This window comes from Zingiber officinale, chromosome 4A (genome assembly GCF_018446385.1).
Source record: "Zingiber officinale cultivar Zhangliang chromosome 4A, Zo_v1.1, whole genome shotgun sequence".
NCBI classification, from domain to species: domain Eukaryota; kingdom Viridiplantae; phylum Streptophyta; class Magnoliopsida; order Zingiberales; family Zingiberaceae; genus Zingiber; species Zingiber officinale.
In genome coordinates this window covers 23,539,044-23,611,132 of record NC_055992.1, presented here as the reverse complement: position 1 = coordinate 23,611,132, position 72,089 = coordinate 23,539,044, and the positions used below count along the sequence as shown (strand labels likewise).

At 37.7% G+C, this 72,089-nt stretch overlaps 1 protein-coding gene and 1 long non-coding RNA gene across 4 annotated transcripts; both read right to left on the bottom strand.

The window, feature by feature from the left end:
- Positions 1 to 19,804: 19,804 nt before the first annotated feature.
- On the bottom strand, positions 19,805 to 54,737 carry LOC121969711 (UPF0548 protein At2g17695-like). 3 transcript variants are annotated; one of them, XM_042519936.1, is made up of 4 exons: positions 54,357 to 54,737; positions 54,086 to 54,287; positions 28,327 to 28,365; positions 19,805 to 20,129 (listed from the first exon to the last, which is right to left on the bottom strand). In XM_042519936.1, the coding sequence occupies exons 1-4, from the start codon at positions 54,641 to 54,643 to the stop codon at positions 19,929 to 19,931; spliced, it is 729 nt and encodes a 242-aa protein (XP_042375870.1). In that variant the 5' UTR covers positions 54,644 to 54,737; the 3' UTR covers positions 19,805 to 19,928. The 3 variants fall into 3 exon arrangements, with proteins under 3 accessions (XP_042375870.1, XP_042375872.1, XP_042375873.1); XM_042519939.1 differs by having other exon boundaries at positions 20,004 to 20,132; XM_042519938.1 differs by lacking the exon at positions 28,327 to 28,365.
- LOC121969712 lies at positions 50,130 to 51,861 on the bottom strand. The gene is made up of 2 exons (XR_006108622.1): positions 50,484 to 51,861; positions 50,130 to 50,398 (listed from the first exon to the last, which is right to left on the bottom strand). It is a non-coding gene; the product is annotated as an uncharacterized LOC121969712 (long non-coding RNA).
- Positions 54,738 to 72,089: the final 17,352 nt, after the last annotated feature.

The following is a 72,089-nucleotide window of genomic DNA, read 5'->3' as shown; positions in this document are numbered from 1 at the left end:
CTTCTCGTCGATTGAAGGAACATGAGAAGAATTACCCTGTACATGATCTGGAGCAAGTCGTCATTATTTTTGCCATGAAGATTTGGCGATATTAGTTATATGACATTACATTTTAGATTCTCACTGACAATAAGAGTCTCAAATATCTGTTTACTTGGAAGGAACTTAATCTCCGATGGAGGAGATGGATGGAGTTCTTGAAGGATTATGATTGTACCATTAGCTATCACCCGGGGAGAGCTAATGTGGTTGCCGATGTGCTTAGCAGGAAGTCCGGAGGGACTTTAGTTTGCCACCGAGTTGTGGTTACAGACTTGATTTAAGGTTCCTCCGATTTGGTCCTTGAGGGGTAAGGACAGACAGAGTAGGGTACTTTAGTACCAGGGGTGCTCAGTCGTTGATCAGGACAGGGATACGAGAGCCATAGGCTGCTGATCAGTATTTGCAGTTTATTTACAGCTAGATAGCTTCCGGGCAGCAGACCGAGTTCACACGCGACGAGGAGGGTATTATATACTTCCGAGACAGATTATGTGTACCTCAGTCTCACTCGGTCTTACAAGAGCTACTACAGGAGGCACACCGTTCTCGATTCGCGATCCATCCAGGCGGGACCCGTATGTATCGAGACTTCAGGCGTTCCTATTGGTGGAACGGCATGAAGAAAGACATCGCGGATTTCGTAGCTAGATGTCTTGTCTGTCAGCAGGTGAAGGCTGAACACCAGAGACCTGCAGGATTACTTCGGCAGATTCCTATTCCTGAGTGGAAATGGGAACATATTACTATGGGCTTTGTGGTGGGATTGCCGAGGACACGACGAGGCTATGACGCGATTTGGGTTATCGTTGATCGATTAACCAAATCCGCGTACTCGTTAGCGATCCGGAAGACTGATTTCCTGGATCGATTGGTAGATCTGTTTTGCCGGGAGATTATCAGATCACGTGGTATTCTGTTGACTATTATTTCGGATAGAGACCCCGGTTCAAGTCTCGTTTTTGACAGAGTCTGCAGTAGGCCTTTGGGCACGCAGCTCTGTTTTAGTACAGCTTTCCATCCTCAGCCAGATGGATAGTCAAAGCGGACCATTCAGACTTTAGAGGACCTGCTGAGGTCATGTGTTATGGATTTCGGAGGCAGTTGGGAGGACCATCTGCCGTTAGTAGAGTTTGCCTACAACAACAGCTTCCATTCGGCTATCCAGATGGCACCGTTTGAGGCGTTGTATGGTAGACCTTGTCGGACACCCGTCCTTTGGGATGAGGTTGGAGAGGCTCAGTTGTTGGGACCTCATAGAGTTCAGCAGGATGCAGAGTTGGTCCGTACTATCAGACGGAGGATGTCAGAGGCGCAGAATCGCCAGAAGAGTTATGCTGATCGGAGACGCAGACCACTAGAGTTCTCTGTTGGCGACCATGTATTTCTACGAGTTTCACCCATGAAAGGGGTGAAGAGATTTGGCCTCAGAGGTAAGCTAGCTCCGTGGTACATTGGTCCTTTCGAGATCTTGGAGAGGATCGGAGCAGTAGCTTACCGACTGGCACTACCACCGTCCCTATCAGGCGTGCACGATGTATTTCATGTATCCATGCTGAGGAGATATGTACCCAATCCGACGCATGTGCTGGCAGATATCCCAGTTCTTGTTCAGCCTGACATTACCTATGAGGAGGTTCCGGTACGGATTCTCGACCGGAAGGAGCGTCAGTTGCGGAACAAGACCATCCGGCTGGTTAAAGTCGGATGGCAGCATCATTCGGACGAGGAGGCTACTTGGGAGCTCGAGGACACTATCCGAGCTCGATATCCCCATCTTTTCACTTGAGGTATGTGATTTATTTACCGTTCAGCATTTATACTCTATATCTGTTGTTAGTACTTGCTGATGGTAGATAACGAAATTTGGGGACCAAATTTTTATAAGTGGGGGAGAATGTAAAATACCGGAAATAGGCGAATATGATTAAGGGAATTTTCCGGAATTTTTGGAAATTTTTCGGGAATTTTTCGGAGCTCGTACGGATAAGTTCACGGGGATAAAAACGGAGCCCGGAAAAGCCTGTTTAGACTACCCTATTTAAATGAGGAAAAGTTTTATTTTCTTTTCCTTTTCTTTTTCTTTTTCCTTATTTTTATTCCTCCGTTTCCCGAGTCCCCCCCCCCCCCCCGACGCTGATTTCCCTCTCAGCCGACTCCTCCGAGCCCTAACCGCCGGCCACTCGGCGGTTTCCTCCTCCTTCCCCTCTTCTCTATTTATCCCTCGTTGAGTTTTTCCTTCTTCCCCGAGTGCACCAAGCTCTGCCGGCGCCGCTGCCCTTGTCAGCCGTGCCCTAGATTTGGTTGTGCCGCCGCCGAGTTGCTTCGCCGACCCTTCTCCTGTGCCCTAGCGTCGAGTCGCACTGCCGCCGGCGACGCACCGAGCACTGCCTCACCTCTGGTGCCCCAGCATCGACCACCACAGTGACGGCAAACGCTGCTGTACAACGCCGCCTACACCCTTGCTCTCGGCCTCCCTCTGCCCTAGCGCCGTGCCCTAGATTTGGGACCAACTGATTTCCGACGCCAGCCAAGGTGCAGCCGACAGGGACACCTAGCAGACCATCCGTGCCATTTCCTGTGTGCTCTAGTATCAGTGGCCGATCCATATTTGTCTTACTTTCTGATCTCCGGTGATCTTGTAGGTAAGGGAGTGCTGGATTGAAGTTGGAATAAGAATCTATACTTGGTAGGAAATTTTTGATTTTTGTTTGCTTGTATTGTTACAGCAGCCAACAGCCCTTAGCGGCGCAATTTCCGCTATCAACTCTTTGATTCCAGATCAAACAGCGGCGGTGAAGTTAGGTAAGGAGTGGGAATCTTGGTACGTATTGAGATGATGTGGTCTACTGATCAAACATATGCTTAGTTGAAGATCATAGTGTAGTTGATTTTGTTAGGTGATTATTCATTTGTCGGCTGATTAGGTTCTGTGCTCTGGGGTGTTCGGTTGGGTGAATCTAGGTTTTTATGTGGACAAGTTAATTGATGATCAATTAAGGTTAATCGATAATTAGGGTTTCCTAATTGAATTAAGAGTCTGATTTAGTTATTTGATACAGGTTGAGTAACTAAATTATTTGTGTTTAATTAGGTAGGTTAATGATTATGACTTAGGGTTTTGTCCTAAGTTGTGTTGGGAATTTTATTTAGCAATTCATTTGAATTTTTAGCTAAATAAAATATCTGTGTATTGGTATTTCAGGACTTTGACGCGAGACGAGCATCTCGACGTCGTATTCGGACCAGATTGGACCTTTCTATTTTTGGAGGCGGGTACTTTTGACTTTTTGTCTTTGATATGCTTAGTAATGAAATTAACATGCTGCGTTAGTTGTGTTTCTTATCTGTTTCGGTTAATCACTACCCAAATCTTGGTACATGCTTGATTGATTGATTGATTTGCATCTCATGTATATTTTACCTGTTTATACATGCTTATAGGGGGTAGTGATATACCATGCTTCACCATGTTCAGGACCTAGGTTTTTATACCTTCTGTGTACCTTTGATTCGATATGATTCGTTGACCTAGGGTGCACTTTTCTATATATATGGATTAGGTCAGGATGTTTATATGGCTATTGCCATGCATCATTTGCATGATTGCATGCTGTGCGATAGTCCGCTCCATTATTGTTGAGCACATCGCCAGTTACATGGATCTGCACACACCACCACTCATGGGTTAGTGGTCGATTCAGGCAGAGTGTGTTGCAGCAGGGACTCTGTTAGGCACCGTTGGTCCGCTCATGGGTAGTGTGACACAACGTGTTATCCGGAAGGGATTCCTCCCTGTCTTTGAGTACCGGGAGTTGAGAGCATTGCGCTCCCCCATCTATGATTTGGGGTAGGAGGATAGGTGTACTCCGACAGCATCTCGTCCACTCAGTCACTCATCAGGAGTAGTGACGACAGAGTGCACGGTTGTCACAGCCCTACCCACTCGGCCTCAATATGTGTGTGAGATGATCGACTGGCGTCAGGGGTGACCAGGACGCATCATTGACATCATATGCATGATGCATTTATTGCTTGTGTTTGTGGTTGCTGCATTTATATGCTGCATATTGTTTGGATACTTATGTTTGACATGCATACAGGATTCCTATACCACTCGGACTGTTTGACCTTATACTCAGGACCTGGTTAGTACAGCATTCTCCTGTTTACTTCAGATGCATTTTTATCTTTCTTATCAAGAGACTGTACGCATGATTAGTGCTAGGTGTTGTTTCTTTACTTTGCATATCAATTGTACCTGCTGAGTGTTGGACTCACCCCGCCTCCATTGTTGTTATTTTCAGGTTGATGCTGTCAGGAGGGAGTTCTAGTCGCTGGTCCCCACAGCACGTAGTGCTACTCCTCTGCTGGTTTTTGAGTTGTTGTTTTATTTTAGCTTTTCGCTATCAGACTTTGTTTTAGTTTTGTTTTGGACTTTATATATGGATATTGTATGGAATCTTTCCGTTTGATGGACTTTTGGTATGATTTGGATTTATTCTACTACATGCCTGCTTGGACGGCAGAAGAGGTGAGTTCGTCGGATTTGAGCTTTACGAGTGTAGTGGAGTAGGGTTGATTTCGAGTCAGGGTATAATCTATCTGTTTACTTATATAAACTGCGTGGTGATGCTTTATTTTGTTATTATTATTCCAGCCGCCTGTGGCTGAGGTATATGTGAGATGTAGAAAAGTTTCAGATTGTCCACCGTACAGGGGAGATGCTGCCGAAATTTTCTCGGACAGGGACTCCTCTGGGGCGTGACACCAGAGCATCCATTTGTTTCAATGAAGATTTCTAATCTTTCATTAAAAAAACATCTAAATCATGCTTTTAAGGAGAACCCCCCCCCCCCTTTTTTTTTTTAAAACATGCTCCAGACTTTTATAATTACACCAACAATGATTTAAAATTCTTAAATCTTTAAGAAACTCAAAATTAAAAATTTGAGGTTTAAAATTTAACTTTAAAACTAAGCCTCCTCCTAAACTTAAGTTAGTCTTCCTTAACCATTTTGTTCTTATTTTCATCATGAAAACTTCTCTTAGATACTTATAAATGCATTTTGAAGGGTTAGGAATGATTACCTTGACTAAATGTGGCTTAATAGACTGAAATCAAACCATTTTAACCAAAATCAGCATCCTTAATTGATTGATGTCAACTACCAATCTATTACAACCTCTTTTAATCGATTGAAGTTGGGATTTAATCGATCACCATGAGCTAATTGATTGCCCTAATCAATTAGTACCTATTAATTGATCACCTGTTCGATTTCGTGAGCCTTTGTGCTCATGGAAATTCACTCTAATTAATTGCCCTAATTGATTGGGGGTGTGGCAATCGATTGATCCAATCAATCACCATAACTGAATTTCTAATTTTGATTTCAGACTAAATTTCATAAATGCATAAATAATTTTTATAAAATTTTAAAAATCATGAAATTTTGGGTAGACATTACTTATATCATATTCTATGATGGAAAAATAGTTTTCTATGAAATTAACTCCCATTTTCAAAGATTGACACGTAATTATAAACCATTGAAACTTTAATATTTCTCTCAAATTTGTGTTTAACTATTCAATGGTGATTGCTATCAATAAATAGTCTTTACCAAGGTTTTAAAAAATATTTTTGAAAACATTTTTTAAAACTAATTTATAATTATGATCTTTGGGCTAAATACACATGACATGTACACTTACTTTTACCATGATTAGATAACACATAATTTATGTGTTTTGATGAAACTAAAACTCAAATAGATGCACTAAATCAACATCTTGAGTTTTGTTCATTCTCCTAACATCTCACTTATATCTATATGCATCAAAACGCATACAAGCCAATTTATTTTTCTTATGAGATGTAGATATTGGTTTTCCCTAATCTAAGGGATCATGCATTTCTAACTAGACATTTTTAATTTTGATCATCCACCTAGGATATTATTTTATAATTAATGGTATTGTCCTTAATTACAAGGAATTTAAACTAATGCATACAAATGATTATGTCATACATCAAATGCATATTTTTCAAAAGAAAAACTATTATGAATAATGATGTATATATGACAAGACATATGACACTTTTCATAAACATATATGAATGCTAAATATGATGTTATGACATATGATGGGCATACAATCATGGTAATTTTAGCATAAAGGAAATACCTAGACTATCTATCTAAGTATCACTAGCTAATCGCTAAATTTAAAAATAATCCGTAGTTGTTAGTTGCCCTATCTCCCAAAAAAATTTGCCAAAATCTCAACTTAACATTTCTTTGACTTCTAACCTAATTGTGTCAATTTAATTAGGTTCAAATCTTCATATTTTGGTACATTTTACTTTTCTAAAGAGTAAATATTAATCCTTCATTTTCAAGGTGTAGCATTACCTTAAAAATGCCCCAAAGTGTCAACTTCACCAAGGTTAGATTAACTACCTTTCCAATTAGAGTTGCCACTTTCTAAATCTATCTAGGGTATAGAGAACATACTCTTAGGAACCTAAAATCTATTAGTACTCCTTAGATATGCTAGATACTCACTAGGGATAACTTCCCTAGTAACCTTCTTAATGACTTTCCTAGGCTTCTTTGAAGAATTAGTCACACTAGTCTCCTCAAAGTCAACTCTAGGGATTGCTTCCCTTGTAACTTTGACTTGACTCCTACACCTAGGACTAGTTTCATAACTATATGAAACTCTATGATATGAAGACACATCCTTTTTGGCTTTATATTTATATCCCAAACCCTCCTACCTTTGGATAGTTCTTGCTTATTCTGACATAGGTTTTTGTTCTTGGACTCTTTTTCTTCATTTGTTATTTTTCTAAGGATTCTCTCTAATTTTCCAAGTCTTGACCTCAAGATTTAATTTTCCTTTCATAAATCCTCAAACTTATATTTTTCATTTATCTTTTGAGAATTTTTCTTTTTTGGCATATTATCTGTTTTTCTTAGATTTCATGCCTAAATCATTTTCTACCTTCCTATCCTTATGTAAGGTAGTTCTAGCATAATATGCTACATATTTTTATTTAATCTTATCATGTTTCCTATTTTCACGATAAATAACATTAAAATGATATAGATTATTTCTAACATGTTTTTTTTTATTATTTCTTATAGGAATTGTATCAATAAATGATACTTTGGGTTTGCTCTTAAGAGCTTCCCCTTGAATTGAGCTTCCTCCTTGGATCTTGATTGGAATCCTCCCCCTTGGATATTGATTCTGGTAGTGGCCCTTTAATTGCAAGAGAAGCATTTAATATGCTCCTTGCCTTTACGCACCAAGGCATGTATCTTCTTTGACTTCTCTTTTGGCTTGGGTGCCACTTGAGCCTTCTTCTTAGCCAATTTAGGACACTTAATCTTGTAATATCCTTTTTTCCTATACTTAAAGCAAATAATATGATTTTTATTATTACAACTTAAAATTTTTATACCTTCACATGAAGGGGTGGCACTTTCATTCGATCCAAATGTAGAGGCTTCTTCTTGCTCCAGTGCCAATGATTTATACTCCACCTCAATCCTTGAGGTGGATGCCTTTTCATCTTCATCCTTGGATGTTGAGCATCTCTCAACCTCCGAATCTTCATGTACATGAAACAAAGGGTATCTCTCTTTGTTTATGTCATTGCACTTCATTTAGGATGGATCTTCATAGAGCTTCACCAATTTTCTCCATAGCTCCTTGTCATCTTCATAATCTCCAGTTTGGCTCAAAATGTTGCTTGACAATAGATTGACCAATAATTTATCACTTTGTCATTGGCTTCAAATCTTTGAATTTGTTCCTCGCTCCAATTGCTCTTCTTGAGAATATTCCTTTTGTCATTTATTGGAGCTTGAAAATCTTCTATTAGAGCAAACCATTGCTCTATCTCTATCATAAAAAAAATTTTGATCCTTGATTTTCAAAGATCGAAGCTTACCGAGATGAAAGGTGGAGGCGCTCTACTATTATATCCAAGTTCATCTATTAAATCTATCTTGAAGTTGAGCTCCCTTGATAATAATCTTTAACTTATTGAAATTTAGGGCTTCAACTTCTTCTTCCTCTAGCTCATTACCCTTTCCGATGATGATTCCAGTGAAGTGCAGCCTCACTATGATACCACTTATTAGGAATAAGGGGAGCTAGAAGGGGTGGGGTGAATAGCTCGCTCACTTTAATGAATATGATTTATAGGGGAATACTCGAAGAGAATAACTCTCCAATGTTAATATCTTGATTTACTTGGTATCCATCTCCTTGAGGTAACTAATCTAAGGATCCAACCCTCTATCACACAGACACTATAAAAGAGCTCCTTCTCAGAAATAATCTTGAGGTGAAGAAGCCTCGTACAAGCTCACACAATAAGAAATACAAGAAGAAGAGGATGAGAAGCTAATACAAATGAAATCTTACAAGATTACAACAATAAAACTCTAGCTTACTCTCTTCTTGCTTGAACCACCTCTTGATCAACTTGGAAATGCACCAGCACTTTACTCTAAGTCTCCAAGAACTTACCGTGTGTGGTTGAGAAACTGTGAGCTAGAGAGATCTGAAATAGTGCTTGTATCAACCCTTTTCTAAAGCTCTTCGGACGCCTTAATTACTTAAGGACGTCTTAAGCGATTACCACATCAGCTACTTATTCAGAATAGCTATATTTTTAAACCTTAAGCGATTACCCCAATCGCTTAAGAGTGGAAGATCGATTAGGCTGATCGATTCCACTCCCTTCTACTCGATCACAAGAAACACCATAAGCGATTAAGCTTCCCTACTTAATTGCTTACCATGACTTCTGTTTCGAATAAAAGGTTTCTTAAGTGATTATCTTAATCGCTTAAGGCATGCTAAATCGCTTACCCTAAGCGATTTAGCACCCTTCTATTCTCATGATTTTAAGCCTTAAGCGATTAAGCTGGAACTTAATTGCTTAAGATTTGCCAAATCGATTTGGCAACCCTAACTCATAAACCTGAGTTCTAGGGCTTTTACCCAACATTCAGTTAATCGTGACCTATTGAAACTTCTCATTACCTAGTGTTCGGTCACCCTTAACCTGCTGGGTCTTATCCACCAAGTGTCCGGTCAATCCTTTGACCCACTTGGGCTTTTCTTCTCGTGTTAAGTGTTTGGTCCTCCATGACCCACTTGAATTTTCAAACACTAAGTGTCCGGTTAACTTTTGACCCATCTGGACTTTTCTTCTTATGCCAAGTATCTAGTCCTCTATAACCCACTTGAACTTCCAAACACTAGATGTCCCGTCAACTTTTGACCCACCTAGATTTTCTAATGTCTGGCTTCACTCACCAGAACTTTTCTCTATCTAGCTTCACTCACTAGGATTTTCCCACCTGGTTTCACTCACCAAGATTTTCTCATTGCCTAGCTTTGTTCGTGCAATTTTTCCTGGATCAAAGTTGACTAATTTGACTAAGTTTGAGTTGGCTCAATCTTGAGTTTTAATGTTTGAGTTTTGATGTTTGACAATATATGGAGATTGTTAGTGTAATTGTCCATCTCGAAGGTTGACGGTCAAAGGTTGACCAGAAGAGTTAAGTAGATCAAGGTTGATTGGATACTTGACTGAAAAGTCCTAACTGACCGAATACTTGACTGGGAAGTCCTAACTGGAGGTTAGACAAGAGTAAGATTAATGAGAAGGTTGGAAGAAGAAGAAAATCTAAGTGAATCAGTGTTGACCAAAAACTTGGTATAGAAAAGTCTAAGTGAGTGAAGCTGGGTGAAAAGTCCTAGTGAATAAAGCTAGGAAGTAGGGAATGTCCTAGTGAGTGAAGCCAGACAGTTGAAAAGTCCTAGCGAGTGAAGCTAGACGAATAAAAATCCTGGTGAGTAAAGCTAGGTAAAAAAAAAATCCTAGCGAGTAAAAGTAGGTGGCGAACAGTCTTAGTGAGTAAAGTCAGGCAGTGAAAATTTGGATAGGTTAGGTTAACCGAACACCTGGTGTTTGGAAGTCCAAGTTGGTTGTAGATGACCGGACACTTGGCACGAGGAGAAAAGTCCAAGTTGAGTCAAAGGATTTGTTGGTACAGGGAGCACCAAACGATCGAACTTGTATTTTAATTATGACAAAGGATTCAAAGTTAAGGTTACTTGTTGTCTAACAAGTGTGATTGAGTTTGTAGGAAAGTCCTAAGTGTTCTTAGGCAATAAGTCCTAGTGGATTCTAGGCAGGTGAAAAACCTTAGAGGGAGGTAATCCTAGGTTCTAGGGGATGGTAACCCTAGGTTATAGAAAATCCTAGCTGCAGTTAGGCAACAAAGTCTTGGCAAGTCAAGGACGTTAGGCGAAATCCTAGGATCGAGGATTCTAGGTGGAAGTCCTGGGGGTTGCGGACACCAGGCGGAATACTGGACGAGTCAGGGATTGGGCGTCCAGCGGAAAAGTCCTGAAGCCTCAGATGCTGAGCAGAAGTTCAGACGGTGTGGAGGACCGATCTGGCAAAAGGTAATTTCTCCTGAGAGGAGTAGGTGAGGACGTGTTCCCCAAAGAGGGAACAGTAGGCGTTGATCTGACCTAGAGTTTCAGCGAAACTCAAAGTCAGGACCGAATAGTCTAAAAACTGTCAAAACTTATATTTCTTTATATATTATTGTCCAGACTAACCTTGTTTTGTATGAAAATGAAGTGACAAAAATAGGAGGTCCGGGCGTCAGGACTGCCTTCACCGAGCAGCAGCTTAGGCGAGCCTCGCTTGGCCAGGCACCCTCACGATCCAGGCACCCGGAGCTGGTTCAGGCGCTGAGACCTCCAAAGTTCATCTGTTCATCGAGCTGGAGTGCACTGATTGTAAGGGCCTACATCACGGTCCAGGAGCCTGGAAGGGATCCAGGTGCTCGAATTAGCCTATAAAAGCAGTATTCGACCAGCATCTCAAATATAACATTCCGAACAACTTCCGCTTCTGCGTGATGCTCAGAAAACACCTCTTTCATGCCTAAAAGCCGCTCCAACAATGACTACATTCAAGATCTATTTCTAAAGCCGTTGGTATTGTTTAATTGTCAAGTTACTTACACTTAATTACTTATTTGCATTTGTAACTTATTCGAATTGATAGTATTTTCCCATCAAAAGCGCTCTCATATGCGGGCCTTGGAGTAAGAGTCGTCACAGGCTCCGAATCAAGTAAATCAAAGTGTTAGCATCGTCTTGTTTTCTTTCTGTCTTTATTTCGCTGCCTTTATCTCTTTTTTTGGTTTAAAATGAACGTAAAAGTCATGAGCACTATTCACCCCCTCTAGCGCGTAACGATCCTACAGGATTGACCAGACACTTGGTGACGAAGTCTTAATAAGTCAAGATTGACCAGATGTAAGGCATGAGGAAGTTCCAATAGGTTATGGTTGATCGGATGTTAGCCAAGGAAACCCTAGACTTGAGTTAGGGTTGAACCAATCGATCAGTGGATCTATTGGGAGTGTCATCATAAAGAGGCATGGTGAATTGATCCACTGATCGATTAAGCCAAAACTCAATTGATCAGTTGATCAATTGGGAGAGCATAGCGAAAGCACAAAGGGTTACCCAGCTGATCGATTTGGCTACTCTAATTTATCAGTTGATCGATTGGAGTTGGGCTTCTCGCGATGACACGAGGAGAGAAGAATTGATTGGTCAATCGATTCTAAGAACTCTCACGTGAACACAAAAGCCAGCTGGATCGATCAGCCGATCAATTGAACTGCTCCAATCGATTGGATTATAACTGTTGCACAAGTTTGAACAAGAATTTGACGTGACAATCGATTGGGAACCCTAAAGCATGCAAATAAAGGGAATTTTCACTACAACTCTTAAAAACACTCTCTCCGAAATCATCTCCACCATTGCTGCTAGTTCTTGAAGCTTCTTGTAGACAAGTGTTACTGCATTTCCAAAGTTCAAGAGATGTTTATAAGCTACAAGAGATCAAGCAAGAAGAGGTTTTTCATTTGTATTCTTGTATTTACTTTTTGTTTGTGTTGTATTCTTATTGAGATTTTGTACGAGGTTTCTCCACCTACAGAGTATTTTCGAGGAGTTATTTCATAGTGGATGTGTGAGAGAGGGTTGGATCCTTGGATTAGTCATCTCGTTAAGGTGGATACCAAGTAAATCAAAGCGTTAGCGTTTTGCTTCAAGTCTTCAGCTGCATATCATCATTGACGAAGCTAATGAAGCTAATCACCCCCTCTAGCTCCCAGAGTGTCCCAATAAGTTTCACTCAATAGGACTTCCCACCTGGCTTCACTCACCAGGGTTTTCTTACTATCTAGTTTTACTCACTAGGACTTCCCAATTGTCTGACTTTACTCACCAGACTTTCTAATTGCTTGGCTTTACTCATCAGGATTTTTCATCTGTCTGGCTTCACTCACTAGGACTTTCTATCTGACTAACTTCACTCACTAAGACTTTCTTGCTGCCCAACTTCACTCACTGGGACTTCTCACACCAAGTGTCCAGTCCTCCATAATTCACTTGATTTTTTTTTTCTTCTGTCAACCATCCTGTTGGTTTTACCTTTGCCTAATCTTCAGTTAGGACTTTCCTATTCAAGTATCCAATTAACCTTGACCTACTTAACTATTTTCTCATATCAAGCTGGTCAACCTTTGACTAGTGGAGAATTGCACCAATAATTTTTCAAATGGAGAATTGCACTTGTAATCTATATATATTGTCAAACATCAAAATTCAAGCTTGAGTCAAACTAGTCAACTTTGACCTAGGGACAATTGCACCAATAGCCTTAAGTGATCTAAGGCGCATTGACACTATTTATCTGAGGAGCCTCCAATCACATTGAAGGCACCTCCAATGAAGTAGAGTCGTCGCCTGACCATTACTACGTGGATAAAACTTTATCCACTTGGAGGCACCTTAGATCCCTTTGGAGGCACCTCCAATCCATTTCATCAGAATGGTAACTTTTCTTAGAAGACTATAAAAGAAACCCTGGAGCTAGGAATTAATTATCAATCATTATATTCATCTTCCTAGTTATTTTTGAGCTTTTAAAGACTGTAAGGAGCTTCTTCTCCTTCAACGAAGGAGTTTTTATTGAGCTTTACATTGTCTTGGATTAACAACTAACTAGATTGCAACCAAATAACCATTGTGTCTCTTTTCTTTACGTTGTTTATTTATTTTAATTAATTATCTATCCTTGGTAATTCAAAAAGCAAGAGAATTTCCAACTTTCTTTTTAGGGTTATTCAACCTCTTTAGACGACTTACCTGGACCTACACACGCTTGGATTTTCAGAAAAGCATTGAGTGCATACCAGATTGAATCCTAATTCATTACCATTTCTTTGAGGTTGATGAATCCAGTGATCATCTAATTTGATCTTTGCATGTAGTTGAGCCACCGTTTCTCCTTTTTCTATTCAGAGGTTCGTTATTTGATTTTGGAGGATATCCCATCTTGCTAGCTTGACCTCTGATGTTCCTTCATGAAGCTCCAGAAACTTTTCCCAGAGTTCTTTGGCCGAGTCGTAGGTGTCAATTCGATTGACTTCTTGGGACGGTAGTACGCCTAGTAGATTAACTCTACTTTACCGTTGGGCACAAAGTTAGTCTACTCCTTTTTTCTCTATAGATGTTCTTACTTTTTTTTCTCGATACTGATCTCTAGGTACTATAAAATCATATTTGATTGTAAGAAGAATGTAAAAGCGGTCTTGAAAAATACCTCCATACGACGCTTCCAAAGTGTAAACTCCACCTTAAACTTCGATGGGTGAATGCTTGATCCGACCATCGTCTTATTTCTTTAGTCGATGGGTGGTTCTTCTAAAGTGGTTGGTCTTTGATACCACTTTTTCATTCACATGGGTGATGCTTTGGTCATCCAGAGTTGAGCTCACCCAAACCCAACTCTGACATTCTCCTCGAGCAGGTTCCTCCCTTACTTCTCGTCCCTTGGATGTACCGTACACGACCTTCTCACTCCACCGATGTACTCTTCTATAACTCCTCGTCTCTCAGATGCACCAAGCCCATCAACTTCCTTTCTGCGTCATCCTTCTCGCTCGCTACGCCTTCCATTGGACTTCTTGTGTTCCTAAGTCCATGCACATCTAGACATAAGATATCAAATCTACAGGACCTAACTTAACTCAGTTGACCATATCAAAACTATCCCGGGGTACTTACATTTGTGAAGTTGTAAAATACAAGAACATTCATTATCCCCCTCCTAGCTTGTCGCATGATCTTAATAGGGGAGGGTAGAGCTCTCAATCAACACATATATGACCTGAATCTCAAAAATACAATGGGTACCGCTGAAAATGGGAATGGTTATACTAGGTAACCTTCATGTTTTATGGTAGGGAGGATTAAAATCAGCAACCATTTCAAGAAATTTCCTTACACTAAACTGGGATGGTTCTATCTTGCAAATGCCTTTGATGGATCAATGCGCATTGTGCTAGATCATGTTAGTGCAATCATGTGTTGAGTGCAATTATGCCTTAGTGTTCTTGCACTAACATATTTTGATGTGTTTGATAAAGAATTTTAAATTAAATTTTTTACTTGTGTTGTTGATGTGTGTGTGAAATTTGTAGAGCCTTGACAATATGAACATGAAGCTCATAGATCTTATGAGTTGACAAGGTCGAGTTATAATGTTATCTTGGCACAACTAAGATGGTTAGGTTCAAGTCTCAACGAGGTTTCTCGGAATAGGGAGAAGGATGATATGAGATATTCGATGAACTACAAGATGAGAAGATTAAAACTAATTTAACAACTATAATAAGAGTCACACTCTTGAACCACTCATGGTGTTAGGTCGTCCCCTGTGGTTCATCGGTGTTTCCCGAATTTACCTAGTGGCCAGGAAAAAATTTTCATGGAACCGGACCAACTACCTTCAAGTGATTGAAGGGTAAAAATTGAAAGCTAAGGTCAAGAATATCAAATCACAAAATTAGTTTCTTGTGATTCCAATAATCTCTGCTTCACAGGATTGTGATTGTTCTACGTATTTAACACGAATAATTAATCACAACACAAAGAATTATATATTACCCTTGAATCGTACTTTAACAATTCTTCTCTGCACGGGATGTACGCTTCAAACCTCCAAGCCTTCTTCGGTGTTCTCTCAATGTGTGTGTGTGGTCACAACTTTCTACCTAACTACCTTATTTATAAAGTAGCCTAGAAAGATGAGATAATTCCAAACCAAAATATGTAATTATCTCTTTTTCATAAATTAATGAATTATCATATCTTATCATATCAGGAAGATTCTGATATAAACTTTCCATAGATAATGACACAATTATCCAATTAATTTATTCCTACAAATTCGATAAATGATAACTTATATAATTTATCCGAGTTTATATTCGAGCCACCAAAGGGACTTGATCATACCCAATTAAATTAAGCTCCAATAAATTAATTTAATCTAATCAACTCATGATTAATCAAGATAATTATTAATCTTATTCTACTCCACTAAAAGAATAAGATTGCACTCTCAATTTAATTAAATTCACTGAAGCCTAAAATCAATAATTATATCCTCTAATTGATCGATCCAAGAGTAAAAATACCTAAAGACCTGGGCTCATCTTACAAAAAGTGAATTCATAAGAGATAGTAAAGGATGAGATGTGGAGCAAGTCATGAGTCTAATATATTCAAGGGACTAAAAACCTAATGGAAGGTAGACTTTTGGATAAGGTAAAGCTTGGACAATCAAAAGAGGCAAAAGATTTATGTGACTTGTAATCTCTAGGTTTACAATTTGGGGTTAGATAAGTTTGATTGAGAGCCTTATGGGGAACATTAACTCCTAGTTATAGTCTAAGCATGAGCTTGATCTTAGAGAATTGCAAGGGCTTATGAGATGTAAGTTGAACAAAATCAAATATTGAGACTGCTAATGTTTGTCTCAATTGACAAGAATGATTACTCATTTACTTGAATGCCTGGTCAACTTGAATTTCGAGCTTAATTAAAGACTTGATCTTTGTTTGGTTTAAGTGGTTGGAATACTAATTCAGTCGACTCATGTGAGTGTTGGACAAAATAAGTTTGTTGTATTGGCTAGCTAAGTTGATGTGATGAGTATTAGTTGACAATTAAGTCAACTATATCTTACTAGAGTCAACTAATGATAAAAATTGTTGGCGGATAAACTTGTGACATTATCCAATTCAACCGATTCGATGCATATTAAGTTGACTAATACTTTGTTGACTGAATACTAGCTATTGGTCAATAAGATTATCTTATGTGGATTTTATTCTTGATTCAATCAGAAAGTATTCAAATGAGATATCTTATCCTTTGTTTAGATGCATCGTTGTTACTATAAATAAAAGTGTAAAGGGACCTCAAATACACAGCTTCATATGCAACAAATATTCACTTTTCATTCTACAAAAGGCCTTGGATACGGTGGATTGGAATTTTCTATTGGCTGCCCTACATGGCTTTGGTTTCCCATAGTACTATGTCAACTAGATTTTGAAATGCATCGCAACCATATCTTATTCGGTCAGCATCAATAGGGCTATGCATGAATACTTCAATGGAGGAAGGGGCCTTTGTCAAAGAGATCTTCTCTCACCTTTCCTCTTTGGTTTGTGCCTAAAAGTCTTCTCGAGATCCCTCCGAGCCACGACAATGAAGTCCGGTTTTATTATCACATGATGTGTGTGGGCACCGACATTACTCACTTAGCCTATGCGGATGACTTACTTCTTTTTGCACGAGCCGATGAGTCCACTGTAACATTGGTAGCGGGCTTCATCGCAAAGTTTGGCGCCATCGAGGGACTACACCCTACCCTCATAAAGTCCAGTATCTACATTGCTAATATCAATGACTGAACCAAAGACAGATTACGACAACTCATCGGATTCTAGCAAGGAACTTTCCCATTCTGGTATCTCGACATCCCCTTGGCTACAAAGAAGTTAAGGACCAGCAACTATGGAGCCTTGACAGATGCTGTAATGCACAAACTTGTGTCATGGCCCAAATACACATTGTCCTACAAAGGTAAACACGTTTTCATGGTCTTGACGGATGCTTTTGTTGGGCGTCAAATGTTTTTGGCTCACCATCTTATTGATTCCATGTGCATTAGCTGACAAGCTATATGTCATTTGCCACTCCTTCGTTTGATGTCCAAGCACCCACCTATCTCCTAGGCCATGATGTGTTTAGCCAAAGATGGAGGGTATGGAGTTCGAGATCTAAAAGCTTGGAACTCAATCTTGCTATGCAAGTCTCTATGGAATCTACAATGAAAAAGGGCTCCCTTTGGATGAAATGGGTTTATCATCAGTACCTCCGGCATGTTGATTTGTGGAACTGAAATGCCAAGGCAACGAACTTGGCTTTGATCAAGAAACTATTGTAACTTCGTGACACTTGTATAACCGAACAGGATTCAGATTCTAGGCGTAGACCCTGTTGGCCGGCTAGTTCAACACTGATCAATGATATACAACAGATGCATACAACTTCTTCCGTCCACGAGGTGAGCCCAAGGCATGGGCAAAGACTGCGTGGAAGACTTACCTTATACCCAAGCATCAGTTCATGTTATGGCTCCTTGCACATGACCGCTTACACACAAAGGATCAACTAGGGTACTGTGCAAAACCTGTCCTCTATGCAAGCATGAGGATGATTCTTTAGATCCCGCGGGTCATCTGAGTTGGTATGTGGCGGGTGTTGCCACAATGAGGTCGCAGGGTCGATCCTCGGGACAACTGGGGAATAAATCCCCTATCCCCGTATTACACCCTGTCCGTCACATGCTCGCTCGGATGCTGCGATTTACCTCCCTCGTGATGACCTTGGGTCGGGTACGGCGGAGGCGCTGGGGGCGAGCGTTTCGCTTTTTGCCATAATGAGGATGATTCTTTAGATCACACCTCCTTTCGGTGTCCCATTAGTGTTGCTCTTTGGGACAACATGAAGACTTGGCTTCACCTACGACATGAGATGGGGACCTCCAAGCAAATGCTGGAGGTCTTTCTCTGGAGATACTACGACAATGGCCACTTGATTAGAATTAGATATTTGGACATGTCGTGCATGATATTTTTGTTATAGCAAGCGCATAATCATTACAAATTTGAGGGAGATGTTCTTAATGTTCAGAGAACATTCCATTAGATTCAGACGCACATCTATAGCTTTGCATGAAAATAATGTGTAATTTCCCATTTGATATATAAACTATTTACCTTTGTTTAAAAAAAATCACTTTCATTGGTCATTCTAATGTTTGTGTTGTTCACATCTAGTAATATCTCCTTTGTGCTTATATTTTATAATTGTAGGAAGATATGAGGTTTCTCCACCTCTCTCAAAGGAATTTATTTTATAATGGAAATTTCAAGTTTTATCCACCTAACAAATCTCTCGACCATGAAATAAGATTGCAATCCAAACCAGGTTATATGTCCATGTTAGCGAAGTATATTTTGCATTTATCATGGAGTAAAACCTGTGATCCAAACCACATTGTGTGTATGAGTCAACTAAGTGCTTCTTGAATTTACTGTTCTTATATTTCCACTACACATACTCTAACACTATTGACAAAAACTAACTTGTATTTTGGAAAAAAGAAAAGATTTTTATTTGCAAGTTAAGAAGCTATTTAGCCCCCCTCTGGCATTCCAGTATTACCATCAACAATCTTTAGCAAGTCGGGAGTGCAGCCACATGAGGCAGGCTGAGTTTACTTTTGTGCAGGCATGACTATGGCGAATCTAGAGGCAGAGGGAAAACGTCATCCCATCAATCATGCGGTTAAATCTATTTGTAGCTTATGGGCACAACAGGCAGGGAACGACAAGGGAAATTAAATGAGCAAAATCTGAAGCACCTGAATGGCACAGTCCAAACTTCCTCAGGGCTATTTCTATACCTTCGGAATAGCTTCCCCTGGTCGGTTGAAGCTTCAATCAGTAATGGAGGATACAGGTTTACTTCTCCAATTCATCATTTAGCTAATTCAGTTTATCTCCCACCCTTAGTTGGAAATCGGATAAAAAAAAATTCATTCTAAAAAAGAAAATTTTTGATAGAAATTAAAATTAATAAAACATAACATTTTTATAGACTATGACCCATAATTAATGGAAATACTAAAAATATCCTAAATATCATAAAAATAAAAATTATTAAAAATAATAATAAAATTTTCAGAGATTCAATTGAAGATAATTTAAGTTTGAAAGTTGAGGATTACAGATACCCTGATAATAAATATAGATTTTTAAATTCTGTATATATAAAATTCAATAAAGTAGAATTCCGAGTCTCGAATTAAAAATTATAACAGTTTAAATTTTAAAAAGTCATGTTAGATTCACCCCCATCAATAATAGGTTTTGATACCTGCACTAGAAGCCACATCTAAGTATGTACCGAAACTTAAAACTCTTATTGGCAGTAATACTAGCTAGTACATGGCAGGAGACTTTCTTTACCCTATTGGTTTTTTTTTTCAGGAAAAAAAGATAAGGTTTCAGATAGAAGTTGGCTTTGACATTTAGCGAGTGCACAAAACTCCACTATCCCTCTTCACTTGTGTTCACTGTTTAAAGGTCTATATTTTGTCTTCCAACAGTCCAACAATAGCGACACCTGTGTTAAGTCTTACCTCAGGCTAACTTTACATAAAAAATGTGTTTCAAAATGGAGAAACAACAAAAACTTGTTCACACAAGTCAGTAAGATCTCATTGGCCGAAGTCTTAACAAAATACAGCAGGTATACTTTGTCCTAACGTGAAAATGCAAGTACAAGTAACAAACTAATACAAGGGATTGTTGGGAAATGCAAAGCCCTCGCTATTCTCGACTGGATTGCTGGTTGGTAGCAACATGTTTTTTCATTGCATCCACTGATTGTTGAGTGAAAAACTTCTGCCTAAGCTTTACATATGGGTAGCTTATAACCGATAGGATGTGTGCAGGCTTGGAGAAGGAATAGATTTCATACCAGACCTTGTCATTCTCGTCCAGTTCAATCGAGAAACGCTCCTCGCCAGCCTACTTGCAATATATAGGAAAGCAAACAAGGATGTAAGAGAAGTAAGGTTGCAGAAAAGTTAAAAACAAATAAAGCAATTAATGTGAGCTGCGGAATTGTTCTGTCAGTAACACAACCAACTAGTGGAAAAAAGACTACAACATACCCAATGAAAATAGTATTCACTACCAAGTTAGAGATATGAATCCTTATAAGTATCCTTTTTTCATGGTATAACAAATGGCTCTATAATTCTCCAGATAAGTTGGATCCACTCTACACCATAAAGTTGAGCTGATGATATGAATTGTGGATGGATATGTATAATTTGAAGGACCATTGACAGAAATTCACATTTTTAACACTCAGAGAAAAGCAAATAATAGTCCTACTCATGGGCAGGCATACTAAAACAAAGATTTCATAAAAGTTAGCACCTGCAAAGAGATTATTGGGAAAATGACACCTGGTTTGATAAATGGTCATAAATTTATCCTCACCATCTAGAGTTTCTTGAATTATATTCACATTTTTCAACACTCAAGAAAAGCAAATACTGGTCCTACTTATGGAGAGACTTACTAAAGCAAAGATTTCATAGAAATTAACACCTACAAATAGACTATTGGGGAAATGACACATTCCTCTGGTTTGATAAATGGTCACAAAATTACCTTCATCATCTGGAGTTTATTGAATTATTCAATGGAAAGATATAAAATTAACAGAAATCAGAACTGAGAAAATGACTTGGAACTGAAACTAACTCATTCCTCATACAGCTCATCAGAGAAGGCTCAGGGACTTTTCAGCTAACCATGCTGGAAAGGATATCATGAGGTGGAGATGGATCTCCAATGGAGACTTTTACTGTCAAATCTGAATACCAAGTTTTAACAGAATTTGGCACAGTGAAGACCAATCTGTATATATTATGGGGACCCTTTGCAGCTATACGATCAAATTCTTTAATTGGTGCTAATTAATGGGGGTGATTAAACCCCAAAGTGAAGCTGAAAAGGAAAGGTCTAACTCTTGGTGATGAAACATGTGTCCTTTGCCAGCGCAATGTTGAACGACTGATTCAGGAATTGTAAATATATTTGATCCAGGTGGTGGTGTATTGCAGAATCTGTGAAGCTCAACCTTGATGACTCTGTAGATTTATTGTTCAATGGTGAGATGACCAAGAAGCAAACTCTTACATGGTGCCAAGCCTGGACCTGGATTATCTGAAAATCGTCTTCCAAGAAGAGTCATGGCAAAGGCCTCCTGTACAATGGTCTCAATTATGCAAGAGCTGGCTGTACAACCTCTACAAAGTTTCTCAACTAACCCATAGCTTTCGTAGTAATTTCTATTTGTTTCACCAGTGCCATTAACAGTTAGCAATTTATTTAGTTCTTCAGTATCCATAACTAATAGTAGTTACGTTAGTTGGTTAGTTGACACATTCTCATGCATTACAATTAAGACTGGACTCTATATTGACCAATATATTGGTTGGAGTCTCTCCTACTGCTTATCCTTTTTTTCCTGAAAGGGTAAACTTATGCATCATCTGGTTTCACCACGCTTACCACGACTTGATTCAGATAACCAACTTTCATTAAATCAATAATCATCCTTCTGAAAGTTTTTGGATGTCCAGATAAATAATATTACTCTGTTGGACAAGCCATTCTCTCTCTCTCTCTCTCTCTCTCTCTCTCTATATATATATATATATATATATCAAGAATGCAAGTGATGAAGCACCATGAACCAACAATCCCCAATAGAGAACAAACAAAGTTCAAGATAATTGAAATAAAGTGCTTAGAGTCTCTCTCAAGTGCCCCAACATTAACCTATTTTCCTAAAAGCTACATAAGAAATAATTTATTCCCTAATTACCTGGTAAATATATAACCTAATTACTAAATATTCTCCTAAAAACAAGAGCTTTGGGAATCAAATTAAATTTTACAACCCAAGCAAATTAGAACTTCCAAAAATAAAATTTTCAAATTTATATTTTATTAATTTAAACTTCATTATTGTCCTCCATCATAACAATTAGACTCCAAAGCAAGTTGTCAGCATAGTCAATTAGGCATAAATCACACAACCCATATAAATTAAAACTTCCAAAATTGAAAATTTTAAATTTAAACTTCATTATTCACCTCTACCTATAGGAATTAGACTCCAAAGCAAATTGTAAACATCTTCAATTAGGCATGAACCATACAACCCATTTAAATTAAAACTTCCAAAATTAACATTTTTGAATTTAAATTTTATTAACTTAAACTGCGGTATTCTCCTCCACCAATAATAATGACTCTATGCAAGTCAACAGAATCCAATGAATATGGAATAGTAGTAAATCATTTAAGTCTTGACCTTCAATGAGTAAGGACTAATTGCACCCTTATATTCTTTTCAATCCTTAAGATATTGTGCTTTGATTTTTACCATTTTTGTCACCTTTTCCAATAAACAAGGAACGATGTGACCAATAATAAGATTGAAGTGCTCTCTGTGGTTCACTAGTGATACAGACAACATAAACAATTGGAGGCTCAAACGTCTCCATAGTGTAATATGCATTGTAATCAATTTTCCTCACAATATAGCTAAATAAATTTGATAAAAGGAAGCTAAAGTAGTAATAAGATCATTTGAGTTCATCAATCAAGAGGACAATCTATTGTGTCATTAAGCAATAACCATTACTAAATATAATTTATTTTTTAGTGTCGATGTATGTCTCTTCTATATCTCAATAAGAATCTCACTATGGTGGCAACTTGTAAACAAAAAAATCAATTCTTTCTAGGCTAACAAGTGTTAGAGTAATACACAACTACAAATGAATATATATTAAGAAGTCTTTAAGCATACTGAGTTCAATATTCTCTTTTAGGATAGCATAAACGTCTTCATTGTGTTGATCTATGGGTCTAAGTCATAGTTCATGGTAAGGTAAACCTTCGTCCCCTCGGATGGGTCTAATGGCTAGCACATGAGGTGTTGCCACCATGAGGTCTGGGATTCGAATCTTGGCAAAGCCGAGATAAATGCCTCTTATGTGTTAGTCATTATTCCAAAGGCTAATAGCCGTCCGTGATTTACCTCCTCCGTGTTGACCCTGGGACGGGTTGGCGGGGGCGCTGGGGGCGAGTGTATTCGCCTTTTTGCCACCATGGTAAGTTAAACCTTCTCTAAAGCAAATGAGTTATGAAGGGGCTTTTCTAAGGTCAATTCTTATGGTTCAATTAGCTATTGATTATTGGCAAAAGAAGAGTGACTTGGTGGAATAACAAGGTTGGTGGTCTTGTAATAGAAGGTACCAAATAATTAAATGTTACTTTGGAGTTAAGTCACATGCTTTAATTAAAAGTTCATCGATTTCAAGTGAAGGGCTCGGATTGTCTTTAATATAGGTACTATTTTAGAATAATTCACTCCCTTTTAACTTAAGTTTGTGCGATTGTGACCTGTGAACTTTTTTATGTAGGGTAGTACTTATTCTGTACCACTTTGTAATAGGATTTCTTTTTCCCTATGTAGTATTCAATCTTTCCAGCATTATGATAGAGTTCTTTTATTTAAGTAAAAAAAAAAATTATCTTCTATGGGTTTAAGTAAAAAACATATGTTGAAAAATATTTTTCAATTTCGTTGGCAGGGACCACTAATGCCACGTTGCCAGCCAATGTTAAAACATAGACAAATGTTATGTATGGATAAATCAAATAGTTGCACTAATACTAGGTTGTGTTGCAGGGTTCGACTACAACGTTTATAAGAATAATTGTCTTAGATTTGGAGCATGGAATGTAGGAAGCTCAACTACAAAGTAATGGAAGTAGTACGTACCATGATAATGAGAAGAATTAATATTTTATGTTTACGAGAGAAAAGTAAGAGAGAAGGCAAGAATGATAGAGAACTAAGTTTTAAGTTATGGTACACAAAAAAGTAAAAGTTAAAGAAAAAATAAAATAAGAATTGTTGTAGATTGTTTGTTAAAGAACGAAATAATAGGAGTAATTAGGAAGGAAGATAAGGTTATAAATCTCAAGATAGTGATAGCAAAAGAAACTACTAATGTAATTAGTATATAAACACCTAAGTACGATTAGATGAAGACACCAAACATATGTTTTGAGAAGACCAAGATGACATAGTATAACAAATTTTAACAAATCAGATGACTTTAACAGGAGGAGATCTAAATAGACTTATAGGAGTAAGAAATATGATAGGTGCATAGGGGTTATGGTTTTTGAACAAGAAATGAAGAATGAAAAGCTGTATTAGATTTCGCAAAAACATATGAACTTATAATAATTAATAAGTTTTTCAAGAAGACAGAAGAACGCTGAGTTATGTTCAAAAGTGGGTACAATAAGTGGCAAATTGATTTTCTTATGATTGAGATAGAAAAATTTGTAAAGATAACAAGGTCAGGGAGAAAATTAACCATCCAACTAGGTTAGAGGCATTAAATACACGCCTCAAACAAAAAATCAATCAATGGAAAATGTGCATGGCCCTTACGATCAAGTGGTGAAAGTTAAAGATAAGAAGCAAAATATCTTTAAAGAGAGTGTAAGAACACAAGTATTAGGAGAAATACATGACGACTTGAATATAACATGAGATAAGATGACATCAAATTTAAAAATAGTGACCAAGGAAGTACTTAGTGAATCAAGAGGATGAGCTCCATTAAATAAAGAATCTTGGTGGTAGAATAAGAAAGTAGTGGAAAAATTGAAAAAAAAAAAAAAAGATCAACATATAAGTTATTGTATACTTGTAAGAATGAAAACACTTGTATGCACTTAATAGCTAAAGGGAGAGAGGAAAACAAGGAATCTTACCCAAATAAGATATATTAAAAATGAATCCAATATATACTAGTAAAGGATGAGGAAATAAAGGAGTGATTGAAGAGGTATTTTCATCAATTTTTTAATGAAGATTTAGGTTACAACCTAGATGAGAAAATTTAAGTAGGTGAGTATAGAAATTTAAATTTTTATTATAGAATTCAAATTTCAAAAGTAGGACGGGCGTTAAATGGGATAGAAAATGCAAAAAACGATTGGACAGAATGATATTTCAATAGAGATATGGAACTGTTTAGGGAAGCAGGATATTAAATGACTTACAAAATCTTATAATAGAGTACCAAGGAAAATTGTGTGAAGAATTATAAAAAAAAGTGTGTATATATTAAAATAATTAAGAACATGTATAAGGATATAATGACAATAGTGATGAATCTGTGCGAATTAACCGAAGCATCTCCTATAAAATAGGATTATATCAAGGATCTCTAAGTCCTATCTTTTTAATTATAGATGAACTCACTTAACATCTAAGACACGTTACTAAGGTGCATATTATTTGCAAATGACATTGTTTCGGATGATGAGACACGTGAATGAGTAAATTCTAAGTTCAAATCTAGCGGAAGACATTAAAGTTAAAGGTTTTAAGTTTAGTAAAGTAAAGATAAAATATATAGAATTTAAGTTTGGTAAAAGAAGACATAGTAAGATAATTAGTAAGATAGAAGATGATGAGTTGCCTAAAGTTTTAAGTATCTAGGATCATTTTTACAAAAGAATAAAGGGGTTGATTGTGTTACATAAAATGCAAGTATAGTGGTTGAAAAGGAAGGCATCAAATGTTCTTTGTGATTGTAAGATATCTTTAAAGCTTAAAGAGAAGTTTCATAAAATGACGGTTAGACTTTCGATATTATATGAAGTTGAACGTCGGGCTAAGAAGCAAGCACACATGCAAAAGATGAAAATGACAAATATAAGGATGTTAAGGTGAATGTGCTGATATATAAGGATAAACAAGATAAAAAATGATAACATCAAAGAGAAAGTCGAGATTGCATCTATTGAGAGAAAACTCCAAGAGACACGTTTAAGATAGTATGTGCATGTACTTAGACGACAAATAAATCTCCAGCTAAGTAATATAAGATCATGACAAATACACAAATTAATCAAGAAAGAGGGAGACAAAAGAAGATTTAATTAAACATAATAAGGATATGGTAGGGGATTTAGCCCAATGACATAGAAAGATACATATAGTCAACTTCACTCAGTGGGATAAAGGCTTAGTTGTTGTTGTAGTCTTCATTTCATTCAAGGTCATAGCCTAATGGGTTTAAGTCCTAGCTTGTCTACGTTTGGCTTAGACAATTTACCAAAAATTTTTTTAGCAATAATGAGTTTTATTGTGACAAATTGTGTTAATCAAAATAGTCTTGTATCTTAATTAGTAAGGGATTTGGAAGTTGTTACTAAAGTCTAATTTAACTCGCGCCTTTACGTGAACGTAGCTTAGGGCTCTCATAGCAATCTTTTCTTTAAAAAAAGATAATTAAGAAATGCATTTGGGTCAAATCTTCCATTAAAGCAAGGGGCCTCTTCCATGACATAATTAGACCTAAAGAAGTGATTTAATTCTTCTCTAAATATAGGATAATGAAATTGTGGACTAGGGTGCTTATTAGCCATGGAGTTATGTGTAGTATAGATAGTATTCATTAGAAAATTTCAAATTATCCAATATAGTTCTCATGAACCAAAGCTTATGCGCCATATATTGTTACTCCTAAATTCTACATCTCTCATTTATTGAGTAACAACAATAGTGTTTTCTTTCATCATATTCAACTAACCATATCGTCAAGGTTATAAAAGTAGAATGCAAACTAAGGTACAACGAAGAAAATATGACAGATAATGAATTTATCAAAATTAACATGACAAATGGTGAACAAAATAAGTTACTAGTACAAAAATTACATATGATCTTTTTTTAATAAGGTATGATGACATGTAGTGGTTTTGTGAGAAAAACTATGTAAAAATTTAAACTAGTCGACTAAGTAATTTTCAAAAGACAAGGAGAAAATGTAGCTGTGTTAAGGTGATGCAAGCTTTCTACTATTGAACTTGGCATGTGTAAATCTATATCGATTAATGGAAAGACTCTTCTCTCTTGTGATGCTGCAATTCATCTTCAAATTTGAAACTTGATCTTGTATTAGATTCTAAATTGCCGCAGGTTGAACCTTATATTAATGATTCTCCATTGGATCTAATCTTTTCTTGTAAGTTTTGTCTACAATAGGGATTGTACAAGATACCAAAAGATGGCTCTTCAAATCGCTTGCAGGGCTAATAGCATTCTCACAACAAGCGAAGGGAAGAAAGAGGTCTTCCTCTTCTCTAGAGATGGAATCAATGAGGGGCAAGGAAAAATCTTCTAGTAAAAATGAGGAAGATAAGGAAAGGAAATGACAAAGCGAGCATTGAAATAGGTGGGAGGAAAAGTAGCCATGATTTGCTCGTGGTTGGATCTGGAGTAGAACTATAGGATGGAGGTGTTGGAGAAGAATATATCCTCTAGTGAATGGTCCTAGTCTAAGAAGGATGCAAGTCCAAAGGGTCCTCCTTTGTTGTTCATAAAGACCAAATGGGCAAGGGGTGGGTCCAAGAGACTTGGAAGACAACACACGGTTCACTAGACAAGTGAGGAGTAAGCATGGAGATGGCTAAAGAGTTGGCTATCAGACTCAAAAAATATGCAAAGGAGAAACTCTCAACAGTTGGTCTTGTAGGAGGCAACAGTAGCTATCTCAAGGGCAGAGCTTGTGCAATGAGAGGGATTTGGCAGCAACTCGAATCTTAGGCTCTTGTGGAGGTGTGGTCAATGTTGGTGGAGAAGATGATGTTTGGGATTCATACAGGTTCTAGAGTGATGGAAGGCAATGCGGAATAAAGGGTATGTATGTAGGTTGGCTTAGGGTGGCAAGAGGTGAGTGATGGTGTGTGTATATAGGAAAGAGGCATCAATGATGATGATTTGTGGAGATAATGTGAAGAGGCAATGTTTCACACAAAGTACATAAGGATAGCAAACACCACATTAGAAATTCAATTCTAAAACAAAACTGATCCACTACTAGAAACCAACAATCACCCTAAAGAACGACCTCATGAAGAGGAAATATTATCAAACCATAGGTACTAAGGTTTCCTAACGTTGATCTATTTCCCTAAAACCTAGATGCAAGAATAATCTATCTCCTAATCACTTCATAAATAGATAACTGATTTCTTAAATATTCTCTGAAAATAAGATTTAAGCTACATAGATTGCTGTGACAATCAAATCAGTTCTTACTGTTGGAGCAGTAGGACCAGCAAGAGAGGGATGAATTGCCTGCACAATAAAAGAGTATATCCTCCTCAAGACTTTCAACTCAAAAAATGCAACAATAATAAAGTAAACTAAAAGAAAAAGACTCAACAATTTATTTGGTTACAACCAAGAAGATTATTAATCCAAGGTAGTAGAAAAGCTCTGAAAGATCTCCTTCTCTGAAGGCGGAGAAGCCTTTTACACATTAGAAGCTCAGAACTATTGCTACAGAGTTGAATACTTGATTGATTTCTCAGTCCTAGGTCCAGGGGTCCTTTTAAAGTCCCTGGAAAGTCTATCCCGTAGGTCGAAGGCACCTCCAACTGAGGTCCAAGGCGTCTCAGCTCGGGTGAATGGATAGAACTCTATCCGGTCGACAACGGTCGTTTTAACCAGAGCTGAGTCGCCTCCAACAAGCATGAAGGCGCCTCCAAGGTGGAGGCGCCTCCAATACTCAATGAGGGCGCCTTGAGCTTCATTTCCAGCTTGCTTTCTCCTTTTTTTTGACTTCCGAAACTTCACGCGTTTGGGTGATTCCGGCCAACTGAAATAGGGCTCACCCGAACCCAATTTTCGGTCTTCTCCTCGAGCAGTCGTCTCGGCTTTACGTCCCTCGAACGTTGCACACGTTCTTCTCGTCCACCGGTGTACTTTTCCGCAGCTCTCTCGTCCTTCGAACGCATCGAGCCCGTCAGCTCCCTTCCCGTGCCGTTCTTCTCGCTAGCTGCGTCTTCCGCTCGACTTCCTGCGCTCCTAAGCTCCTGCACACTTAGACATAAGGATCAAATAACAAACAGGACCTAACCTAACTTGGTTGATCACATCAAAACAATCATGGGGTCCAGCAATCTCCCCCTTTTTGATGCGCATCAACCCAAGTTCAAGTTAGAACAAAACAAACAAGTAGTAATTTAAAGAAATGATTAAACTATCAGTTTAAGCATAAATTTGCAATTAAAATAAATTGCAACATAAAATTTAGTTCTATCTGACACCAATTTTTGAAAAGAATATCATTGTACAAAAATTCAAACGGAATGTGAAAATATTTCTAACTCCCCCTTAAGTTGTGCCTATCTCTCCCCCTTTGATCACAACAAAAATGGGGAATAACAATTTAAAACATGTTAAAACTAAATTCTAAGTCTTTTGAAAGACTTTAAAAAGAACAATTTAAGAATTTTTCTAAGTAAAACTTAGGTAAAACAATTTTCTGAAAAAAATTCTAATTTCAGAAGAAATTTTAACTTAGGCAAAAAAAAGTATTATTTGAGAATTTTCCAAAGTAAAAAATTTTATGCAAGAAATGTTTTTCTAAGTTTAAAAATATTTTTGATGAATTAATTTTTTTTTAAAAAAAAACTTTCTAAAGCATTATTTAATTCCAATTTTAATGCTTTTCCAGAAAGTTAATTAAACATTTTATTTCAATATTTTAGTTTCCAGGTCGTGGTGAGGCACTAGGTCTTCTTGGTTATTGGAGCAACAACCACTTCCTTAGACAAAGCCTCATAAAGAAACTCATTGTTTAATTTTCTCGCAGTAAGCTCTAACTTAAAAAAAAATTTAATCTAGTAACGATTTTGGAATCCAGTAAAGGTTCCTTCCTGCTGGATTAACCAAAAACTTAGGAGGTGCATAGTTTCTAGGAACTTTTCTAAGTTGTCTGTTTTTTAATATACTAATTTAATTTTCCATAAGTTCTACGTTTTGATTTTGGAAATTTATTTAAGCATGCATGATTATTATTCAATTTTTCAATTTCAATTTTCAATTTTTCACTTTCTAATTTTAAACTATCATACATTTCTAAGGGACATGCTTTTGCTAATTTCAATTTCAATTCAGCATTTTCTTTTTCTAATTTTTCTAGATCTTTCGTAAGCACTTTGATAAATTGAAAAGACTGAGTAGGGGTTAGAGCACGTACCTTACTTACCTCACTTGGTGATGCTCCCTCTTCGTCACAGCTTTCTTCTTCTGATGATCCTCCCCCTTCATCTATGCTTATCTCCGAGCTGGTTTCTTCAAAAAGGTGGTTGGCCATCAGTTCTACTCCCGAGAAGGCTTTGACTTCAGATTCCGAGGATGAAGATTCATCCCATGTAGCCTTCAAACTCTTGCGTTTAGAGGGCGTCAGTCTTTGAGACTTTTCCTTGTCATTTTTCTTTAATTTGGGGCAGTCATCCTTGATGTGCCCTTCCTCGTTGCAGTTGTAGCATCGGACCGTCCTTTTGTTGCGTTGATTCTTCCTTGACTGCGATTGAAATTTATCAGTTTTAAGAAATTTATTGAAACGTCTTACCAGTAGCACCGCTTCGGTTTCGTCGATCGACGCTTCGGAGTCGGGATCGTCCTTTTCGGCTTGTAAGGCAATGTTGAGTTTTGACTTCTCTACGTGTTTAGGCTCTGCACGTCGAGACTCGTGAAGTTCGAAAGTAGAAAATAAACTTTTTAAACTACTTACCTCAAAGTCCATCTACTAAGGACGCTCACTCTGGAGTTCTAGAGAAGGCGTTGAGCGCATACTGGATAGAGTCTCGGTTCGTTATTGATTCGCCCAGATTTGTCAGTTGCGTTATCAGCTCCTTGATTCTCGCTTGGAGTTGCGCTACCTTCTCGCCAGTGTTCATCCGGAGATTCGTCAGCTGAGTCCGGAGGATGTCCCGCCTTGCTAACTTCGCTTCTGAGGTGCTTTCGTGGGGCTCCAGGAATTTATCCCAGAAGTCTTTAGCGGAGTCATAGCTTCCGATCTGACTTACCTCCTGGGGCGGCAGAACGCTGAGCAAGTGAAATTCCACCTTTCCGTTGGCCACGAAATCGGCTTGCTCCTTTTTCGTCCAGTTATATTCTTCTTTGTCTTTTAGCGCTGCATATCCATATTTCATTATTAAAAGTATATCAAATTCAGTATTAAAAAATACCTCCATTCGGCGTTTCCACGTAGCAAAGTCTCCGTCGAACTTCGGGGGATGAATGTTTGCACCGACCATTGTCTTGATCTTTGTGCTTCAGTCGCCGGTTAGTCCTTCTGATGCTGTCGGGCTCTGATACCACTTGTTGGAGCAGCGGGACCGACAAGAGGGGAGTGAATTTCCTGCACAATAAAAGAGTATACCCTACTCAAGACTTTCAACTAAAAAAATGCAACAGTAATAAAGTAAACTAAAAGAAAAAGACTCAGCAATTTACTTAGTTACAACCAAAAAGGTTGTTAATTCAAGACAGTAGAAAAGCTCTGAAAGATCTCCTTCTCTGAAGGTGGAGAAGCCTTTTACACACTAGAAGCTCAGAATTATTGCTAGAAATGAATACAGAGTTGAATACTTGATTGATTTCTCATTCCTAGGTCCAGGGGTCCTTTTAAAGCCCCTAGAAAGTCTATCCCGTAGGTCGAAGGCGCCTCCAATTGAGGTCTAAGGTGCCTCAGCTCGGGTGAATGGATAGAACTCTATCCGGTCGACAACGGCCATTTTGACCAGGGCTGAGGCGCCTCCAACAAGCATGAAGGCGCCTCCAATACTTGATGAAGGCGCCTCCAATACTCGATGAGGGCGCCTTGAGCTTCATTTCCAGCTTGCTTTCTCCTTTGTTTTGACTTCCAAAGCTTCACGCATTTGGGTGATTCCGGCCAACCGAAATAGGGCTCACCCGAACCCAATTTTCGGTCTTCTGCTCGAGCAGTCTTCCGTCCCGGCTTTACGTCCCTTGAACGTCGCGCACGTTCTTCTCGCCCACCGGTGTATTCTTTCGCAGCTCTCTCGTCCTTCGGACGCACCGAGCCGTCGGCTCCCTTCCCGTGCCGTCCTTCTCGCTAGTTGCGTCTTCTGCTCGACTTCCTGCACTCTTAAGCTCCTGCACACTTAGACACAGGGATCAAATAACAAACAAGATCTGACCTAACTTAGTTGATCATATCAAAATAATCACGGGGTTCAACACTTACAACCCATAAAAATTTCAAATTTAAAGTTTGTTAATTTAAACAGACAATAATTGTCGGCTGAGTAAGGATAGATGTGCCTTTCTCATGCAAATATTCAGTTGACGTGTTTATATGGAAGAATAGTTTGTTTATATATTTTTTAAAAAAAAAGAAAATGGGAAAAAAATCATGACCTGATATTAGCTATTGACATGTTTAGAACTACTGTTGATGTTGTGGCCTTGAGGAGGAAACTTATTAGAGGCATGCTGAAGTTTGGCTGTGGCTCTTGCTACCTTATTTGTTAAAAATTAATTTTGAGAATTAATGCACATGCATGCTTAGAATTAATGTGCATGCATGCATAGACTTAAAACGGATGCATGCATTGTGAGGTTTCAAGAATCTAATAGATGATGATTAAATAAATTAAGCAATAACTAATGTAATTCTAAAACTATCCATGATATCTTTACAAGATTGTAGTGGCTATGCCACAAAAATGTTGATTATCAAATAATCTATCAGATTTTGGTTTTCTTTATTTTTATATTGTTCTCTACTTCAATATTTATCAGTGGTGTCAGAGCATCTACATACTTTCCTTTCCTGATAGTAAATACCCTCTTCTAATACTCTCCAAGTCAAGTTCCAATTGTTGACGGCGAGTACTATGATTATTGGAGTAGTCAGATGGAAATATTTTTCACCTCACAGGATCTCTGGGAAGTAATTGAACATAGCTACGAAGAACCGCCAACAGCTCCTCCAGCATGGTCAATGCTCAACAACAATATAAAGAGAATATCATAAAGGATGTAAATGCACTATGATACATTCAACAAGGATTGAGCAAAGTCAATTTTTCCTCATATTTTCGGCATAAAAAAGGCTAAGGATGCTTGGGAAATTCTGAACAAAAAACTTTCAAGGTTCAGAGCAATTTGAATACTTCTGAAGATTCCCTTGATTATTGGGATTGAGATTGATCTTGATTGTATTCCCTTGATTGTAGGGATTAAGATTGATTTTTCTTTTCTCTCCTTATGTATATAAATACCTACATGTAAACATATTAATGATAAGATAGAAAGATTTTCTCTTTTCCACATGGTATCAGAGCGAGGTTGAAAGGCAAACCCTATTTTTTTCTGCACAACCTTTCCTTGCGCCGTAGCATCGCACAACGCTGTCGCCCTCCTCTTCTCTTTGCAAACTGACGCCAGCGTTTTCCTACGTCGTGACCACACCATCCTTCGTCCTCTCCTGCAATCCGGTGACGAAGAGAAGCTCGGGAGATCAACAGCTTGGCGACGACAGGGATTATTCTTCCGTTCCACCGTCCTCACCTATCTTCTTGCATCACTTAGCCTTTCTTTGTCGTGTGCCCTCTTTCAACTAGTTGATCAATGGCTTTCTCCAGCACTCCAAAAATCGGATATTTCAATCTTTACTAACCACATCACTGCACCACTCTCTTCCGAGCAGTTGGATGGTAAGAGCTACTCTTCTTGGGCCTCTCACATTGAGCTTTGGCTTGTTGGATAGGGGCACATCTCACTCACACCGAATAGGCTGTCCAAGTAGTCGATCGTCCTCTATGGAAAAAGGTTGACGCCCAGTTGTGTTATATTATCTGAGTCACCATCCATCCATCTCTTAGGGATATCTTCCGCACTCACAAAACCTGTAACTCTGTTTGGACATAGGCTCAACAACTCTTTACAAACACCTCTCGACGACTCTATCTCTATCAGGTTTGTGAAGATCTTATGACCATCCTCAGTGTCCATCAGGTTAAGGATTCAATGTCTACCTATCTAGGTTCTGTCTCTAACTTTCTTTGTGACTTCAATGAACTACTTCCACCTGTGGCCACTCTTGTTGCGGAGCTTGAAAATCGGAAGAATTTTTTTATGTTTTTGGCTTTATATGGTCTGCTTACAGATTATTCTCATGTTCACGATCAAATCCTGGGCAATCCCACAGAAGCTACCATGGACAGCATCTAGGCAACTCTCCTCCGTGTCCTTGCCAAAGTCTTGTCGTTGCTTCCTTCCGTTCCTGTTGACTCTTCAGCTTTGATCTCTTGAAACAATAATAGACCTCCACCTCGTAAGGGTGGCAAAGGATGTCCTTGGTGTGATCACTGCCACCGACCAAGACACACGATTGATAAGTGTTGGAGTCTCCATGGTCGACCTCCTCGCGCTACTCAGTTCGCTCAGAGTTCTGTCGCTTCTTCAGCTTCCGCTGCACAATTGCCACCAGATCTGACCCCATCACCTTCCTATGATGACTTTCTAAAATGGCATGAGGATCATCAGACTTCAGATTCCACTACTGTTGTCGCACACGCTAGTAATTCCTTTGTTGGCATATCTCGCTCTTCGAGTCCTTGGGTTCTTGACTCTAGACCACCGATCATATCACTAGTAATAAATCCTTTTCTTCTTCTCTCTCTATTTCCGATTATTTACCCTTTGTCACCATGGCCAATGGTTCCCAAACTCAGTCTCAGGGTGTTGGTATTGTTCATCCTTCCCGGGCTCTTTCTATCCATGATATTCTTTATGTCCCCGGAGCTCCCTTTAATTTATTGTCTGTAAGCCAACTTACTTGGGCCTTTGATTGTGTCATCTCTTTTACTAAAACTTTTGTTTCCTTACAAGACCAGAGCACGGGGAGGATGATTGACTTCAGATGTGAGTTTTATGACCTATACAGGCTTCAACATCCCTCTCTTGTTGGTTCGGCGGTGACATCTCCACTTCTTATTCATGCTCAGTTGGGATATCCAGGTCTGGATAAGTTGAAACAATTACGTCCTAGTCTTTCTCACTTAGAGTCTTTGTCTTGTGAGTCATGTCAATTAGGAAAGCATGTCCACAGTTCTTTTTCTCCTCGTACTGTGAGTCGGGCTACGTCTCCTTTTTCTTTGGTTCATTCTGATATTTTGGGATTCGAGTCATATTTCTTCTACATTAGGATCACGATATTTTTGTTACTTTTATAAACGATTTTTCCCGTTGTAATTGGTTATATCTGATGAGGGATCATTCAGAATTGTTTCCTATTTTTCAATCTTTTTTCCATGAACTTTGCAAAGTGATAATGCACACGAGTATCTATCTACATGGTTTCATACTTTCTTGGCATCTCACGGTGTGTTGCATCGCACGTCTTACCCTCATACCCCACCCTGACTCTTCTTCTCCACTCTCACATTCCTCATCAGTTTTGGGACGATGCTGTACTTACTGGGTGTTATCTCATCAATCGCATGCCTAAAATACCTCATCATGTAATTTATCCTCATTAGTCTCTTCATCCTTTACCACCTAGGGTCTTTGGTTCCATATTTTTTGCTTATGCTCTTGATCCTGGCATTGACAAACTCTCTCCTCGGTCTCATAAGTGTGTCTTCTTGGATACCCCCAATGTTGTTAGAGGCGCGAGGCACACCGAGGCGCAAAGGGCTCCTAGAACCCGAGGCGCTTGTCTCTTGAACATGAGGTTGATTACTACTAAACTACTGACACACTCATATAACATGTCAAATATGATAACTATTAATATTCCACACACACAAATATCAAATATGATAAGCAAAACAACACCATGATAAATTTAATAAAAGTTTCAAACTTTCAAGTTTCTAATTTAAACTAACAAAATTCATCAAAACAAGCGTAATAAGTCAAATTAATCATCAAGCTCAAGATTATCCTCATTGTATTCTTCTTCTTTTTTATCTTTATCTTCTTCAAATTCAATTTCTTCTTTTTCTTCTTCTTCTTCTTCTTCATCTCTAAGTCTTAGAGATAAGTGTCTCATAGAGGAAGATGCATTTCCCTTCTCTACTTGTTTAGGCCTAGCATGTGAACTAGAGGCCATGGATGCAATATTTTTTCCTCTAGCATAATATTCAGGCTCTTCAACTCCACTAGCCCTAGCAACGACATTTCATGTCAAGTCATCACCTTCAAAAACCAACTCATCTTCTTCATTATCACTTTCTCCATCCATTCTACCCATCAACCATTCATTACTATCGTCAATATCTGTCAAAGAGATGGGGTAAATTTTATCACGTGTATCATACCGAAGTTTTAAGGCACGATTGTATTTCACAAATATCAAATCATTTAAGCACAGCTAGCCTATTCCTTTTTTTTGCTGTGAATCTACAAAATGTCAAAAATCACAGTAAATATAATAAATAGCAAAGAATATTTTCTACTTATAAAAATAACATACTAATAGTATTATACATTTATATTTATTACATACCTGCTCAAATGCACTCCAATTGCGCTCACAGCCAGAAGCACTACAAGTGAGGGTAAGCACTTTAATTGCAAACTTTTGTAATTCTGGGGTATTTGCTCCGTAGCATTCCCACCATTCTTCTAGAGATAATGCTCTTGTATGTCTAATTGTCACATTCCTCTCAAATAGTCCTTCTGTCTTTCGATATATAGAGAGCTGAGTAGTGATTTTATCTTGCTCAGTAGCGCTTAAAACCAATCTTTCTATAGTTTCAAATAAACCATTCACCACTTCTCCACAGATATTTAAATCTGTGTATGAATAAAAAATATTCTGGATTCTCCAGCATGCAGAGGCCGATGAAGTTGGCATTCCCATCTCGTATCAATGATCTCAAGCACTTCTTTATATTTCTTTTCTTTCTCCTTAAAGGCCTTTATAATTGTTTCTTTTGCCCTATCCATAGCCTCATAAATATAGCACATTGCAGGTTTTCTTTCGCCATCAACCAGTCTCAAAACACGGACTAAAGGACCATATATCTTTAAAATATGCACAATACTACTCCAAAATCCAAGTGTCATGATGATTTTAGTTACCTTCTTCCCTGCCGCTTCTTTTGTCCATTTACTTTCTGTCCAATCCTTTGAAATGAACATTTTTCTTAAATTTTACTTCTGTAGGTGCATCCTTTCAAGAGTGAAAAAAACAATAACAAATCTTGTGACACACGCCCGACAAAGCTCTTTTTATCTTGTGAATTGCCTCAATATATTTACCATACTGGGGCGAACAAAAATATAAGCATTCACACTCATTGATTTCTTCAATGTTGCTTTAAAATCAGGCAATTTCCCAATATCTTCTAAGATCAAGTCGACACAGTGAGCAACACACGAAGTCCAATACAAGTGTGGCCTTTTTGTTTCTAATAATTTTCCTATAAAAGAAGTTAGAAAACTAGATAAGTTTAACATATATAAGAAAAAACATATTGATAAGAAAGAATTAAATAGATTCTAACCAGCAAGCACATTGTTACTTGCACTATCCGTAACAACTTGAACAACATTTGCTTCTCCTACACGCTCCACAAATTGATCAAGCAAATGAAATATTTTCTCTCCAGTCTTTTTATAATCAGAAGCATCATCCGATTCGATGAAAATTGAACCTTTAGGAGAGCCTTTTGTCTACCCACCCATCTGCCATCAAACTACAACCATACTTAGCCCATTCTATTTCACACGACTTAATGTAATCATTTGTCACATTATCAACAACCTTTTTTAGAAAAGGAACCCGCACCTCATGATAACTAGGTCCTTTTAGACCTGTACATATTGGTCAACTAAGTCCAACATCTTTTTGAAGCTTGAATAGTTAACGGCATTAAAAAGAATTGTCACATCATACATCCACTCAGTTATGGCCATACAAGCTTTTTCCCTCAATTTTTTCTTGTATGCCTCATTTATCGTAGTTTGCCTGTCTTTACCCTTTCTACTTTCAACATTTTTTTTTGCACATTAGGAGCAAAATACGTATCGGACCTATTTGTCTGGGTCCTTTTTGCATATTCATTAATCTAGAACTTGTACTTATACTTATAGGCAGTACAGCTTTAGCTCCAATATCATCCATATCAATATCATCACCAAAAGGGTCTACATCCTCAAAGTCCAACGTCGCAAGTTTAGAAAGATTACTTTTCTCCGTCTTTTTCTCTATGAAAGTTTTAATTTCTTCATATACATGAGGCGGACATCTTTTGCAAATCTTAGTATTTCGAAAACCTCCAATAAGATGTTGTTTCGCACAATAGATACCTCTTTTGTAACTTTTTGACAAAAGTTACAAATCAAATCATTTTTATTATCCGGATTAACTCTTTGAAAATAATTCCATGTCGGATCTTTTGATATATATGTTGGAGTATCACTACTACCTTCCAGGATAATTAAACAAGAAAATAATCTGAAAAATAAAAAAATAAAATAAAATAATACTGTACCAGTAATAGAAAAGTATTGTATCAGTAATAGAAAAATAGGAAAAAACAAAATGAAAAAATAAGAAAAAAACAAAGCAACATGAACGGACAACACAGCATGACGCTGCACAAAAAAAAATAAAAAAACAGGAGAAAAAAACAAAGCAGCACGAACAGACAGAACATAGCATGAGGCAACACGAACGAACAACACAGCATGAGGTAGCACAGCAAAAAACTAAAAAAAAAAACAGGAGAAAAAAACAAAGCAGCACGAACGGACAACACAACAGGCAGCAAAGCAAAAAAGAAAAAACAGGACCAAAAATATAGCAAAAACGGACAGCACAGCAAGAACAAAACCTGCGAAAATGAAAAACAAGGAAAAAAGTAAAATCGGACAGCGTGTTTTACACGAACCAGCAACTCAACGTTGAGAAGAAAAAAGAAAAACGAAGAAGAAAAGAAGATACCAAAAAAGAAAAGAAGAAGAAGAAACGACGAATAAAAACTGAAAAGTTAAAACGAAGAAGAGAAAAAAAAAAGAAGAGAAATAACAGAAGAAGAAGAAGAAGAAGATAGTACAAGAAAAAAGAAGAGAAGAAGGAGTGAAGAACAGAAAAACAAAAAAAAAGGAAAAAAAACATATACCTGGGCGACGACGCGACTCAGCAACGGCGACGGTGGACGGAATTGGCTCGGGTTCAGGTTTCTTCTTGTTCTTGCGTTCTTTTCTTTCTTCCCTTTTATCCTTTTCTTCGTCTTCTTCTTGCGTTCTCTGCTTCCCTTCTTGTGTTCTTTTCTTCTTCGTACCCTAAATCCAAACCAATTTGGTTTGAAATGATTTTTTTGGGTTAAAAATCCAGAAATTATTCACGATAGCACTCGCGATCACGCCTACGTTGAGGTGCAAAGGCGCGCCTAGGCGCACGCCTGACGAACAGCGCCTGCTTCGAATAGGAAAAGGCATTTTTTCCAGTGCCTTGTGCGCCTGACACCTCGGGCGCGCCTTAGGCGCACCTTTAACAACACAGGATACCCTCGGTCTCAGAAAGGGTATAAGTGTTATTCCCTTACTCTCCGTCGGTACTTTATCTCTATTGATGTCACGTTCTTTGATTCGGTTCCCTTTTTCAGGCCTCACACATCTCCATCCGAGTTCTCTCCTTCTCCGCCTGCACCAGTGACTATCTTTTATCCTCCGAGGGCATCTTTATCACCTCCATCCCTATCTCCTCCTTTGCAGTTTTATCGATATCATCCTCGCCCTGCTTTGCCACCGCCCATCACTGACACTGCCATAGACACACCTTTGGAGCCGAGTCCTTCACCTCTTCCTACGGTCCCGTCTCCTGAGTCTAATATTCTCATTGCACTTTGGAAAGGTATGCGTTCCACTCGTAATCCTTTTCCTCATTATATTTCCTTGAGTTATCATCGTCTTTCTCCTTCATACTTTTCTTATCTTTCTTCCTTGTCGTCTGTCTCTCTTCCAACGACTGCAGGTGATGTCTTTGCCCATCCAAGATAGAAATAGACTATGCTCGATGAAATGTGTGCCTTGCAGCGTAGTGGGACTCGGAACCTCGTTCCTCGACCACCTGGGAAGTCAGTTGTTGATTTTCAATGGGTGTATACAGTGAAAGTTGGTCCAGACGGCACAGTTGACCCGCTTAAGACTCGCCTCATCCCTAAAGACTATATTCAAATCTTCGGATTGGATTATGGTCATACTTTTCTCCTATTGCCAAGATATCTTCTGTGCACCTTTTCATGTCCATTGCTGTGATTTGACATTGGTCTCTTTATCAGTTGGACATCAAAATTGTATTCTTACATGATGACCTGCTCGAGGAGATTTACATGGAGCAACCTCCGTATTTTGTTGCTTAGGTGGAGTCTTCTAGTCTTGTATGTCATCTGCAGAAATCTTTATATGGCCTCAAGCAATCACCCAGGGCATGGTTCAATAGATTTAGTACTGTTATTCAACAGTTTGGCATGACTCGGAGCAAGGCTGATCATTATGTCTTTTATCGTCACTCATCTACTAGTTGCATCTACTTAGCGGTTTATGTTGATGATATCGTCATCACAAGTAGTGGTCATCTCGGGATTTCATAGGTAAAATAGTATCTTTTCAAACATTTCTAGACAAAGGATCTTTGCAAACTCAAATATTTCTTGGGGATAGAAGTAGCACAGTCTAAAGATGGGATCATCATATCCCAAAAGAAGTATGCAATGGATATTCTGGAAGAAACAGGAATGTTAAACCCAAAGACAGTCAACAACCCCATGGATCCTAATGTCAAGCTCCTGCCAAATCAAAGGAGCCTCTTCTAGGAACGGTATAGACGATTAGTAGGGAAACTAAGCTATCTTACTATTACTCGTCCGAATATTTCGTTTGCAATAAGTGTAGTAAGGCAGTTTCTCAACTCTCCATGCAAGGAACATTGGGATGTTGTGACTCGCATTATTCGATATATCAAAGGCACACCAGGAAAGGGTCTTTTATACGAAGACAAGGGATATACTCGAGTTGTAGGATATTCTGATGCAGATTGGGCAGGATCTCCCACTAATAGAAGATCCACTTCTGAATTTTGTATATTTATCGGAGATAACTTTGTTTCTTGGAAAAGCAAAAAATAGAATGTTGTGGCAAGATCCAGTGCAGAGGCAGAGTATCGAGCTATGGCTATAGCCAATCAAGAGCTTATATGGCTAAAACAATTGCTTCGAGAACTAAGGTTTGGAGAGGTTACACAAGTATCATTTATATGTGACAACTAGGTCGCCGTGCATATCGTCTCGAACCCAATTTTTTATAAGAGAATAAAGCATATTGAAGTTGACTGTCACTTTGTCAGAGAGAGTCATATCTGGAGAAATATCTACTAGATTTGTCAATTCACATGATCAATTAGCAGATATATTCACTAAGTCACTAAAAGGTTCCCGAATTAACTATATATGTAACAAGCTTGGTGCATATGATTTATATTCTCCAATTTGAGAGAAAGTGTTGAATACTTCTGAAGATTTCCTTGATTATTGGGATTGAGATTGATCTTGATTATATTCCCTTGACTATAGGGATTGAGATTGATTTTTCTTTTCTCTCCTTATGTATATAAATGTAAACATATTAATGATAAGATAGAGATTTTCTCTTTTCCACAACTATTATCAAGTTACAGACTCTTTGGACCAATTTTGATAATTTGTCCATGAAAGAAAATGAAAGGATACGTGATCTTTTTTCAAAAATTACTGAGATAATTAATGACGCTGGCAAGATAGCGATTATCAGGCTTACGAGAACGAGAAATTGAGGAGAAGGCAAGAAGAAAATCTGAAAAAAACAAAGAGGAACCCACCATTTGCCAAAAAAGAAAACTTTGTTAATAATAGAGGATGAATCCTCAAACGGTTAAACAGGTGTTTATATAACCCTATAACCTAGATTCAAAAAGGAAAGAGATCCTAATATATAGACCTTAATTCCTATCTTGTATGAAAGGAAAAATATCCTACCATAATTGGAAAATTTATAACAAAAAGAAATTATCAAAACAAGATACTTATATAGACAATCCTTAACCCATAAATACCAAAAATATCAAAAATACCCTAAATATCATAAAAACAGAAGTTACTAAAAATAATAAAGAATATGTTCAGAGCTTCGAAAAGAGCTAAACGGTGTTTTTTGGGCCCAAACTTGATGGTTACGGTTCATAACAAACATAGATCTTCAATTTTGTACTCTTGAGCGCTAACAAAATTTGATTCCGAGTCATGAGTCAAAAGTTATAACCCTTTGAAATTCAAAAGGTCATACTCGGTTGATCTGCATCAGTTAACTTGATTAAAAGTTGTGGTGACACTATTGAAGAAAAGAAAATAGTTGACAAAATTTTAAGGATTTTACCGCAAAAATTTCAACATGTTGCCACTGTCATTGAGGAATCTAAAGACTTGTCCACACTCACAATGTATGAACTAATGGGTTCTCTTGAAGCTCATGAGAATAGAATGGCTAGATATACAGAGGAACCATTAGAGCAGACTCTTCAATCCAAAATGAATGTGGCAGACAGAAAGAATGAAGATCAATCAAGACGACCAAAGTATCAACATTGGAATTCTAATTCAAGAGACGAATCAAAAGGCAAGGAGTGAAAGAAAAATCAGCCTAACAATAAAGATTTCAGATTATGCCACATGCAAAAAGAGCAATCATGAAAGCAAAAATTGTTAGTTTCAACAATGTAATGATTGTGAAGATTCTGACCATCTTTACATCAATTGCCCAGAGAAGAAGAAAAATCAAACCAACTGCACTGAAGATGATGAATCCTCAGAACAATTATTCTACTCTTGCATGAGTACGCAAGAAGATCGAGATCATGGTACCTCAATAGTGGGTGCAGTCATCATATGACAAGTATAAAATCCAATTTTGTCGACCTAGATGATTCATTCAAATCCAAGTGAAGCTTGGATATGGAAAGTATATGAAGATGGAAGACCAAGGTGATATCACTGTGAAAACAAAGGCAAGTACTTCTAAACTTATCAAAGGTGCTTTATGTTCCTCAATTATTTCAAAATTTATTAAGTGTGGGTCAATTGGTAGAAAATGGTTACATGCTCACATTTGATAGGGATAGATGCATAATTATTGACAAGGAAAAGGATCAAACAATAATTGTAATACCTATGGCATCAAATAGAGCATTCCCAATGTGCATGTCTCATAAAGAAAATCAGGTTTTAAAGTCTGAAGTCATAAATGATTCAATACTTTGGCATTTAAGATATAAACATTTAAATTATAAAAGCCTTAAATTGTTGAATAAAGAGGCTATGGCTATTGGGCTACCTTCTATTGAACAAAGTCCTCAACAAAATGGCATTGTAGAGCTGAAAAATCACAGCATTGTGGAAATGGCTTGAAGCATGTTGAAAGCTAAAAGTTTGCCCAACACTTACTTGGCAGAAGCTATTAATATAGTGATATATCTTTTGAACAGATCTCCAACTAAGGTTGTCCAACAAATGACACCCTATGAAGTATGGTTCCAACAAAAACCAAAGGTTGGTCATCTTAAGATCTTTGGCTTTTTGCTTATGATTACATTCTTCCTCAGAATAAAGAAAAGTTTGATGGAAAAGGAGAGAAATGCATCTCCATTGGCTATAGTGATCATTCCAAAGGCTACAGGTTGCATAATCCCAACACTCGAGAGTTGATAATTTCAACAGATGTAATTTTTTATGAAGGAAGTGCATGGGAATAGGAAGACAAAGAATTTGATTCACATGCAACACCTTCCCAAGACAATGAAGTCACTCATTTAATTTCTCCAAATCAAGAAACTCCAAGTTCTTCATCAAGTCATAATCAGTTGGTTTCAGATACAACTGACTCACCAACAAGAAAGACTCGTTCATTATCAGAAATATATGAAGCATGTGATGTTGCTTTTGTTGCTAGTGAGCCCCAATATTATGAGGATGTTGTTGGAGAAGAAGTTTGGATACAAGCCATGAATGAAGAAATAAAGATGATCGAAAAAAAATAACACTTGGTAGCTCATTGAAAAGCCACCATCCAAAGGCATTCTCAGCTTAAAATGGGTCTTCAAGACTAAGTACAATGAAGATGACTCTATTTAAAAGCATAAAGCTTGCATTGTTGCCAATGGCCATGCTCAACAGTTTGGAATTGACTTCAGCAAGACATTTGCATCGGTTGTTCGTATTGAAACTATTCATACCTTTATGGCTCTTGCTACTCAACTCAAGTTGTTGATATATCAACTAGATGTTATAACTGCATTTTTAAATAGAGAAATCGAAGAAGTATATGTCCAATAGCCACAAGGATATGTAATTTCAGGTCAAGAAAATATGGTATATCAACTTCAAAAAGCCCTTGATGGGTTAAAACTAGCTTCACAAACATGGAATAGCAAAATTGATAATTATTTTCAAAAAAAAATGGATTCCAACGAAGTCCAAGTGAGCCATCATTATATGAGAAAACAAAAGATCTGGGACTTATGCAATATTTTCTTGGGATGTAAGTGAAGCAAGAGAATGGGAGAATCTTTGTCTCAGGAAAAATATGTTGCTAATTTGACGAAGAAATTCAACACGACTTCGCAAGGCCTCTTATACTCCTATGGTATTATTCAATGATAAGCCTTCAAAAAATGATGAAGCTGAGAAGGTTAATAAAACCATCTACAGAAAACCTTGTTGGATCAGTCATTTATCTCACAAATATAAGACAAGACATTATGCATGTTGTTGGCGTTGTCTCAAGATTTATGAGTGAGCCTAGTAAACTTCATCTTGCTATAGCTAAACGTATTCTTAGATATGTGCAAGGAACTAAGAATTATGTGTTGGAACCCCGAAGTTGTTTTGATGTGATCAAACAAGTTAAGTTAGGTCCTGTTGGTTTTTGATCCCTGTGTCTAAGTGTGCAGGAGCTTAGGAGCATAGGAAGTTGAGCGGAAGACGCGGCTAGCGAGAAGGACGGCACGGGGGAGAGACGGTGGGCTCGGTGTGTCTGAGGGACGAGGTGCCCCGGAAGAGTATACCGGTGGACGAGAAGAATGTACGCAACGTTCAAGAGACAAGAAGTCGGAGCGGAAGCCTGCACGAGGAGAAGCCGAAATTGGGTTCGGGTGAGCCTTATTTCGGTTGGTCGAAATCACCCAAGCGAGTGGAGCTGGAGCGGAAGACCCGGACTAAGGAGAGCAGCACAGGAGCAGAGGGTCCGGACCGAAAAAGTCCACCGTGTTGACTTTAAAGGTTCGAGCGCCCGGAGCGATTCCGGGCGCCCGGAACGTGATTCTATCCCAATCGTGTTTGACTGCGATTCGTTGCGAAGGGGATAAAATTTATCTCCCTCCAGGCGCTTGGAACCCTTCCAAGCGCCTCGACCAAAACTATAAATACAGCGTTGGTCCAGAAGCTTAACAACAACAAGAATTACTGAGCAACACTTGTACACGCTTTCCACTTTGTTTAGCTTCTTCATTTTTGTGCGTAAATTGCTGTAAAGAGACTTCTCCGCTTAAAGGAGAAAGTAGTGTGATTCATTTCCTTGGATTAACAACCTCCCAGATTTTAACCAAATAAAAATTCCGGAGCCTCCTTCTTTTCTGTTCATTTAATTATTTTTTCAAGTGTTCGTTATTTAAGTTAATTGTCCGAGAAGGGTTCGTTTTCTTTTTTATTTATGCAGGGCTATTCAACCCCCCTTCTATCTGGCCAACCGGGGGACCAACAAGTGGTATCAGAGCGAGGTTGCTTCAAAAGGACTAACCGTCGATCGAAACAAAAACGATGGTCGGACCAAGCATCTACCTACCAAAATTTGAGGGGGAGTTCGCGAGCTGGAAAAAGAGAATGGAGGTATTTTTTAAAACTAATTTCGATTTATCATTAATAATAGAATTTGGTTTTGAAGCACCCGAGAGCAAGGAAAAGTATCAATGGACGAAGAAGGAACAAGCCGACTACATGGCAAACGGCAGGGCAGAATTTCATCTGCTAAGCGTACTACCGCCACAGGAAGTCAACCGGATCGGAACTTACGAGTCCGCAAAGGAGCTCTGGGAGAAATTCCTGGAACTACACGAGGGAACCTCGAAGGCAAAACATGCGAGACGGGACCTACTTCGCAATCAATTCACCAACCTCCGATTTGAAGAAAACGAAACTATAGCCCACCTTCACTCGAGAATCAAGGAGCTAATCACCGGACTTTCGAATCTCGAAGAACAAGTAAGTAACCGGGATTCGCTAAGGTATGCACTTAATGCTTTCCCTAAAAATACGAAATGAGCATCATTAGTAGATGCCTACTATATCTCTAAGTATCTAGAAACTGTTACCTTAGAAGAGTTGTTTTCAACTTTTGAAATTCATGAGTCGAGATGTGCAGATATGAAGAAGGAACCGACGCACAACATTGCCTTTAAGGCAAGGATGGACGAACAAGATTCAGAATCTTATCTCGAGGATGAAGAAACGACAATGATGATAAGGCGTTTTAAAAAGTTATTTAAATCAAGAAAAACTAACCATCCGCAGGGTAAAAAGAAAAGGACGATCAGATGCTACCACTACAACAAAGAAGGGCACGTCAAAGATAACTGCCCCAAGCTTAGGAACAAGGACAAGGACAAAGGAAAGAAGCCTATCCAAACGAACAAGTACAAAACTCTAAAGGCGACGTGGGACGATACGTCGTCCGAATCGAAAGTCGAGGCTTTCTCCGGACTTGCATTAATGGCAAGTCATCAAGAAGATGAACATGAAGCAAGCTCGTCCGAAATGAGCATCGAGAGCATCGATGAAGGGGGAGCTACATCAGAAGAAAGCAGCAGTTCAGGGGAGCTACGGATAACGAAGTCGACAAAGTAAGTCAGGTACGATCTCTCCCACTTGACAAGTTATTTAAATTTGTGAAAGTATTAACCAAAGATTATTGCAAACTTGAAAAAAAAAATTAAAATTAATTTTAGCAAAATCTTACTCATTAGAAGAGTTTGACAAAATAAAATTAGAAAATGATATTTTGCAAAAAGAAATAAGTAACTTGAAAAATCATGCATGCTCATATAATACAAGTTTTAGAAAATTCAATAACCTAAATTGGTATTTTAGATATCACAAAGGCCATATTAGAAATATTTCAAAAAATATGTCCCTAAAAAATACCTAATCAATCCAGTTGGCTGGAACCTATATTGGGTTCCCAAGTCCTGTCTAACTTGAACTTTATTTAGACTTAGAGCTTTCAACGAGAAAATTAAACGTTTAATTTCCTTATGCGGCTTTGTCTAGAAGTGGTTGATAATCCAATAACCAAGAAGGTCTAGTGCCTCGTCACAGCCTGGAAGTCAAATATTGAAATAAAATATTTAATTGACTAACTGATAAAGCATTAAAATTGAAATTAGATAATGCTTTGAATAGATATTCAATTTTTTTGGAAAATTTTAATTTTTTTTTTTGCAAATATGTTTAACTTCTTAGAAAATCTTTCTTGAGAAATTTTTTTTTGTTCAATTTTTTAAAAATTTCTTTCAAGTGTTTTTAAAATGTATTTTATAAGTTGCACAAAATTTTAACTTAGAATTTTTTTTTGGAAATTTTTCTTTACTTAGAATTTTTTCAGATTTACTTTACCAAAATTTCTACAAAAAATTAATTCTTGAATCTTTTTTCCGAGGAAATTTTTTTACTTAGAAAATATTTCTAAAATAATTGTATTGTTATCACTACCAAAATTGTTTTCAATATTTCCAAAATCAGTGTTTACTTAGAAATTTTTTTTACTTTAAAATTATTTTCAATATTTCAAAATTATTTATAAAAGTTACCCTTAGATTTTTTTACACCATTTTTTATGTGATAAAAGGGGGAGAAGAAAAAAATTAAGTCTAGGGGGAGGTAGCTTAAAATTAAATTTCCTATTTTTTCTGTTTTATTGCAAAATTTATTTATTTTTACTTTAACTTTATTTGTTTGTCTTATCTTAACTTGGGTTGCTCACATCAAAAAGGCAGATTGTTGGAACTCCAAGGTTGTTTTGAAGTGATCAAACAAGTTAAATTAGGTCTTGTTGGTTTTTGATTCCTATGTCTAAATGTGCAGGAGCTTAAGAGCACAGGAAGTCGAGCGAAAGACACGGCTAGCGAGAAGGACGGCACGGGAGAGAGCTGACAGGCTTGGTGCGTCTAAGGGACGAGGTGCCGCGGAAGAGTATACCGGTGGACGAGAAGAGCGTACGCGACGTTCGAGAGACGATAAGCCAGAGCGGAAGTTTGCTCGAGGATAAGGTCGAAATTGGGTTCGAGTGAGCTTTATTTCGATTGGTCGAAATCACCCAAGCGAGTGGAGCCGGAGCGGAAGACCCGGACCGAGGCGAGCAGCACCGAAGCATTGGGCCAGGATCGAAAAAGTCAACTGTGTTGACTTTAAGGGTCCAGGCGCCCGGAGCGATTCCGAGCGCCCGGAACGTGATTCTATCCATATCGCGTTTGACCACGATCCGTTGCGAAGGGGATAAAATTTTATCCCCCTCCAGGCGCCTGTGCCCCGACCAAGGCTATAAATACAGCCTTGGTCCAGAAACTTAACATTAAGAATTACTAAGCAACACTTGTACACGCTTTCCACTTTGTTTAGCTTCTTCATTTTTGTGCATAAATTGCTGTAAAGAGGCTTCTCCGCCTGAAGGAGAAAGTAGTGCGATTCATTTCCTTGGATTAACAACCTCCCCGGTTGTAAGTAAAAATTCCGGAACCTCCTTTTTTTCTGTTCATTTAATTATTTTTTGCAAGTGTTCGTTATTTAAGTTAATTGTCCGAGAAGGGTTCGTTTTCTTTTTAATTTGTGCAGGACTATTCAACCCCCCCCCCTCTAGCCAGCCAACCAGGGGACCAACATTATGGACTAATATTTGAAGCTGGAAAAGATAATGAATTGCATGATTTTTAATAGATAGTGATTGGGTAGGTTCAATAGATGATTGCAAAAGTACATCGGACTATATTTTCTTCATAAGAACAAAGCCTATTTCTTGGTCATCAAAGAAGCAGAAAACTGTGGCTATGCCTTCTGTCGAGGCTGAGTATATATCAGCATGTGGAGCAGCAAGTGAAGTTGTTTGATTAAGGAGAATTCTCAAGGATATGAAGCAAGAACAATTTGTGCCAACCATACTCTTATGTGACAATATGTCTGCTATTGCAATGACCAAGAATCCTATTTCTCACCATCGCACAAAGCACATCGAGCTACAACATCACTTCATCAGAAAGTTACAAGCAACGGCGAATTGAATTAGCTTTCTGCAAATTTGGAGATCAAATAGGAAATATTTTTCACAAAGCCATTTTCAACCTAAAAGTTTCTCTACATACGTGAAAAACTTAGAGAATTAGATCTCTCAAAATTAAGAGGGATTGTTAAAAGTTAATTTTGAGAATTAATGCACATGCATGCATAGAATTAATGCACATGCATGCATTGTGAGGTTTCATGAATCTTGTAGATGATGATCAAATTAATTAAGCAATAACTAATGTAATTCTAGAACTATCCATGATGTCTTCAAAAGATTGTAGTGGCTATGTCACAAAAATGTTGAATATCAAATAATCTATCAGATTTTGGTTTTCTCTTCTTTATATTGTTCTCTACTTCAATATCTATCATTATTCTGGGTATGGCAAATTCAGTCATTGAAGTGGAAGGAGGATTGAATTCCATTGACAGCTATTGTATCATTGCTCTATTAAATCATCTAGTTGTATCTATCTTACTTTATGTTTTAGCTTTGATTCTCTATTGTGCTAATGTAACCCCTAGTTGAAGATATGTTACCCTCACTAGCTATATATATATAGAGCAGCGTTTTAAATCGCGTAGCGTTGGTTCATAGCGTTTTTGTCTTGTCATTGCGTAGCGTAAATAGCGTAGCGTATAGCGCAAGCTTTTCGTGCACGTCAATGTTTAAATTTTAAAAAATAAAATATACTTATATAAGTAAAATAAAAATAACATAACCTAAAATTAATCATAATAATTCATTACATGTCAAAATATCCCATACCAACAATTTAAAAAGTCTTATAATTAAAACAACATAACTTAAAAATAATCAGTATCATCCAACTCTATATCACTATCATCATCAATAGTGTCTATGGTTGGAAAATTTCCACTATCAAAAGTTGGAATTACTCCATAATTTTCAGCATCAAGATGATTATCTTCCACATCAACAAGACTCAACCTTGCTTGTTTGTCTTTGCTTCCACCTATTATATAAGAGATACAACATTTAAGAATCAATTATAGATGAAGTAGATATAAATAAATAATTTGCATATGCTTAGTGCTCACTTGAATTTTCAGCAACTCTTTTTTTTGAATTCGTAGGAGGAACTTCAACTATATCCTCAACATCTTCGACTCGCTTATCTGAGTCGAAAAGACTTTCAAAGGTAGCAGATGGCACACTCACAATAGGATCACTTTCAAATAATTCATCATCTTCAAGCCATTTAGTAGTTACGGGGAGAACTGGACCTTCTTTCTCAGTTATCCATTCATCATCTGAATTAATTTCATCAACTACAATGGGATCAATCTTGTCTCTCCTCCTAATACTTCTCTCCCTAAGCTTGAAGTTATATTTCACAAACACCAACGCATTCAACTTTGCATGTTCAAGCCTATTTCTCTTTTTTATATGAATCTAATATTACAAAAAAGAAAACATATATATATAAAAATAAACAATGATATGAAAATTATAAAACAATTAAAATTCAAGTAGAGTTAGAAACTTAGAATACTCACCGATTCAAAAGTGCTCCAATTTCTTTCACATCCCGAAGCACTACAAGTGAGACCAAGCACTCGAATTGCAAATGTAGTAAGCTCGGGTGTCTTACTTCCAAAGCGTTCCCACCACGAGACTAATAAGTAATAACATTAAAAAAAATTACAAGAATGTATATAATTTTAAAATATGAATGCTAGTATAATTTTACAAGAACGGTTACAAGAAGAAAATTTTACCCGGAGTTCGCAACATTCTTGTTCGTTTTGCTATTGGAGTTCCAAATTCTCCTTCAGCTTTATTATATAAGTCCAATTGGATGTTTGCTTTAAGACGATCATTAGAAGACAACATCCTATCCATGCAAGTATACAATCTATCTCTAACTTCATCACAATAAGAAAATCTTTCTTCATAACGCAATTGCGGATTCAAATAGTACCCGGCCGCGTGTAGAGGATGATGAAGTTGTGGAGTCCATCGTGAATCAATTTTTTTCCAAATGGGTTTGTATTTTCTGTCAACTCCCCCACAATTAAATTTTATTGTCTCTTTTGCCTTATCCATAAGTTCATAAATATATCCCATGGCCGATCTCTCCTCCGAATCAACTTCCCTTAACACACTTACAAGAGGAACAACACTCTTAACACAAAATGCAACATGTGGCCAAAAGTTGGGATCATTAATAACAATTCTCTTCACGACCTTCCCCTTAGTTGTTTGAGATAGTGGTGAACTAACCCAATCTTCGGAAGCAAACATTTGTTCAAGTGGCCTTTTAACCTTATACATACTCTGAAGAGTGAGAAATGAAGTAGCAAAGCGAGTAACAGCGGGACGGAGAATTTCTTTACCGTTTGTATACTTTCTCATCAAAGAAAGTATAGTCCCATGACCATAAAGGAACTTCACAACCATCTTAGCATGCTCAATTGTGTCGAAAAAAATCTTGACTTTGCAATATCCTCCAACATTAGATCAATGCAATGCGCCGCACAAGGTGTCCACCAAATTCTATGTCTAGTCTCCATAATTTTTTTCCCCGCCTTAATGCAATTCGAAGCATTATCCGTGACAATTTGAATTACATTTTCCTCTCCCACCTCATCAACAACATCATTAAGATATTTAAAGATCAATTCCCCATTTTTAATAAAATCTGATGCATCAATAGATTTCAAAAAGAAAGTGCCGGCGGGACTATTTACTAAAAAATTAATCAAACTTCTATTCTTTCCATCCGTCCAACCATCGGACATAATAGTGCATCCATATTTTTTCCATACCTTTTTATGCTCCTCATATATTAGGTTGATGCCATCAACCTCAGCTTTAAGTATCCAAGTTCTTAACTCATGCATTGAAGGAGGCTTGAACCCTCTTCCATATTCTGCAATGCCCTCAACCATAGGCAGCCAATAAGGATCATTCACAACATTAAACGGAAGTGCGGCAGAGTAAATAAAACGACCAATTCTACGCTTCACATCAACCAACAAATCTTTTTTGTATATCGAATTTAGGGTTGTTTGTCGAGGTTCAGAACTAACAAACCCATGAAGAGTACCTTTACCTTTTGATTCACCACTACCAGAACATCCAATTGAATTTCCCCCTACACTTCCAACTTTTGATGATTGCGTACTCATACTTTGGGGACCTTCACCGATCTCTCGTAACAATTCAGTTTGTTTACTTTTAGATGCTCTAATTTTGTCAAGTGATTCTCTAATTTCTTTCTTAATATCATCCGGAACACTAACACAAGGTGCAACCCCTTTATGAGTTTGAGCTAAATGTTCCTTCAAGCGAGTAATCCCTCCATTCGATATATGATGACAAAATTTGCACCGAACAGCTTTTTCCCCTTCATTTTGATAACAATACTTCCAACCAATATCTTTTTTATCTTTTTTTGATAAATTCGTAGACATTGCAAATTCTAACTAGACAATCAAAATCCTAGAAAAACAAAAGAAAAAAATCAGAATAATTAATTAATTAATTAGAAACAAATCAGCAAAAAAAAAAAAAATCAATCCAGGGCATCTGGATCGATCATTGCATCGATCCAAGGAATTGGATCGATCCAGCGATCGATCCAGGGTTGAACAAAAAGGATCTGGATCGATCCAGCGACCGATCCAGATCCTTTCTGTTCCAGATCCTTTCTGTTCGAATAGAAAGGATCTGGATCGGTCGCTAGATCGATCCAGATCCTTTCTGTTCGACCCTGGATCGATCGCCGGATCGATCCAGATGCCCGACTTCTGGAAATCGCGAAATCGTTTTTGCTCCTTCGAGAAAAAAAACGAGAAGGAAAACCTAAACGAAGAAAACGAAAGGAAGGAGAAAAGCTTACCTCCAATCGCTGTCCCTCGCCACCACTCACAGGTCACCGCTCGCCGCTCGCTGCTCGCCGATCGCCGCCTGTCGCCTCTGCAATCTGCCCTACCTTCGCCTCTGCCACAGTCACGATTCGACTCACCTTTGCCCTAGCTATTGATAAGCAATTTGTAATTTTAGCGCCCGCTATGGGGCGCTAGGGCATGATAGCGCACGCTATGTGCGCTATCGACGCTTTTGTCCCGAATAGCGTGGGCTATTCGGGACAATCGCGATTCAACGAACGCTCTGCAGCGTTCGCTGGTCGTAGCGCGCGATAGCGCGCTATGTAGCGCGCTATTCGCCGCTATTGAATACACTGATATATAGAGAGAGAGAGAGTGATAGATATCGGGTGAACTGTTTTGTTCACCATTTTTTTCATTTTTCTTTTCTTAAAAACACTTGGTATGGGCAAATAACTCCGGTTCAAACAAGATTCAGAATTTGATGCCAAGAGTAATGCTTTTATCTGGATCGAAGTGAGAAGTTCAATAGGCAAATGGTTTCTAGACATCCAATTACAATGCATTTTCTCCACAAAAAAGCTTTGGAGCATTTATTCAATCCTCTCGTGACCATCATCACATCTAGTGTATGTATAACCAAAAGGAATGTTAGAGCATCCAGTTGGATTCTACCCAAAAAAAGGAATATAATCTTTTTTTACCAAGTGAAAAAATCCATCAGTAACTAAGTGTACAAATTCTCACCAAGCAAGCAACTATAAGCTCAGAGCAAGAAGAAACAAAAAGCAAGAAAAGAAGCCTACCAAGAGGTGGCCCCGAAGAGTGCCGCTGCCAAAGCTGAAGGAAGCCTTATTCAGACTGAGGCCGCCAGTATCTTCCCGCACATATGCAATCTGGAGTGGCATCATCATCCATGGTATCACCTCCTTCACGCAGACGCAGAACCTCTCCCCTTTCTCGACAGGAGTCTTCGGATTCACAAACGCCCATCCCAATCCGAAGTGCCTGTATCCAGTAAAAAATCAAGTCTTTCCAGAAAATACACCACAACAATCAAACGAGAATGGAGTGTACTTCCAAGAGAGGAGGGCTGATTTTGCGAGGTCGAAGGTACGGGGACCAGAGCCAAGGAGGACCCTAGCGTGGTTGATGGAGAAACCGTTCTCGGTGAGTGTTCCTTCCGCTTCTCCCACTACGGCTTCGATGGATTTTTGACCGCGAGAATGAGGAGAGGTAGTAGAGCCGTGGAATTTGGGATCGTAGTTGAAGCCGCCAGAGCTGGCGATGCAGGCCTGCTCCTGTTCCTTCGTTGGCCTCCTCCAACTCAGAAACAGGCCACCCACCATGCCTCCGTCCCTCATCCGACTAGGTTACTGATGTAATGCTGTCGCCGGCGATGACGGCAGGAGATGAGCCTGGAGCTCCCCCTGTCTCGCGCAGAAGGTCGATGGTTAAATGGCGGCGACATAGTAGATATTATATAATTTCACTAAATTTTAAAAATCAGAAATTTAATTTGTACCTTTTTTCCCCCAAACCCCACTTAAGATTGGGCGGCCGCCGTGACCCCGCCCCACCCAGCTGATTTGGGCCTAGTCTAATCCGGGTCTGTTGTAAAGTTGGCTCAGTCTACGGACTAGGCCAGCGATCACCGACGGCAAAGATAAAGTGAGTACTGCCCACCCACGGCACAGATCAGGGCGAGCACCGCCTGTTTACGGGGTGCGCTGAACACATCTCGCGACAGTCGAAGTCCAAAGGTCGTTTTTTATCATCCTGTATTAAAAATAATAATAATAATATATAATTAAAATTAAAATTAATAATTTTAATTAATTCTTAATTATAAAGAAGATAATTTAAATAAATTTAATTAAATTTTAATAAAATTATAAGATTAATTATATATATATATATTTTAAATTTAAAAATATAATAAATTTTTTATTTATTCCATGGAGGTGCTACATTCTATATTATTTTTATTTTTTATATTTTAATATTTAAATTAAATTTTTTATTTTTAATTAATATATTTTATATTTAAAATATTAAAATTATATATATAATATGGTATCAAAATTATATGTACAACTGTAAATTTTAAACCGTTGTAATAAAATTTATTTTAGAAAATTTTATATAATTTACTCTTTTTAATGTTAATTTTAAACAACTTAGTTTGTCACTAAGATTTATAACTATTTTGGAAACATGGAACCTAATGATTGCCTTCTTGGAAATCTTCCCTCCTTCCATGACAGAGGCTAACAAGTAATTTACTTATTGCTTTAGGCAAGTTTAATATGAACAAAATCACTTCTTTGTTTTTTATCTAAAGTGAGCTCCTATTGAAGTGGACTAATTATAAAATTATAAATATACTTAGCCAATCCCATATAAAGAAAAGGAACTTCAACACAATACTGCAAGTAGGGGCGTAGCTAAGGGGTTGATCGTCAATATTGATGTTCCAATGATGATGGTTGTGATTGAGTCATGATGACAGGACGAAGTTGATGTCGCTTGTGGTAAGGAGAATAGCGATGATAAAATTATCAACGGTGATAGCAATGAATGTGATGCTATGGTGGTCAAGGAGGAAGAGAGGAAGATAGCGACAGCATGGCAGGAGATAGTAGCTACAGCAATATCCCACAGATATAGTTTGCCAATAGAGAGAAGGTTTGACGTAGTTCTGCTAGTAAAGTCGTGGCCAAATGCATGTGAGGAGGGATAAGGGACAAGGAAGGCGGCTGCGTCGGTTGCTCGTGCGACACATGTAGAGAAGTACGAAGTGGCAGATAAGGAGAAATTTAAGTTTAATTAAAATTTTTAACAACTCAATAGAAAGAAATAATGATTGAAATAAAATTATTATGGATAATATAAGCTAAAATAAAATCACGATGAAACTGAAATAAAATTATAATTATAATTTTTTTTAAAAATAAAATGGGGTTGAACTTCACCCTAGTGCAAGGGTAGTTCCGTCCTGACCGCAAGTTATAATAAAATTAGCTACGGAAATATAATATCGGTAAAGTAGAGAAAAATCCCCAATGATAACTTGAATTTTGCATGCAATCCTCATTCATAAAAAACTTTGTTTCCACTCCCTGCATGCAAAGTTTTATTTGCTTCAACTCCCTCATGCAAATATTGTGACATAATTGCCCCTCAGATTTTTAGGTACAAAAGATCCAAAAATGAGTATAATTCCTCTTAAATTCAGCATTTTACATTAGAATCGAGTATATTTTATATTAAATTGAGTATATTTTTTTCCTGTTTTAATATAATTCCTCTTAAATTCAGCACTATGTGAAAAGAAAATCTAGTATATTTTCTATCCAATTAAGTATCATTTAAAGAAAATATAGTATATTTTCTATCTAATTGAGTATCATTTAAAGAAAATATAGTATATTCGAGTATATTTTCTATTAAAATTGCCCCTCATTTTTTTTAGGTATAAATAGTCTAAAAATTAGTATAATTTCTATTAAATTCAACATTTTAAACTAGAATTGAGTACATTTTCTATTTAATTGAGTACGACTTTTTTTCCTATTTAATATAATTCCTCCTAAATTCAGTACCATTTGAAAAAAAATCTAGTATATTTTTTATCCAATTGAGTATCATTTAAAGAAAATCTAGTATATTTTTCATCCAATTGAGTACCATATAAAGAAAATCTAGTATATTTTCCATCCAATTGAGGTGGAAAAAGAATCATACTCAATTTGATAGAAAATATACTAGATTCTAATTTAATGTACTGAATTTAAGAGGATTTATACTCATTTTTAGACTTTTTATACTTAAAATATCAGGGGCAATTAGGTAAGTATATTAGACTAGGGAGTGAAAACAAAGAATTTTTTCTAATGGGGAGTGCATGCAAAGTTGTGTTTATCAATGGAGACTGCATGCAAATTTTCCCATATAATATATGCTAGACTGTTTCATGTACTAACTTTTACTTATATTATATATACCAAGAAATTAAATGTATAAGTACAAGTGTTCTTCTCTAGCAAGTTTATCCGCAGGTCAGTTACATTGTCAAACGCTTCTTTTTCCAAGTCAGTCAATTAAAAGGCTGCTTCCTCAACCTTGAATCAGTTAACAAACGGCTTTAGGGTTTTGAGTCTTTGACAGAGGCTTGCTAGGCCTGCAAAAATTGCATGGTATTAGAATTTTAAGTGAAAGATTGATGACTGAGCAGGTAATCACTAGATCCCGTGATTAGCGACGAAAATTCCCATCATTAATCCATCGCTAATCTCATTAGTGACCGCTTAGTGACTGAATTTTTTCCATCCCTATTATTTGGGTCGTTGCTGTACATTAGTAGATTATGTCGCTAAATATAATGATGGAATTTATATTCCGTCACTAACTTACTATGCAATTATTTTGAGTTTAGAGATAGATAATTTATATTTCGTCGTTAATTAGCAACGGAAATAATAAATTCCACCGCTCAAATGATTTTCCTGTATAACTAATTTGAGATTAGCGATGGAAAAATAAGGTTTCCGTCGCTAATTATCATATGATAGCAACGAAATTGTATAATTCCGTCACAAATAGTGATGGAAATTTATAATTTCATCGCTAATAGCGACGGATATTATATTTTCATCGCTATTTTATAAATTAGCAACAGAACTATAAAATACCGTCACTATTTTATTGTAAAAAATAGCAACGAAAAATTATAATTCCATTGCTAATAGGGACGAAAATTTAAAATTTTGTTGCTATTTTTACGAAAAATAGCGATAGAATTATAAATTTACGTCATTAAATTTAGTAAATTTTTATCAGAAATTCTCCATTTTAACATTTTCCCTATTTACATAAAGTATAACAATCAATAAATCATCAAAAATGAGGGTTATCACAACACGTTTACGTTATAGAATTAAATAACACAATATTTACATTATAGAACTAAACACCACAACATTCAATTCAAATATAATGAAAAGAGCTCTCAATCGCTCTCAGTCAAGATGGGTGTCTGTTTCCTAGAGAGAGAAACTCCAACTTCCCTCTAGGATTTTCAATCATCTTCCACACGGTGAGATGAGTGAGTTCTAAGCTCTTTCTTTCTCTGGTGACTTTGGGAGGACTCTTCTCGAGTTCCACTCTCCCCCCTTGGTGGTGCTCATCCACTTATGGTTGACGCCATCTCTCTGGAGGTTCTCGGGTAGAGTTGGAGGGTGCAGAGAGGATATCCTACTAGTTATATCGGAGTTTCTTCTCCGGCATAGAGGTTATCTTTTCATTAGTGTTACTGTACATCTTTTCGGTAAACCTGCTCCTATCCCCTCCTTCTCTACTTCGATTTTCTTTGGTTTTCTTCCTCTCCTTTGTCCCAGTGCCTGAAGGAAGGGTGTGATCAGTCTATTCATATTGCTTTCCACATCGTCGGAGGTTCACCGGAGTTTTCAAACTTTCTACAAATTCCGGCCGCTTCATAGAAGGAATCTATGGGAGAATTATTCAACATTAATGGCCAATAATTGGTGTTCTCCTTATTTAGAAATTTCTGGTGACATCTGATTTTACTTTGGCATGGACTATTTGGTGTTCCTCTTGATTTGGAAGTCTTGGTTGGCATTTGGCATGAATTAATTGGAGTTTCTTCTGAATTGGAAGTCTTTGTTGGCATTTTGAAATTTCTCTTGATCTTGGCGTGGATAACTTGATGACTTAGACTGTGCTTCAATTTTGGTGGCTGCATATCTTGCATTTGAATTATATTTGACTTTGGCTTTGCTATTCCTATTTTGTAATTCCACGTGGATGTATTAAAATGGGAAAGAAGAAGAAAGGTCTCAAATATTCACCTTTGAGTCTAGCAAATGGTCCACATCCTATGTCATTTGAAGATGATAGAGTTGCTATTATGGAGGATGCATCACAATTGGCAGATCATGTTGAGATGGTGATTCAAGATGCTGAGGTGGTAATTGAGGTGGCATGTGACCCTCCAAGTCACCATCCTCCTCTCCCAAAGGATGGAGTGTCTCTCCCTCAACCGGCCCCCTTACCTAAACTCATCGAAGAAGCTCACTCCATCACTGTTGGAGGTGATGAAGTTGCTGCTGGAGAAACCGATCAAGTACCACCTACTGATGAGAAGGTTACTCAAGCAACAGTTCCTTAGGGACAAAAGAAGTATGGTTCATGGGCCATCCTCTTCAAGGATAATAGACAGACAAATATGGCGACCCAATTACAACAATCTTAACCAACCGGGCAGCGTTTGAGTTTTGAGTATGAAGACATTGAAACTATGGAAGATTCGATTGGATTTTATCTTGTTGGTTGTTTCATGGGGAGGCATCTAGGAAAGAATGACGTCTCTTTCATTGCATCCAGATGGCGAGTACTATATAAATTTTACATGCACAAAAGTGGTTGGGTTGTATATCATTTTGATACATTTCAAGATCGTGACAAAGTTCTACTTAGGGGACCGTATTTTGCATATGAGATTCCTTTGTTTCTAAAGATTATGCCACGTTATTTTTTGTTTGATGAGGATGGAAGGTATATCCTCGCTTGGGTACAAATTCATGGATTGTCATCGGATTGTTGGTCTCCCAAAGTTCTCGGACTCATTGGCTCAGAGATAGGAAGATCGATGTATACCGACAAATTGACCCGTACAAGGAAAAGATTGACATATGCTAGGCTCTTGGTAGAGGTATCGGTTCATGATGAGAAAATAAGAGAGGTTCCAATCACATTACCTACTGGTGCTCAACTTGACCTCCGGATCGTTTATGAAGTCATGCTCGATTTTTATGATGATTATCGAAGACTTGGACATTGTAAAGAGGATTGCAAGATTTCTGCCCACTACCGTCCCAATCGCTCACAACCTACAAGAGGAAGGCAACAATTTCAGTATAGAAAAAGACAACCAATTCCTCCTCAAGGGCCTCCACAAGCCGTTGATGACACTCCACTTGACCTCCGGATCGTTTATGAAGTCATGCCCGATTTTTACGATGATTGTCGAAGACTTGGACATTGTAAAGAGGATTGCAAGATTTCTGCCCACTGTCGTCCCAATCGCTCACAACCTACAAGAGGAAGGCAATAATTTCAGTATAGAAAAAGACAACCAATTCCTCCTCAAGGGCCTACATAAGCCGTTGATGACACTCCACCACAAATGGATTATGTTCCGGAACAAGACCTTGTATTGGCTGCAACAATTGTTGAAGAATTGGTTCTAAAGGAGATATGATCATCACCCCTTCCAAATGTGCCCGACCCTCTTTCACAATCGGTTGTGGTATCACCTCTTCCATCCGAGAATAATGTGGCTTCATCATCAAATTAAATCGATACTCAAGCCGATGTTAAGGAGGTTGCTGCGTATCAAGAACAAATTGATTCAAGTGAGGCTACTTCTATCACTTTAGGCACAGATGACACTATCATTTCAAATAGTACCTTCATCCCTCATTTGATTTCGGGACCTATTGTGGATGCAGAACTACCACTTCACCAACTTCAATTTCAGTACATGTGGAGACTCGGCAAAATGGGAGGTATTTGTGGGTTAGAGCAGACCGCCCATCGCGTGGACGATGAAGATTGCATCTTCGAACATTAGGGGCATCCATAAACCCCTAAAACATGGGGGGTCATTCACCTCCTCAAGCAAAAGTCAATCCAAGTTATAACACTTATTGAAACTAAGCTTAATGAAGACTCCTTAGATGCTATCATGCGAAGAAAATTCTCAGGTATGAGGATAACAAATAATTTCATTTATTCTAATAGAGGTCATATTTTGCTTCTATGGGATATGCATAGGATCACTTTGGATGTTCTCAATATATCGGATCAATATATACATTGACGTGCTCGTTGCTGTATTACGGTTCAATCTTCTTTGGTGACATTTATATATGACTTTCATTCTATCATGACAAGGAGACCCTTATGGACTTCTCTTACCCTCCTTAGAGAAACGGTTGTGGAACCTTGGCTAATTATGGGAGATTATAACTCACCATTGACAATCCCACAGAAAGAAGGTGGAGAATCGGTTTCTAATTATGAGATACATGATTTGGAGTACTTTGTTGACACTTGTGGTTTGGTTAATCTTCGCTCTATCGAGTGTCGTTTGACATGGATGAATGGAAGGGTTTCTTGCAAGCTAAATCATGCTATGGTGAATTCACAGTGGCTTGTTACAGATTATGAAAGTTATGTGGAATTTACGTCCCCGGTTGTCTATCGGACCACTCTTGTAGCATAGTTTCAACTTTTGCAAGAGAGAGAGGATCAATAGGCCCTTCAAATTTTATAATATATGGACATTACATGATGGTTTCAAAGACTTGGTGACAAATACTTGGGAGGTACCCGTATATGGCAATGACAATTTACTCTCAAGACAAAACTTACACGGTTGAAAGGTAAACTAAGGGAACTTAATAAGCTTCATTTTCAACATATTAAGTAGCAAGCATCGAGAGCAAAATCAGAGTTAAAAGATGTGCAAAGAACCCTTCTTAATGGAGAAGAGCCCCCAAGTGACTATGGCATAATAAGAAAGAAGACAATCATGCTAGCGGAGACGGAAAGGCTCTTCTACCAACAATGTGCCAAGAGTATTTACCTCAAGAATAGTGATAAATGCACCAAATTTTATCATGACTTGGTGAAGCAAAACAACAAAAGAAATGCTATTATTACACTCATCAAATAATTCGGGGAACAAACAATTAGTTTGGATGAAGTCGTCAAAAAATTTGTAGAATATTTTCAAAGGCTCTTGCGTGAGGACGATCAAAGCTCTTCAATTGATGTTTCTTCCTTGCACGACACTAGATTATCTCAAGCCCAAATATCATCCCTAGAAGCCTCAATCACAAAGGAAGAAATCAAGAAGGCTCTATTTGATATAGGCGCCGATAAAACCCTCGGTCCGGATGGTTACAATGTAAAATTCTTCACGGCGGCTTGGGCCAATATAGGGGCTGATTTTATCAAAGCGATAAAGGAATTCTTCATTAATGGTCGGCTCTTCAAATAATGGAATCATACCTTGATAGCCCTCATCCCTAAATTTGATCATGCTCCAAGAGTTACAGATTTTAGGCCTATCTCATGTTGTACGATTTTCTACAAGGTTATCTCTAAAGTATTGGCGGCAAGATTGGCAAATGTTATAGATATATTGTTGGATCCGGCTCAAGTGACTTTCATCAAAGGTCGGTCCATTAGTGATAACATTCATTTAGCCCAAGAATTATTGAGAAAGTATACTCGTAAGCGGATTTCTCCAAGGTGTATGATCAAAGTTGATTTGCATAAGGCTTTTGACATGGTTGATTGGAGTTTTCTTATGTCCGCACTTGTTGGTTTTGGGTTTCCCCAATAATGTTATGGATGGATAAGGGAATGTATAACCACGGTCTCTTACTCTATTAGTCTAAATGGTGGATTGCATGATTTCTTTAGTGCAAGAAGAGACTTGAGGCAAGGCGATCCTCTCTCTCCTTTGTTATTTGGCCTATGCTTAGAAGTTTTCTCACGTTCTATAAAAGTTACATCAAAATTAAGTGCTTTTCATTATCATCCAAGATGTCAAGAAGTGGAACTCATACATATAGCATATGTCGATGACCTCTTGTTGTTTGCAAGGGCCGATGTTTCTACTATTAACCTCATTACGGATTATCTAATGGTTTTTGGTGATAAAGTGGGCCTTTGAGCAAATTCTATGAAATCCAACTTATATATGACCGAGGTTAGTGACCAACTACGGGAGGAGCTACTACACATAACCGGTTTTCAACAAGGCACATTCCCCTTCCGGTATCTTGATATCCCATTAGTAACGGAGAAATTGAGAATTGCAAATTATGGGGCACTACATGACTTCATAAGGAAGAAGGTTGTATCTTGGCCGAAGCACACACTTTCCCATGTCGGAAGGTTGGAACTTGTAAGATCAGTTCTTCAAGGAGTGGAATATTTTTGGCTGTCTATCCTTCCAATACCAAGTGGTGTTATTGACAAGATTTATGACATCTCTCGTTCCTTTGTATGGTCAACAATACATCCACTAATCTCATGGGCTACTATATGTCTATCCAAAGAAGAAGAAGGATATGGTTTACATGATTTGCAAACATGGAATATGACTCTCTTATGTCAGATTCTATGGAATATTCAAAATCGACGGGAGTCCCTTTGGGTCTGATGGGTTCATCATCATTATCTCCGAAATATGGACTTTTGGTAATAGAGGAGTAAGCCTTCGGACTCCCCCCTTATTAAATATTTACTTTTTATTTATGATGAACTTGTATAGCGAACTACCTCCATTGGTGTCGCAAACATGAAGATGATAGAGTGGTTTGCAGGGGAAAATAATGGGTCAGCTTTAGCATATGAGTTTTTCCGTCCAAGAGCGGCTAAAGTGAATTGGTTTTTGGTGATATGAAAGCCATATATTTTGCCCAAGCATAGGTTTACATCTTGGTTACTTGCTTAAGGAAGACTAAGAACAGCGGACACTATCTCATATAAGTCCAACAAATTATGTGCATTGTGCCACCAACAAGATGAATACAATAATCATATTTTCTTTGATTATGACATTGTCAAGCCCCTACTTGACAAAGTCAAGACATGGATGGATATCACTTTTGACATCACCAATAAGACCTCCTTTCTTGATACATTTCGGCAACATTACAAAGGTAAAGGCCGGCAAATAAAAGCAAGACATCTTTCTTTATCTTCAATGATTTATCTCATATGGAATGCGCGCAACATGAGTCGATTTGAGAATGTTGTTCCTTGCTTTGAGAAGATATTTCAAAAAGTTCAAGTTCATGTTTGGCACTTTGTAGATATCAAGTAATTCTTTTGTAATGTGTGGTAATGTTTTGTGATATACTCGGATGTCATACAAAGTCAAAGTCATGTTTGGAACTTTGTAGACATTAGTGAGGTCTTGATGTGTGATGTTATGTATGAAATTTGTTTAATGGTATCTTACAAAGTCATAAATCTATTATGCACTTTGTAGACATCATATGATTGTATTTTGTTCTTTTGGGAGTATAATACATTAGGGGAGAAATTGAGAATTGCAAATTATGGGGCACTACATGACTTCATAAGGAAGAAGGTTATATCTTGGCTGAAGCACACACTTTCCCATGTCGGAAGGTTGGAACTTGTAAGATCGGTATTTCAAGGAGTGGAATGTTTTTGGCTGTCTATCCTTCCAATACCAAGTGGTGTTATTGACAAGATTTATGGCATCTCCCGTTCCTTTGTATGGTCAACAATACATCCACCAATCTCATGGGCTACTATATGTCTATCCAAAGAAGAAGAAGGATATGGTTTACATGATTTGTAAATATGGAATATGACTCTCTTATGTCAGATTCTATGGAATATTCAAAATCGACGGGAGTCCCTTTGGGTCCGATGGGTTCATCATCACTATCTCCGAAATATGGACTTTTGGCAATGGAGGAGTAAGCCTTCGGGCTCCCCCCTTAGTAAATATTTACTTTTTATTTGTGATGAACTTGTATAGCGAACTACCTCCATTGGTGCCGCAAACATGAAGATGCTAGAGTGGTTTGCGGGGGAAAATAATGAGTCAGCTTTAACATATGAGTTTTTCCGTCCAAGAGCGACTAAAGTGAATTGGTTTTTGGTGATATGGAAGCCATATATTTTGCCCAAGCATATGTTTACATCTTGGTTACTTGCTCATGGAAGACTAAGAACAGCGGACACCATCTCATATAAGTCCAACAAATTATGTGCATTGTGCCACCAACAAGATGAATCCAATAACCATATTTTCTTTGATTGTGACATTGTCAAGCCCCTACTTGACAAAGTCAAGACATGGATGGATATTGTTAGGATCCTTCGTACTCGGCTAGAGAGGGGGGGGGTGAATAGCCGCCCCAAATCGATCGCGTTTCTTCCTACAATTCGTTAGCGCAGCGGAAAAACAAACAAGGAAACGAAAACAAGAAGATCAAACCTCAACGCGTCGATGTAACGAGGTTCGGAGATGATACTCCTACTCCTCGGCGTGTCCGTAAGGTGGACGAAGCCTCTCAATCCGTCGGTGGATGAGTCCCCGGAGAACCGGCTAATAATATACTCCTTGTGGGTGGAGAAACCTCACCACAATCTTTTGCAACAGCAAACAAAGGAGTACAACAATAGAGACAACAAACAAGAACAATAGAAATTGTAAAACACTTGCTTGCCTCTTGTTGTCGACTGGAACCTTGATGAAGCAGCAGCTTCTCGGATCCAACCAGAACACGGAAACTCACGCGAAGCTTCAGAAACGAAGAGCTCAAAGCTCAAGAGCACACCAGCTCAGTCGAAGAGCGGAAGCTCAAGAAGAAAGGAAGGTTTTTGCCTGAAGCCCTCGGCCCTCCAATACTGCGGAGAAACAGTGAAGAAACTAGCGTTGCGTCGCGGCTAGAACTCGATCGGTCTACGGACCGTCGGGACACATCTTGATCGGTCCCGAACGATCGATCGATCTGAAACCCTCTGCGTACTCGATCGATCGTGGACCGATCGGATACCGGATCGGTCCACGACCGATCCTAACTCGGCGTGCTTCGCGACATCGTCTCTGATCGGTCCCAGGCCGATCGGGACATCTTTGATCGATGCGTGGACGATCGGCTGCTTTTCGCCTTTGTTCGCTGCGATCGGTCACCCGATTAGTAACCGAACGAAGAACTCTGTATCGATCGGTCATCGACCGATCGAGAAAACAGGTATCCGGATCGGTCGGTGACCGATCCGAGGTTTTTGCCCAAACCAATTCCCAAGACTTCAAACCAATATCCGGTCAACCTTGACCTATTGGTACTTCATCCCTAGCATCCGGTCACTCCCTTGACCGCTAGAACTCCCCGCCAAGTATCCGGTCAATCCTTTGACCTACTTGGACTTTCCAACACCGGAAGTCCGATCATCCTCGATCCATCCCGGCTTCACTCACGGGACTTTCACCGGCTTCACTTCCATTCCGCCTAACATCCCGATTAGGACTTTCTCCTTGCTTCACTCACGGGACTTTCCCACTGGCTTCACTCACGGGACTTTCCACGCCTAACATCCAGTTAGGACTTTCCTTCACCTAGCTTCACTCACTAGGATTTTCACCGCGCTTCACTTACCAGGAGCTTCACTCACCAGGACTTTCACCTTCACCTAGCTCCACTCACTAGGATTTTCACCGATTCACTCACCAGGTTTTCCAATCTGCCTGGACTTTTCCCCGTGCCAAACTCCCTGTTTGGACTTTCCCCGTGCCAAGTCTCCATACTTGGACTTTTCACGTGCCAAGCTCCCTGCTTGGACTTTTCCCGTGCCAAGTCTCCATACTTGGACTTTTCACGTGCCAAGCTCCCTGCTTGGACTTTTCCAGTGCCAAGTCTCCATACTTGGACTTTTCCAGTGCCAAGCTCCCTGCTTAGACTTTTCCAGTGCCAAGCTCCCTGCTTGGACTTTTCCGTGCCAAGTCTTCATACTTGGACTTTTCCCGAATCAGGTCAACCAGGTCAACCTTGACCTACGGTTGCACCAATAATCTCCCAAACATCTATTCTTGTCCCACATCAAGAATAGAACTCTCTCACGAGTGTCAAACATCAACATGCAACACAACTAGGTCAACCTTGACCTAAGGTTGCACCGACAATCTTCCCAAGTCAAACATCAAAATACAACTCGAGTCACGTCAACTCGAGTCGGGTCAACCAGGTCAACCTTGACCTAAGGTTGCACCAACAGATATCACTTTTGACATCACCAATATGACCTCCTTTCTTGATACATTTCGGCAACATTACAAAGGTAAAGGCCGACAAATAAAAGCAAGACATCTTTCTTTATCTTCAATGATTTATCTCATATGGAATGCGCGCAACATTAGTCGATTTGAGAATGTTGTTCCTTGCTTTGAGAAGATATTTGAAAAAGTTCAAGTTCATGTTTGGCGCTTTGTAGATATCAAGTAATTCTTTTGTAATGTGTGGTAATGTTTTGTGATATACTCGGATGTCATACAAAGTCAAAGTCATGTTTGGAACTTTGTAGACATTAGTGAAGTCTTGATGTGTGATGTTATGTATGAAATTTGTTTAATGGTGTCTTACAAAGTCATAAATCTGTTATGCACTTTGTAGACATCATATGATTGTATTTTGTTCTTTTGGGAGTAAAATACATTTACCCCCCCCCCCCCCCCCCCCTCAAAATAATAATAATAAACAAATCTAATGATACAATCAATAATGCAATCCAAACACAATATTCAAAACTTGACAAATGATAATAAAATTCAATCCTATCCAATCCGAACATAAAAAACGATATAAACCAAACATCTGAATACAATAAAGAAGAAGTCTAATATAACAATCTATATCTCCAATACAAGACATCGAACTCAAAATCTAATACAAAATCATCTTCAACCTTGTAGAAAATAAAATATGATAGGTTATGAATACAACAATAGTTTTTGAAGTTAAACTACATAAGGGATAACTACTTATTTTAAAAATACATAAACTGATAAACATAAATTTTATATTTTGGATATTTGCAAATGGTGATAGAAATATCATTGACTGAAATGCATCACAAAAAAATATAATACAATTAGAGATGCATATAATTTAAAAAGTAATAATAATATTGTTCATTGAAACACAGTGATAAATAAAAAAACTAAGTTATATGATAACAAACCTCAAAATGAGCTACTCATCAGGGGTATCGTCAGGATCCTCGGTACCTTGATACTCAAAATGGTGCAATTGTGGCTCTTGCTTCGGAGTGAACTGAGCTTCCACAACACATATATGACGATACATCTCCTCAGCTCTAGCGTCCCAAGCAATCATTAACTGCTCCAATGTCATGAGTCGATCCCTCAATTCTTGATTTTCTTGTCACAATGCTTGTACCTCACTAGATGATGAGGAACTAGGACGAACCTTGATCCCAAGAGGAGCCCTCATACTATCAAAGACAAGTTTGGCTTGGGAGCCAAGGCCATAGATGGAGGTCTTCATCCTTCCACTAATGACATCATAATAAATGTTATTAATCACATTGGTGGATAAAGTTTGTAACTCCTCTCTCTTTGTACCAGTCTGAGTCATCTGTGCAATTCTATTTGTCATCTTGTGAAAAAATAAATAAATAATTAATATCCACATACAGTTTATAAATATATTGAATGATAATTGTGTAATTGGATAAAGTTAATATTCTTCTGTTAACTACTTGGGATCACAGATCGACAAATGTACCATCCTTTTTCTTATATATATTGTTAAATACCTCCCAACAACTGGAGGTCTCTATAAATCGACAGTATGCATACATAAAAATGCAAGTACATTAAACACAAGGTCAATAATAGCAATAAATTTTTCCCTAAACATTAATTAACAAAGATACCAAATTATAGCATACTCGACAATAGAACGGGATTCAGTAGTATGCTTTGTGGATCTAATACTTGGCGCAACAAGCTCAGCATTGCGATTGCTTCTAGCAATCGTTGAATTTGACTGCCATCTCTCGGGAGCCCAAATGGCTCTCCAAATCTCCCAAATATTATCAAGCACCTCGGATGGCCTGGTTCCCCTCTTCCTCCACTTGTATAATAAGTCCTTGTAAAGTTTAGCTGATGTAAGATTAACCTAACATGACCCTTTAAACTTCAAACGGTCATAACTTTTTACTCGGAACTCAGAATAAAACTTTGTTTATGGCCATAGGTGCAAAATTTGAAAATATGCATTTATTCCTAGGATACCTATAACCGTCAATTTTTAAGCCCAAATTCCACCATTTAGGCCCTCATCCAAGTCTTCAAAGATTTTATTACTATTTTTAGTAATTTTTATTTTTATGATATTTAGGGTATTTTTAGTATTCTTGGTAATTATGAGTCATGGTTAGTCTAAAATCGCATCTTGTTTTATTAATTTTTGTTTATATCAAGAGATTTTCTTTTATGAAAAGATCTTTTTTCTTATTCTATAAGATTGTAATTGAGGTCGATAGATTGAGATTTCTTTCCTTTCTTTATTATAGGGTCTAGAGCCTATATAAACACCTATCTAGTTGTATGAGAATTCATCACTCAATTAAAAATAAGGTTTCATTTTTTTAGCAATCAACAAGTTTTCTCCTTGTTTTCTTCAGGTTCTCTTCTTACCTTAACTCAATTCCTCCTTCTCATTAACCTGCAGGATAATCATAATCCTACTCGGCGTCATTAGCGCAGTAGATGTTCCATGTTTCTTTAAATTCGGTCTCATAACCCTCCTCCCAAATATATCTTTTCTACAACAATATTGAGAGAATTAGTATCAAAAGAATTTTATACTGCACAGGTGTTCCATTTATATTCAAAATACTTATAAAAAATTCACCATAATAGAAAATTTTTAATTCTTAATCTACATGCTTCCATGTAGTATCAGTAGGGCACATCCGTTCTTTGAATTTTTTAGATATCTACGCAGCAATCTTATGCCCATCTAGGACGAAGCTGCATAAAAAACATGAAATTACTAAGCGATGTATGATAAATAAAAAGAGTAGTAAGTATTGGAACTACTAAATACATAACTACTTACTAAAACACCAGAAACCCTCAAGATAGTCTGGCCACCCTGTGCTACTGGAATGTCTGACATGACTATATATATGCAAAATCAAAGTATAAAACATAACATTCTAAATGATAATGCCCTATATGCTAAAATTGGGAGATGTACATGATAAGACAAGTAAATGAATACAATGTTCCATGATAAGTTTTTAAAATCATGTCAATATGCAGCAATTACATTTAATATTTTATAAGTTCTAGACTCCATTGGTACATCAAACTCCACCTTGTGCTAATGGAATGTTTGACATGGCCACATATATGCAAAATCACAGTACAACACATAACATTTGAACTGATAATGTCCTATATGCTATAACTAGGGAGATGCACATGTTAAGATAGGCAAATGAATACAATGTTACATGATAAGTTTTTAAACATCATGTCAATATGAAGGAATTATATTAACATGTTACAAGTTCTCATCACTAGACTACATTGGTACATTAAACTCCTCACCACCGGACATCTCTTTATCATCTATTTTCTAGTAAGTGACATTAATATCTATAAGTAATTGTTATGTAGATTGAATTTTCGAAACAACTAAGTGGTCTCAACTTCTTCACTTTGACGTACATCATGGTTTTGGATAGTGATAGTGGTTGACATTTCTATGGTCAACCAAGCTTTCATTTGACAAACTGCTAGCCACTCACTAGGTTTTCTTCTCTTCGTTGGGTATTCAATATAGAATACTTGACTAGATTATACTGCAAAAATGAAAGGATCAACTTATTGAATTTTATTTTTATTAACCTCAATTAACTTGTAGTTTGGATATATTCTAGTACTTATTCTTGGAGTCAGATCATATCATGAATATCTAAACAATACACACTTTTTTATGGATAAAGCAGGATACTCAATCTCAATGATTTTCTCAAGTCTATCATAATAATCAAATTCAAGATCATTATTGTTGGTAGTTCCTTTTACGCAAACACCATAATTATAGGTAAGCTTTTGTGAATCGCGTTGGGCCACATGAAATTTGAAGTAATTTACATAGTAACTAGAGTAGGATGTTATGTTACGGAGAGGTCTTGATGCAAGAATTTTTATCCTTTCATTTTGTACATTTAATATTCTATGATAGTTCACCTATAAAAATAGTGTTGAGTTAAGATTAGATGTTTATATATTATAATTGCATGAAAATAAGATTTAATCTCTAACTTACATATATTTGAAACCATAGTATAAATTTTGTCTCTAATTTTATATCCACCTCACTTGCACATATTGATGGATTTTGTAGGTATAGTTATTATTTGTACAAGATGTTAAAGAAGGTAATTTTGTTTACAGAGTATCAAAGGATTGTTTGTTTCAAGCTGAAGCATATCAGATATCATAACAACCCTTAAAGTCATATCTATGAAAAACATACTCAATTTTGTAAGTACTTGCCAAACATTATTAGGAAGTAGGTCATGGAAAGCTATTATAATTAGTCTTTGTATGAATAAGTGACAATCATCATTCTTCATTCCAAACATTTTTAATCTATTCATATCTACACATTGGGTCATATTCGAGACATACCCAACAAAAAATTTGATTTCTTTCAACTAAATACATAATGCTTGCTTTTCTTCTTTGTCTAATATATAACAAGTCTTCGGATATTGACCAATTATTTCATTTTGATACAACTCAGGTCTATTAACTAATTATTTTAATTCCTTATATAATTTTGCTGTGTCTTTAGTTTTTCCATGAATATTCATCAATGTATTGAAGATATTATCAAAAAAAATTTCTCAGCATGCATTACATCTAAATGATACCGAATTAGCAGATACTTCCACAGCTCCAAAAATATACTTTTTTTTCTCTAACCATATTTGCACACTCTAACAATGCACTTCTTTATTTTATTATAACCATCCTGATATATTTGTAGAAATTCAAAGTTGTCAATTTCCTAAAGAACTTCTTCACCTGACATTATTGCTGGGGGTAGCTTTTTGACCATTTCATTATTTTTGAAAATTTTCTTATTTTGCCTGAATGAGTGATCAACTGGTAAAAAATTA

Excerpts from the sequence above, each read along its gene's own strand:
- LOC121969711 (XM_042519936.1), bottom strand. The coding sequence starts at position 54,643 with ATGAGGGACGGAGGCATGGTGGGTGGCCTGTTTCTGAGTTGGAGGAGG. Across the intron at positions 28,366-54,085 it reads CTCTTCGGGGCCACCTCTTG|GCAATTCATCCCTCTCTTGC; the intron begins GTAGGCTTCTTT and ends TTTATTGTGCAG. Across the intron at positions 20,130-28,326 it reads CTGGTCCTACTGCTCCAACA|GCTGGCGAGGAGCGTTTCTC; the intron begins GTAAGAACTGAT and ends TATTGCAAGTAG.